We start from the raw sequence: 72,089 nt of genomic DNA, 5'->3' as shown, positions 1-72,089 counted from the left end.
AGTGGAATTATAGATATTTTAAACGTTAAAAATTATTTTATTATTTTTTTCTAAACACATAAGTTTTCTTTTTATATACCAGTTTTATTTTGCATTTTATGAAAGGCTACTATCTAATAATTAAATGTAGAAATAAAGTTGCAGTATATTTCAACTTCAATTGAATAGTTTTTGTTCAGTATTTAAATGTTCCCCTGATGGGGCACCTGGGTGGCTCAGTTGGTTAAGTGTCCAACTCTTGATTTTGGCTCAGGTTGTGATCTCACGGGTTCGTAAGTTTGAAGCCCATGTGGGGCTACACACTGGCAGTGCAGAGCCTGCTTGGGATTCTCTCTCTCTCCCTCTCTCTGTCCCTCCCCTGCTCATACTCTCTCTCTCTCTCTCTCAAAATAAATACATACAACTTAAAAAATTAAAAAAAATAATTATGGAGTTACTTTGAAAAGTTTCTGAAATGCAAATGACACTGTGTTTGAATTAGATTCACTTGGGTAAAAAGCTGAGAAAGATTTCTCTTGATCTTAACAGTCCTGACTGAGAAATGACCAAGGCTATTGAATTAGATGGACTTTGAAGTTGATTTCTAGTCTCATAATTTCTTAACATTGCCCAGAGATATGGACCTCAGGTCCTAATTTACTTCACATCAGAGACTCTGCATTTAGAAGTCTACAGGTGGTGGTAGGAGCGAACTTATGGTGGTTAAAAAATTCAATCTTAAGGGGCACCTGGGTGGCTCAGTTGGTTAAGCGTCAGACTTTGGCTCAGGTCATGATCTCACGGTTCATGAGTAGGTCATGATCTCACCATGGTTTGTGAGTTCGAGCCCCATTTTGGGCTCTGAGCTGTCAGCACAGCTGACAATCCAGAGCCTGCTTCGGATTCTGTGTCTCCCTCTGTTTCTGTCCTCCCCTTGCTTGCACTCCCTCTCATTCTGTCTCTCAAAAATAAATAAACATTAAAAAAATTCAATCTTCCAAATAAAGTGTCAAGTTTAGTGATGATCATTTTGCAAAAAAATGGTAAGATAAACTTAATAAAGGCTATTGTCTGGTTCTTTAGTTCAGTGTGCTAGTAAAGTAGATGAACTTTCACATCCTGCCATGGTTGGGGTCATGGTCATGAATCTAAGGCTTCCCTTGGAAAGGATCATATCCATGTTTATGTAACTATGTGTTTTCTATTATAGGTGATCATTATTTGTTAGAATAACTAGCCAAGATTTCATTTCATTTCATTTTTTATATAATACAAATTTAATTGTATTTATTTTGAGAGAGAGAGAAATAGAGTGTGAGCAGGGGAGGGGCAGAGACAGAGGGAGACACAGAATCTGAAGTAGGCTCCAGGCTCTGGGCTGTCAGCACGGACCCCAAAACGGGGCTTGAACCCACAAAATATGAGATCATGACCTGAGCTGCAGTTGGATGCTTAACCAACTGAGCCACCCAGGTGCCCCTCCAAGATTTAAATTTTGATGTGCTTTTAATGAATAACTTTTAAAGCAACTTGAATTTGTTTTCTAATCAGATAGTCTGATTATGTAGTCCTTTTGATTGACTGAATATTGGATGATGTGAATGATGTGGTCTTCACTATTTTTGGTGCATGTTGGGGATATTGTACTTGTAAAATGTGAAGGGGAAAAAGATCTTCATCTCATCCTTTCCGTTGAAACCTAAACTTAAAAATGTTTTATTTTTCTTAAAACCACATACAGCAATTTTCTTTGGAAATTCTTGTAATGAAATATTTTAGTTATTCTGGGAATATAATTATTTTCAATGAGTATTTGCATTTTTAATTTCTTTTTTTAACATTTATTTATTTTTGAGACAGAGAAAGACAGAGCATGAATGGGGGAGGGGAAGAGAGAGAGGGAGACACAGAATTGGAAGCAGGCTCCAGGCCCCGAGCCATCAGCCCAGAGCTCGATGCGGGGCTCGAACCCACGGACCGCGAGACCGTGACCCGAGCTGAAGTCGGACGCCCAACCAACCGAGCCACCCAGGCGTCCCTGCATTTTTAAATAAATTAGTATTTGCCAAAGATTAGTGGGTACTCTGAGCCACTGTCTGAGTCTTGTATGCCTTTCATGCTACTACTTCTGATAGAGCTGATCTGACTCATAATAAATTGTTGATAAAAAAACATTGACCTATATGGGTTTAATTTTACATATTCTCATATATGAAAAGAACTTTATTATTTTAACAAAAGGCAAGTGAAGGGGCACCTGGGTGGCTCAGTCGGTTGGGCATCCGACTTCGGCTTAGATCATGATCTCACGGCTCGTGAGTTTGAGCCCTGTGTGGGTCTCTGTGCTGACAGCTTGGAGCAGGGATCCTGCTTGGGATTCTGTGTCTCCCTCTCTCTCTGCCTCTCCCCCGCTTGTGCTCTGTCTCTCTCTGTCAAAAATGAAAAAATGTAAAAAAATAAAAAAAATGTAAAAAAAAAAAAAAGGCAAGTGAAATGTCTGACTTGCTAGTTACATTTGAAAAACTTGGAAAGAAGAAATAAAAAAGTAAAATTGTAATGTAGAAGAAAGCATGAAGCACAAATGGATAGAACTGGAAAAAAAATTAAAGAAATGCACAATTACAGTTTGAGACTTCAATATTTTTTCTCAGTAACTGATAGAGCAGGTAGATAGAAAATCAGTAAGGATATAGAAATCTTGAAAAACACAATCAACCAACATGACCTAATTTAGATTTATAGACTATTTGCCCACACACAGCAGAATATACCATCTTTGCAAATGAACAAGAGAGGATCACCAACATCCACCGTATTCTGGGCCATAATGTGAACCCTAACCATTTAAAAAATTGAAATCATGTAAGCATATTCTCTGAGTAGAAACAAAACAAAACAAAACAAAACAAAACAAACCCAGAAGCTGTTGAGTAAACCCCAAACTTGAAAATGAGCAATTTGAAAATTGTCCATGGTTCAAATAGAAAGTCTCAAGGAAAATTAAAACTTTGAATGGGATGAAATGCAAACACATTAGGTGGAATGCCATTGTAGCAACATTTAAAGGGAATTTTTTTAAGATTGAACAGTGTCTTAGATAAGAGAAAATGTCTTAAATTAGTGATCTTTATTTTACCTTAAGAAAGTAGGTAAAGAAGAACTAATTAAATTTATGCCTAAAACGAATATAACATTGTGTGTTAATTACACTTGGATTAAAATTAAAAAATTAAAATTAAAACGCTTAAATAAATACTCTAAAAAACAAAAGAACTAATTAAACTCAAAGCAAACAGAAGAAAGTAAATAATAAAGATGAAAAAAGATAGAAGAAATTAAAATTAGAAAAAAAAAAACAACAAAAAGTGATATGTGAAACCCAAAACCAGTTCTTTGCAAAGATAAATGCAATTGAGAAATCTCTTAACAGACTGACTAAGGAAAAAGAGAGAAGTCAGCATTACTAATATCAGGAATGACACAAAGGACATCATGACAGATGCTGTATGTATTTTAAAAATGATAAAACAATGCTCACTCAAAAAGAAATAGATAACCTAAGTTGGTCCTTTTGCTACCAAAGAAATAGAATTTGAGATGAAAACATTGTAACAAAGCAAATTCAAGGCTCAGGTAGCTTCACTGGTAAATTCCACTTAACATTTAAGAAAGAAATAGTACTAATTCAATCCAAGCTTTTAGAGAAAATAGAAAAAGAAGACACTCTACAACTCATTTGATCAGGCTAGCATTTCCTTGATACCAAAACTAGACAAAAGCATTCCAAGGAAAGAAAACTGCATATCAAAATCTTATATGAACATAGACACTACTATGCTCCAACAAATATCAGCAGATTGAATCCATTAATATATGAAAAAAGATGATATCATGACCAAGTGCAGTTTATTCTAGGAATACAAGTTTGGTTTAAAATTTGAAAACGAATTGATGCAGTTCATTATATTAAATGCTGAAAAAAATCATATGATTATCTCAATATGCAGCAAAAGTATTTGACAAAATTAAGTATGCATTCATGATATGAACTCTCAATAAGCTAAGAATAGGCAGGAACTTCCTCATTCCTTAATCATTTCCTGATTAAGGGTATCTTTGAAAAGCATTCAGTTACCATCATATTGAATGGTGAAAGGCTCTTCTTCTAAGATTAGAACCAAAGAAGAGGTGCCTGAGTGGCTGAGTCAGTTGTGCGGTTATGCATCCAACTCTTGATCTCAGCTCAGGTCTTAATCTCAGGGTCATGAGTTCAAGCCCTGCTTTGGGCTCCATGCTGGGCATGAAGCCTCCCCTCCCCCCCCCCCCCCCAAAAAAAAGGACCAAGGCAAAGATGTCTACTATCACCTCTGCTATCCATCATTGTTCTGGTCAGGGCAATAAGTAAAGAAATAAAATAAAAAGCATTCATGATCCTAAATGAACTGTCTTCATAGATTACACGATTATCTATGTAGAAAATTCCAGGGGCGCCTGGGTGGCGCAGTCGGTTAAGCGTCCGACTTCAGCCAGGTCACGATCTCGCGGTCCGTGAGTTCGAGCCCCGCATCAGGCTCTGGGCTGATGGCTCAGAGCCTGGAGCCTGTTTCCGATTCTGTGTCTCCCTCTCTCTCTGCCCCTCGCCTGTTCATGCTCTGTCTCTCTCTGTCCCAAAAATAAATAAACGTTGAAAAAAAAAATTAAAAAAAAAAAAAAAAAAAAAGAAAATTCCAAAAAATCTATCCAAAAAAAAGTGACCCAAACTAAGTAAGTTTAGCAAGTTTATAGGATATGAGGTTAATAGACAAAAAATCAACTGTATCTTTATACACCAGCAATGAACAATCAGAAATTGAAATAAATATGTGAATAATCTGAATGTAAAAAAAAAAAAAATCATCACTGATGAAACATATCAAAGAAGACCTAACTAAATGGAGAAATATGTTGTGCTTATGTTAGAATATTCAATATTCAGATGTCAATTCTCCCTAAATGGGTTTATAGATTGTATGTGATCCCCCTAAAAATTTCAGCAGATTTATTTTAGTAGAAATTTACAAACAATTTAAAATTTATATGAATAGCCTTCTTAGCAGAGTGGGAAGCATGTCAGTCTCATAAAATATATATGAAAAGGCAAAAAAAAAACTAGAATTGTCAAAATAATTTTGAAAAAGAACAAACTTAGAGAACTCATACTACCTGATCTCAGGACTTGCTATAAAGCCATGATAATCAAGTAGAAATAATTTTGGCAAAATGATAAACATATAGATCATTGGCAATGGAATAGAATTTCCAAAAATATACCCAACTCTGTATTGCCAATTGATCTCTTATGGTCAATTATTTTTTGATAAAGATACAAACCTAATTGAAGGAAGGAAGGCTATCATTTTATTAAACAATACTGGAAAAATGGCTAACCTTATGAAAAAGAACATTGGTTCATACCTTCACACCATACAGAAATGGTTCATTAACATCAATTTAAAATTAAAAACTAGTCAATTTGTTAAAAAAAAAAAAACAAAAAAATCTTTGAAACCTTTGGGTAAACAAAGATTTCTTGACTATAACAGCAAAATCATGGTGCATAAGAAAAATAAAAGACAAACTGGACTTTAGCAAAATGACAAACTTTTATTCCTCAAGATAAACTTCCAAAAAAATTAAAAGAAAAACATTTTCAAAACATATATATCATAAAGGATTTTCATTCAGAATATAGTAAGTACTCCTAAAACTCAGAAACAAGAAATCATCAGTCCTATTAAATTATGGGCAAAATATCTGAATAGATATTTCACTAAAGAAAATATGTGGATGGCAAACAAGCACATGAAAAGATTTTCAACATTAGTTGTCATTGGTGAAATTTAAATTAAAGCTGCAATGAAATATCATTGTGTACCTATTAGAATGACTACATTTACAAAACATGAAACAAAAACGTGAGCACAGCAAGTGCTGTTGGGGATGTAGGGCAGGCAGCTGAAACTCTCACTCATTGCTGGCGAAGTGCAGAATGGCGGAGATGCTTTGGAAAATAGTTTGACAGTTTCTTAAAAGTTTAAGCATGTGCTTACCATATGCCCCAGTAATCACACTCCTAGGGATTCACCTAATTAAAATGAAAACCTATGCTCACGGACACATCTTTATGAGTTGGTTACAATGCTTGTATTTTGTAACAGGTAAAAACTGGAAACAACTCCGCTGGTGAATAGAGAAACTGAGGTAAATCCATGCAATGAAATATCAGTCAGCAGCAAAAAGGAACAGAACTACTGACGCATGCTACAGAATGGATGAATCTTGAATGAATAAGCCAAGTGAAAGAAACCAATCACAAAAGGCTACATTATTGTCTGATTTCATTTATAGGATATCCTGAAAAAATAACACTATAGGAGCAAAAAATAGATCATGGGTTGTTGCCAGTTTTTGTGGGATCAAGAGTGGTTAATTGCAGCGGCATGAAGGACTTTTTGGGGGTGATGGAACTGCTCCATCTATCCCTTGATTGTGGAGGTGGTTTACACAACTTTATGTGTTTGTCAAAACTCATAGACATTTACATCAAAAAACGTGAATATTATTGTATGCAAGCTTTGCCTCAATTAAAAAAATACAGAAAAAACAAGAGGTGAGAAAATGTTTGAAGGAATGAAAAAATAGCTTCTTCAGAATAAAAGAAAGATATAAGACCTGAGATCAAAAGACTTCATGGATTGTAGCACAAACCAGATAAGAAAAAAGTAAAAATCAAAAACCCCTACGCATTGACACATAATAGTGAAATTTAAGAACATCAAAGAAGAGAAGATTCTAAAGTCTTAAGGGAGAAAGAGATGATAATTTACAATGGAACAAGAAAAAAACTGATATCACAGCAACACCAGGTAAAAGAATAAAAAGATAGTGATATTTTCCATGTTTTAGGTAAAGGACCTTCAAATCCAGTACCCTGTGGCTAAATAAACTAACGATTACATGTGAGATTGTCACAAAGCTATTCCCCAGCATAACATTGGGTTTAAAAGAATCCTTTTAATGTTGTACAAAGAATTACTTCAGCTGGAAGAGAAACACATCTATTAGTAAATAAATGCACACACTTAACATAAAATGGTGAATGAATAGCTTAGTGAAGTTCACTGTTTTTAAAAAAGAAAGAAGCAAAACCAATCTGTGATAATCAACCTAAAATACCAATAGGACACCAATAGGGCAAATGGGGCAGGAGTGAGATGTGTGTAATGGGAGAATCAGAAGGGGGCAAAAGTCTGGTAATTTTTTCTAATTTTGGAGGTACATAAATAGTGAGAAATGTCAAACGTTATGTGTGGAAAAATTTAAAAAATGGGTATTAATAAATTAAAAGCAATAACTGGAGAATATACTTCCAAATGAGCAGAAAAAAGAGTTTGGTTTATGCAATAAAAACATAGAAAGGGCAAAAAGGATTTTAAGAATGATAATATGGTAAGTAGAAAATATAAAATAAAAGACCATACATAAATCCCAAATGAATATACAAATGAATTAAGCCACTCAGTAAAATCAGATAAGGTAAAATTTGAGATAAAGCACATGTTGGGAGCAAAAGGGGATGCTATATAATAGTAGTAAGAATAGATCAAGAAGACCAAAAAAATCACAAATCTTATGAACTAATTTGCAGAGATTCCAACAACAATAGAAAATATCTATCTATCTATCTATCTATCTATCATCTATCTATCATCTATCTATCTGTCTATCTATCTGTCTATCATCTATCATCTATCTATCTATCTATTTATATTTAAATTCAAGTTAGTTAACATACAGTGTATATAGCCTTGGATTCAGGAGGGATTCATCACTTACATATAACATCCAGTGCTCATCCTGAAAAGTGCCTTCCTTAATGCCCATCACCCATTTACCCCATCCTCCACCCACCTCCCTTCCAGAAACCCTCAGTTTATTCTCTGTATTTAAGAGTCTCTTATGGCTTGCCTCCCTGTCTCTTTTTATCTTATTTTCCCTTCCATTCTCCTGCGTTCGTTCATCTGTTGAGTTTCTCAAATTCCACCTATGAGTGAAAGCATATGATATCCGTCGTTCTCTGAGTGACTTATTTCACTTCGTATAATAGCCTCTAGTTCCATCCACATTGTTACAAATGGCAAGATTTCATTTTTTTTCATTTTGGAGTAGTATTTCATTATATATATTATATATATAATACAAATTTCATTATATATATGTATATATACATGTATATACACATATATACACATGTATATACATATATATGTGTGTGTATATATATATATATGTATATATACAAACCACATCTTCTTTATCCTTTCATCACTCGATGCACATTAGGGCTGTTTTCATAATTTGGCTCTTGTCAATAGTGCTGCTATAAACATTGAGGTGCATGTGCCCCTTTGAGCATTTTTGTATCCTTCAGATACATTCTTAGTAGTATAATTGCTGGTTTGTAGGGTAGTTCTATTTTTAGTTTTTTGAGGAAACTCCATACTGTTTTCCAAAGTGGCTGTACCAGTTTGCAATCCCACCAGCAGTGCAGAAGGGATCCTCTTTCTCTGCCTCCTCGCCAACATCTATTGTTTCCTAAGTGGTTAATTATAGCCATTCTGACAGGTATGAGGTGGTAAGTGGTTTTGACTTGTATTTTCCCGATGATGAGTGATGTTGAGCATCTTTTCATGTGTCTGTTGGCCATCTGGATGTCTTCTTTGGAAAGGTGTCTGCTCATGTCTTCTGCCCATTTCCTCACTGGATTATTTGCTTTCTGGGTGTTGACCTTGGTAAGTTCTTTATAGATATTGGGTATTAAACCTGTATCATTTGTCATTTGTAAATATCTTCACCCATTCCATCAGTTGCCTTTTATTTTTGTTGATTGTTTCTTTTGCTGTGCAGAAGCTTTTTATCTTGATGAGATCCCAATAGTTTATTTTTGCTTTTATTTCTCTTGTCTCTGGAGCCATGCCAAGTATAAAGTTACTGTGGCCGAGGTCAAAGTGGTTGCTGTCTGTTTTCTCCTGTAGGATTTTGATGGTTTCCTGTCTCGCATTTAGGTCTTTCATCTATTTTGAATTTATTTTTGTGTATAGTGTAAGAAAGTGACCCAGTTTCATTCTTGTGCATGTTGCGTCCAGTTCTCCCAGCATCATTTGCTAAGAAGACTTTTTTTTTTCCATTGAATACTTTTTCCTACTTTGTCAAAGATAAGTTGGCCATATATTAGTGTGTCCATTTCTTGTCTTCTATTCTATGTGTCTATTCTATTGTCTTCTATTCATTGATCTATGTGTCTCTTTTTGTGCAATACCATGCTGTCTTGATGATTACAGCCTTGTAATACAGCTTGAAGTCTGGAATTGTGATGCCTCCAGCTTTGATCATCTTTTTCAACATTACTTTGGCTATTTGAGGTCTTTTGTGGTTCCATACAAGTTTTAGGATTGTTTGCTCTAGCTTTGAGAAGAATGCTGACGCAATTTTGATTGGGATTGCATTGAATGTGTACATTACTTAGAGCAGTATCAACATTTCAACGATATTTGTTCTTCCAACCCATGAGCATGGAATGTTTTTCCATTTCTTTGTGTCCTCTTTAATTTCTTTCCTAAGCTTTCTGTAGTTTTCAGTGTACAGATTTTTTGCATCTTTGGTTATGTTTATTCCTAGGTATCCTATGGTTTTTTGTGCAATTGTAAATGGGATTGATTCCTTTATATCTCTTTCTGCTGTTTCATTATTGGTGTATAGAAATGCAACCAATTTCTGTATACTGATTTTATATCCTGAAGCTTTGCTGAATTCATGGATGAATTCATGTATAGTTTTTTGGTGGAGTCTTTTGGGTTTTCCATGTAGAGTATTATGTTATTTGCAAAGAGTGAGAGTTTGACCTCTTTGCCAATTGGATGACTTTTATTTCTCTTTGTTGTCGGATTGCTAAGGCTAGGACTTCCAGTACTATGTTGAACAACAATGCTGAGAGTGGACATCTCTGTCTGTTCACAAAGCACGTGAGGGGGAAAGCTCTCAGTTTTTCCCTGTTCAGGATGATATTAGTTGTGGGTCTTTCAAATATGGTCTTCATATGTTAAGGTATGTTCCTTCTATCCCTACTTTGCTGAGGGTTCTTATCAAGAAAGGACACTGTATTTTATCAAATGTTTTTTCTGCGCCTATTGAAAGGATCATATGATTCTTATTCTTTCTTTTATTAATGTGGTGCGTCATGTTGATTGATTTGCAAATACTGAACCAGCCCTGCAGCCCACGAATAAATCCTACTTGATCATGGCGAATAATTGTTTCACTGTAATGGTGAATTCAATTTGCTGGTAGCTTGTTGAGAATTTTTGTATCCAGGTTCATCAGGGAAATTGGTCTGTAATTCTCCTTTTTAGTGGGGGCTTTGCCTGGTTTTGGAATCAAGGTAATGAGTGTGGAAGCTTCCCTTCCATTTATATTTTTCAAAGATGTTTAATGATAATAGGTATTAACTCCTGTTTAAATGTCTGTTAGAATTCCCTGGGGGAGCCATCTGGCCCAGGAATCCTATTTCCTGGGAGATTTCTGATAACTGATTCAATTTCTTTACTGGTTATGGGCCTATTCAAATTTTCTACTTCTTCCTGTTTGAGTTCTGGTAGTATGTGAGTGTCTAGGAAAATGTCCATTTCTTCCAGATTGTCCAGTTTGTTGCCATAAATTTTTTCATAGTATTCTCTTATAATTTTTTTATTTCTGTAGTTTTGGTTGTGATTTTTCCTCTTTCATTTGTGATTTTATCTATTTGGGTTCTCTTTCTTTTCTTTTTGAGAAATGTAGCTAGGGGTTTATCAATTTTTTTATTCTTTTAAAAAAGCAGCTCTTAATTGCATTGATCTGTTATGGTATTTTTTCTATATCATTTATTTCTGCTCTAATCTTCTTTTATTTTCTTTCTTCTGCTGATTTTGGGCTTTATTTGTTGCTCCTTTTCTAGCTCCTTTAGATGTAAGGTTAGGTTCTATGTTTGGGACCTTTCTTGCTTCTTGAGATAGGGCTTAATTGCAATGTATTTTCCTCTTAGGACAACCTTTGCTGCATCCCTAAGGGTTTGAACTATTGTGTTCTCAATTTCATTTGCTTCTATGTATTTTTTTTTTAATTTCTTCTTTGATTTCCTAGTAAACCCATTCATTCTTTAGTAGGATGTTCTTTAACCTCCATGTATTTGAGGGCTTTCCAATTTTTTTCTTGTGGTTAATCTCACGTTTCATAGCGCTACAATCTGAAAATATGCATGGTATGATCTCAATCTTTTTGTACATGTTAAGGGCTGATTTGTGACCCAATATGTAATATATTCTGGAGAATGTTCTGTGTGCACTCAAGAAGAATGTGTATTCTGCTGCTTTAGGCTGAAATGTTCTGAATATATCTGTGAAGTCCATCTGGTTCAATGTGTAATCAGAGGCATTGTTTCCTTCTTGTTTTTATGCTTAGATGATCTGCCCATTGCTGTAATTTTAGTATTGAAGTCTCCTACAATTATGGCATCATTATCAATAAGTTTGCTTATGTTTGTGATTGATCGATTTACATATTTGGGTGTCATCAATTTGGGGGCATAAATATTTACAATTGTTAGCTCTTCTTGATGGACAGACCCCTTAATTATGATGTAATGCCATTTTTCAACTCTTATTACAGTCTTTGATTTACAACCAAGCTTGTAGAGACACATAGAGATGCTTAACCAACTGAGCCACCTATGCACCCCAGCAAATATTCTTAATGGAAGTTTTATTTTCAGATTAGGAAAAAAAACAAGGCTGCTTGTTATCACTACTCCTTTTTGGCATAATACTGAATATTTTGCCCGATGCAAAAAGATCAGAAAAAGAAATGTCTTATAAGTATAAGAAAAGAAGAGACAGACAATGGAGAAGACGTGATAACCACACAGTAAATCTGTAAAATCAACTATAGGAAATCAAAGCTACATTGAAGATACATATTCTGTAATGGGTTGTTGACAGAAAATACATTGAACATATACTTTATTTTTTTTTTCCACGTTTATTTATTTTTGGGACAGAGAGAGACAGAGCATGAATGGGGGAGGGGCAGAGAGAGAGGGAGACACAGAATCGGAAACAGGCTCCAGGCTCCGAGCCATCAGCCCAGAGCCTGATGCGGGGCTCGAACTCACGGACCGCGAGATCGTGACCTGGCTGAAGTCGGACGCTTAACCGACTGCGCCACCCAGGTGCCCCATTGAACATATACTTTAAATTAGACAAGTACAGATGTGATGTTTAATTTTATTATTGAAAATAGTTCTTTAAATAAAAATAAGAAGCAAAAACAAAGACTTGTACATATGAAGTGAAGAAATGTAGCAAAAATTTAGAAAAACAAAGATTAGTAAAATATTTGACAAGAAACTATTAGGTTGTTATTAATTAAGTCTTTTCCAATATATTGTAATTTTTAAATTACTGCATCTCTGACTAGTAAGATTTTGTTAATTTGTTTCTCTTATTTTCATGCCATTTTCAAAGACATGAAAACAATCCACAAACTTTTGACACTAGTGTTATTTTTCTTCCATTTAAGAGTTGCTGACTAATAACAAAATAAAATTTGATTTGCGTGTTTTCTGTATACTTCAAGCCATATCTGAGTAAGTGCACTCAAGCATGATAAAATATCATAAAAGAAGGTAGCAAGGAGTGTGTGGGTGGCTCAGTTAGCTAATCTGGCTCTTGATTTCGGCTCAAGTCATGATCTTACAGTTCATGAGATCAAGCCCTAGCATAGAGCTCTGAGCTGGTAGCTCAGAGACTTCTTAGGATTCTTTCTCTCCCTCTCTCTTTTCCCCTCTCCCCAGTTCTCTGTCTGTCTGTCTGTCTTTCTCTCTCAAAATAAATAAATAAACATTAAAAAAGAAGGTAGCAAGACTGAGAAAAAGTTAAATTGTATCGTAAATCACAAACTATAAATTCTATAACCTATTAAGTAGGACTATCCTGATCTGAGAAAACAGAAGCTAAAGATTTGGGGTAAGAAAACTACCATATTGTCATTGCCCTGATGGGGATCATAGACTAATTCAAAAACATGTAAAAATCTCTATACCCATTGTTTTATCAGCCATGACCTTATCGTCAAAATCTGTGGATGCATTCAGTTAACCAAAACATTGTTTTTGGCTACAGAAAACATCCAATTTCTGACATGGCATGTTTAAACCAAGCCTTTCTTTCTTGTCCATTTAAATGTAACAATGTCCAGGTATGCATTTCAAAATCTTACTTCTTCAAGAAACTGTACTCAGTTTACATATTGTAAACATCTGTCCTTTATAAGGTATTGTTCTCTGCCTTCTCCCTCTGATTCATTCCTCCTTTTTTCCACCCTGGACAGTGTTGCTCTTGGCATAGTGTACAGATTAAATATTATCCCTTTTTTTCAGTCCATTTCCTTCTCTGAAGGAGAAAACTATATTAATAATTATACATTATGTTCTTATATTCATATAGTATATTTGATATGTCAAGTTTATAAACAATGTTTGCCTTACTTTATCACTTAGATTTATTGGGGAACCAAAATATCTTAATGATTACCAAAATTTTAAATATATGATTCAGCTCTCCCTCTTATTTTTAAAAATTTTTTTTAAGATTTTGCATTTTTTTAAAAGTAATCTCTGTAACCAACATGGGGCTCACATTTACAACCCTGAGATCAAGAGTTGTATATTCCCCCCAACTGAGCCAGTCAGGTGCTCCTTAGCTCTCCCTTTTGAGTTCCAAATCCACATTTCCTTATTTCTACTTACTTTTTTTTAAGTTTATTTATTTATTTTTGAGAAAGAGAGAGAGCACAAGTGGAGGAGGAGAGAGAGGGGGAGACACAGAATCTCCAGGCTCCAAGTTGTCAGTACAAAGCCTAAAGTGGAGCTGAAACTCATGAACCATGAGAACATGACCTGAGCCAAAGTCAGACGCTCAACCGACTGAGCCACCCAGGTGCCCCATTTCTAATTAATTTTGTTATTGTATGCCTCAGCAGCACTTGACCCTCAATGCATGGCTATTTATTATCTTTCTTTCTAGATATCGGCTCCTCATACTCTTTTTCTCAGTCTGGTTAATAGACTCATCACCAATGTTAAAATAAATAAAGAGAGCAATTTAGTTGATATAAACAAATTGTATGTCACACCTTATGAAGTGTGCAGTCTCTACTCTCAAGGGTCCAGAGAATTACAAAGTAAGGGGAAAGGGCTGCAAGCTTTAAAAATTTTTTTTTTCAACGTTTATTTATTTTTGGGACAGAGAGAGACAGAGCATGAACGGGGGACGGGCAGAGAGAGAGAGGGAGACACAGAATCGGAAACAGGCTCCAGGCTCTGAGCCATCAGCCCAGAGCCCGACGCGGGGCTCGAACTCACGGACCGCGAGATCGTGACCTGGCTGAAGTCGGACGCTTAACCAACTGCGCCACCCAGGCGCCCCTGGGCTGCAAGCTTTATAGAAAAAAGGAAAGCTGGACACAAGAGAGTCATACTCAGCTTAACTTGACTGGCTGGGGCTGCGTATCTGATCTTATTTGGAAAGATCAAGGAACAAGAAAGCAAATGTAGTGCCCAAAGGTGTCTTGACTTTTGAGAATTGACCGACTGGGTAGAAAGAATAGACCGACTGAGTTCATGTTTCTGGTCGAGCAAAGCATTTATAGGAGTAGGAATTCTCTTAGTTTCAGTTTGCTGATGGGACACTCTGGGCAAGAACAGTTCCATCTTGGGCCTAGAAATTTATTCAATACCAAGATGTTCAAGTTAGGGAGGCATCATTTCAGAAGCTAGTGTAATACTGTGAGGCATGGGAGAAAGTGTAGTGTACTTAGGTGTGAAACAGCAATGGGTTGAATCCTTACAGTGTGACTTTCTAAATGTGTGCTTTAACCTGTTTTACTAATCTGGAAAATCAGAAGAATAAAACTCACTTTATGAGTCTGTTGTGAGATTTATATGAGCTAATGTGTGTAGAATGTTCTGTGAACAGCAGTAATTTTCAAGATCATTTTTCATCTTTCCTTTAGCAACAGCATATTCTTGGTTAAAATATTTGTACTTTCTTCCACGCTCTCAGATCTTTTTCTTTCTCCCTTCTTTCTAGCACTTCCTTGGCTCATCTCTCATCTAGATTACATCACTAATGACCCCGTCTCCCCATCTATGTTCCACACCTGTGTACCTCCATCCATCCTCTACACTGAAAGAAGTGATCATAACCAAGTGCCATTCTGATTTTATTGCCTGGCTCTTTAAAATCCTTCAACTGGTTGCAGAAATGAAAGAGAACACCCTGTGTTACTAAGCATGCCAGCAAATGGCATCTCATAGTTACTGATGGGAATGAAAATTGGTATTTTTCCAGAAAGCAATTTGTCTTATGTACCAAACACCTTTAAGTAGTACTTCCTGGCCCAGCAGTGCCACTTACGTTTTTTTTTTTTTCTGAACTAAAACAAGAAAACGTGCTCTGGATTTCTGGCAAAGCTTCTTTTGTGGCCGAACTTTAAAAAAAATTTTTTTGTTTCTAATTTATTTTTGAGAGAGAGATGGAGAGACAGAGCTCGAGCAGGGGAGGGAAAGAGAGAGGGAGACACAGAATGTAAAATAAAGCAGGTTCTAGGCTCTGAGTTGTCCACACAGAACGTGATGTGGGGCTCAAACTCATGAGCCATGAGATCATGACCTGAGCTGAAGTTGAACACTTACCCAACTGAGCCATCCAGGCACCCCTATGGCCAAACTTCTAAAACCCTTCTCAATGACTCAGCAATATGTTAGAAGAAAACCAAGACTAAGAAATATTAATAATGAAAAAGAAAACTACGTTTATTAGGTTTATTAGTGCCAAGAGTACAAAATGGCAACAATATATCACAAAACCAAAGAAATGCGTGCAAGTCTAGAGAAAATTCAATCAGCTCGAAAGAGCCAAGACTGACGAAGAATTTATGGTTGTAGAAATGTGGAGAAAATTCTGGTGAGAAGTGGGACATATGGTTGATTTCAAGAGAAGTGGGGACACTATTTACCGCCCGTTGCTCCAGGTTACTAACACTTCAAGCCTATTAAAAGCAGGACTGTGGTATAAGACCTGTGGTCAAGCCACATGATTATTTGCAGATAGAATTTAAAGCACATTTAATTTTCTTCTTTATGTTTTCCCCATTTAAAATTTTTCATTGATGAATAGGAATTAATTTATGGAATGGAATAAAAAACAACAAAATAAATACAAATCAATAAATATATTTTGGTGGCTCTTGAATGTCCTTCCTATAGAAAAAACAGTTATCTTCTCCCGGTTTTCTGCTGTTGCTAGGCTGAAATATTTAGTTTTCCAGAACATGATAGTCTCCTTTTCTCTTCTATATCTTTGCAACTGCTTTCTCCTGCAATTGTCTAGGGAGCTTCTTGTAACCATTTGTTACTCAGCTAAAATTTACCTCCTTCATGAAATATTCTGTGACATGTTTAGGCATAATACATGTTTCCACTTTTGTGATCCCATTGTGCTCTGTCAACATCTCAGTTGTGGTACTTACACACTGGTGTCTTCTTTGTGAACATTCTTCCTCCTGCACCATGAGAGCTATGGGACAGCAGGCATTGTGTCACTTTAAACTTCGTGTGAAATTTACTACGTATTTTTTATATCTTTTTTTTTTTTTCAACGTTTATTTATTTTTGGGACAGAGAGAGACAGAGCATGAACGGGGGAGGGGCATAGAGAGAGGGAGACACAGAATCGGAAACAGGCTCCAGGCTCTGAGCCATCAGCCCAGAGCCCGACGCGGGGCTCGAACTCACGGACCGCGAGATCGTGACCTGGCTGAAGTCGGACGCTTAACCGACTGCGCCACCCAGGCGCCCCTACTACGTATTTTTTAAATCAACACAGGAAACGGGGCATTCATATTTCCCATTTTCCAGTCTCGTCATTGAGCTGAGGGGGCACATTTCTCGCAATATTGCCTAGAGGACCTTTTGTTTTTTTTTTTTTAAATGTCTCATTGTATATTAAATTTCAAAATAGTAAGTATTTAACTGCTTTTTATCCATTCTACATTTATTTATATTCCATTTATTCTTCCAGAGCAAGGAGATCATGTTTCTTGTGTTTGACTTGCTTCACATGCACGATAAGTTGCAGGCACCTGGATTCACTTAAATTGTTTTGCAATACAATGACCTTATTTTCATTCCATCAAAAATAAAAGTTATTACAATTACGAAGTGTATTTATTTCCCTAATGTGGATGTAAAGGGCTTTACAGTACACTGTGCAGAGGTGGGCACCCTTACAAAGGCTCAGGAAAACAAACTGATTGCTTTTTTGGTTTTCTCTGTGCTCACCTGCCAAGAAACATTCTGAGCTGAAGGTTAGAGTTTAGGAGATTAGATTTATGGAAATTAGAAATATGTTCCCATGCAGAATGCTTTGTTAAAAGATTTTATGCTCATATTTAGTGAATCTTAAGCTTATTTAAAGTAAACCACTAAGTTCTTCCCAGAACCTCAACTAAACCCAATCTTTGGAGAAAAATGTAAGCCAAAAAAAAAAAAAAAAAAAGTTCAATTTTTAAGAAAGAGGTGAATTTCAAAAAAAAATGCTTAAAGATTTTGATTTTATTCTGGAAATTATTTTTTTTAACAAAACCATTAATTTGGTCCTTTCCATAATTTAGACAAACTACTTTTCACAGTCTGCCATCTTTTTGACCAATTAGAAGGGTCAAGATTTTTATGAAGTCATGGACCCTGTCAAAACACTTCTAGGTCTGCATTTTTTTTTCCAGCTAAGAGTAACAATATCCACAAATCATACTTCAACTAAGATTCTTACCTGAAATTGCCTTGAAATAAGTGAAAATATGACAGAAGTTTTTCTCAAGGTATGCAACATGTTACTCTCCAAGTTTGGCTGAAATCTGAAATCAGTGTGAGCCTTGACAGAAATGAAAGAGGAGAAGGGTGAGGAGAGGGGAGCAGAAGAGGTGAAAGAGGAGGAAGAGGATGAAATCTTCCATTAAGTAGAGGTCAAAAGTACTTTGCCAATGAGTTTGCATTGTATTAAATCATATTTTATCAAAATCTGCGTTCTTAGTTTTCATTGTGATTCCCGGTGTTATCTGTGAATCACTGGAATAACCACATGAACACATACCAAAGGTGACGATACAAGTAACACAATTCCATTTCCAGCTTTCAGAATTACCGTGTTGGCAGTTTGACAGCTTTTTAAGGCCAAGAGTAAAGGGAAAACAAATTTCCACGGAACTATTGTTTCTTTCAAACACATGATCCAGACTTGCACAGAACCATCGTAATTGCCATTCACACTAAAGAAATGCAACTTTGTTATAGGAAATTTGGCGGTGGTGTTAAAATGATTGGTGTGTAAAGAAATTATTTTTCCTTATGTGTTTCCTGAAGTAATGGGTTAAATACTATGATACGCTGTGGGCATGTCACAAGTTGACTCAGTGACTCACATGTTGGCAGTGGCCAAGTAAATAGAGCTACTGTGTCTGAAGGGAACAGGTAGCTAGCTACTTTCTCGACCGTTCAATATGGAAGGTAGCGTTAAAGAATTTCAAAACAAAGAATATTTGCAAAGACTTGATTTCTGGATCTTTGAATTTTGTTACAAGATTTTTCATTAAAATAGAGTAGAAACCTAAACTTCAAAACCAAGTTTTGCAACATGTGGGGTTTTTATTTGCCTTCCCCAGTCCATCCTTTTAAGTTTTTGAGGTTAATCACTTTGACATATTTCTGGATTTCCTGTATCGTGGATTCCCCTAGGATATTAAAAGTATATTTTAAAATGTTTTTTTTCGACAGAGGAATGTCCTATTTCCAGGATATATTCCAACATAAGATAGTAGAGCTGGATATTAAGCGGACGAGCCTCACTATTCAAGATCTCAGTCTGGGAAAATTTACTTAACAATTGTTAGTTATAAGTAATTTCTCTTGAGGAATTTGGAAAAATAAAACTCTTCAGAGTTGTTAATTGTACTAGAAATTTCATGTACTACCTTGGGCTTACTAGAAAGCATACTGGCTTTTCTAAAGTCACACAATACAAAATCTATGTACAGAAATCTGTTACATTTCTACACACCAATAATGAAGCGGTATAAAGAGAAATCAAGGCATTAATTCCATTTACAATTACACCAAAGACCATAGGACAGCTAGGAAAGAACCTAACCAAAGAGGTGAAATATTTATGCTCTGAAAACATAAAACACTTATGAAAGAAATTGAAGATGACACAAAAAACTGGGAAAACATTTCATGCTCATGGATTGGAGGAACAAATATTGTTAAAATGTCTATACCACCCAAAGCATTCTACGCATTTAATGCAACCCCTGTCAAAATACCAACAGCATTTTTCACAGAGCTAGAAAAAATAATCCTAAAATTTGTAGGGAACAATAAAAGACCTCAGAGAGCCAAAGCAATCAAAAGAGAAAAGCAAAGCTGGAAGCATCAACACTCTGAACTTCAAGTTATATTACAAAACCGTAGTCATCAAGACAGTATGGTACTGGCACATAAATAGACACATATTCCGGAACAGAATAGAAAACCCAGAAATGAACCCACAGCCATATGATCAACTAATTTTCTACAAACCAGGAAAAAGAATATCCCATGGAAAAAATTCTCTTCAACAAATGGTGTTGGGTAAACTGGACAGAAACATGCAAAAGAATAAAACTGGACCACATTCTTACATCATACACAATAATAACTTCAAAATGGTTGAAAGACCTAAATGTGAAACAGGAAACCATCAAAATCCTACTGGAGAAAATAGTCAGTTACCTCTTGGACATTGGCCATAGCGTCTTCTTACTAGATATGTCTCTTGAGGCAAGGGAAACAAAAGCAAAATGAACCATTGGGACCTCATCAAGATAAAAAGCTTCTGCACAGCAAAAGGAAACAATAAAATTAAAAGGCAGCCTATGGAATGGGAGAAGATATTTGCAAATGACATATCTGATAAAAGGGTTAGTATGCAAAATCTATAAAGAACTTATCAAACTTAATACCCCCAAAATCAAATAATCCAGTTAAAAACTGGGCAGAAGACATGAGTAGACATATTTCCAAAGAAGATATACAGATGTCTAACAGACACATGAAAAGATGATTAATATCACTCATCATTAGGGAAATACAAATCAAAACTACAATGACCTATTACCTCACACCAATAAGAATGGCTAAAATTAACAACACAGGAAACAACGGGTGTTGGGAGGATGTGGAGAAAGGGGAACGCTCTTGCACTGTTGGTGGAAATGCAAATTCAAAGTATTTATTGAATCTTACTATCATTATCACGATTCTTTTTTTCGGTATTTCCACACATAAGGTAAACTTTCCTTTTCTGAGGGAGATTTTATCTCAATCCTTTCTTACATCTTTTGCACATTTTTTAAGAACCTCTGTTCTCTGCAAATGATTACAAAAAGAGTTCAAAAGTTGGCTGTGCTGAAGCTTTTTCTTATTTTTCTACTTAGAGATAACTTATCTGTCTTCTAGTTTTGCTGAAGGTATGAGTTTTGTATGGCTTTGTTCATTCTTTTAGCTGTTTGGAGGTTGTTTGGAGAGATTTGGATTAGGTAGCTGGCATTACCTCAACTGTTCAGTACTCTTAGGTGCAAAGACTTTTAAAAGCTGGCATTGAAGTTCCTTAAACCAAGAGGAATTGTCTTTATTTGTAAAATGATAAAGCTTAAGAAGCTACTTGTTGGTATAACAAGAAAACCCAATGGCATGGATATTAAGAAAATAAAAAGGAGGAAGAGCCAATATTTTCTGTAAGGGTGATGAACAGATGCTAGGAAAACAATGTGGAAAGAGTAGACGAAAGGAGGAAGCTGCAGAAAACTGACCACACAATATGGCAGACATCCACTGAGGAAATGGACCATAAGAAATTACTGAAGGCAGGTCAAAGAAATATAAAGATTGAGAATGTCAATATCAAAAGTAAAAAATTTTTGAAGCCATGTAAATAAACTTTCCTCTCATTCCAAATCATAAATTAACATATGACATGTGCAAATGCTGTGGGCATGCAGATTGTAGGGCTATTCAAATGAAAGATGTTATCTCTTGTGTCTTAGTTTGGTAGAAGGCAGGGGACATGAGAATAGATATAGGGGATCTGATGCCAATGGCATTAGCAGTCCAGGAGGGCAGGTAGGCAGAGCCACAGTAACCATGAAGATATGAACATTAGGAAATCTCAGAAATCGTGGGAAAGGTGGTCGATTTCCCATAGAAGTGGCATAAAGTGCTTGAATCAATATTGTCTTTCAGGGGCACCTGAGTGGCTCAGTTGGTTAAGCACCCAACTTTGGCTCAAGTCACGATCTCACGGTTTGTGGGTTCGAGCCCTGCGTCGGGCTCTGTGCTGACAGCTCAGAACCTGGAGCCTGCTTTGGATTCTGTGTGTGTCTCTCTCTCTCTCTGACCCTCTCCCACTCACTCTCTGTCTCTGTCTCTCACTCTCTGTCTCTGTCTCTCAAAAATAAACATCAAAAAAAATTTTTTTAAATATTATCAGACTTTCAAATGTCAGGATGTGCTCAGTCAATATATTCATCACAATATATTTAATATATTAATTAATATATTAAGGTTCTCTGCCATTTGAACAGATAAACAAAATTCAGATTACTTAAGTTCCAGTTTATAAGCATATTTTGGTCTTATCATTCAACAAAGATATTTGTACTCATCCATGGGAATATTTCGGCATATTAAATTTGTCTCCCTAATTAAGATAGTCCAATTGTGTGGTAAGTACTCAAATTCTGCTTCTCTAAAAGATCTCAGAAAAAAAAAAAAAGAGAATTAGATAGAAGCTGTGAAGCAGGCTGAGTCAGCCACAGACATATTTGATGGACTGAAGTTATATTAAGAAGGGGACACAAGGACATGTATAAGTGTAGGTCACACTCTGGGCCTGTTGTGCTTGATGTTATATTCATTCTTGATACAATGACCCCACTGATGATTATCCATCTCAGAACAGGAAAGGACAGGAACTGGCAAGGTGGTGCTCTGATCCAAGACTCATTTACTAGTAATCAGTAAATCATCTCCCACAGAGAGCATGCTTCAGGACAGTCATGAGAGAACAAATAAAAGGATGGGCGATGTGTTCTGTTCTGTATTTTCTATTATTTTCTGTCTATGGTACCCAAGAAATTGGTTCTCTTTTCCTTTGCTGGATATGAAGGATGCATAGAACACAGAGAGATTTTATTATTTATTTATTTATTTATTTTTTAAATATTTTTTTTTTCAACGTTTATTTATTTTTGGGACAGAGAGAGACAGAGCATGAACGGGGGAGGGGCAGAGAGAGAGGGAGACACAGAATCGGAAACAGGCTCCAGGCTCTGAGCCATCAGCCCAGAGCCTGACGCGGGGCTCGAACTCACGGAGTGCGAGATCGTGACCTGGCTGAAGTCGGACGCTCAACCGACTGCGCCACCCAGGCGCCCCGGACACAGAGAGATTTTAATGAAAATACGTGTAAATTAGTCAGAAGATATTCTGCAATAGACCGAGGATATTTGTAAAGAAGCATATTCCAGGGGCCCCTGGGTGGCTCAGTGGGTTAAGCATCCAACTTCAACTTAGATCACGATCCTGCAGTTTGGGGGTCTGAGCCCCATGTCAACCTCTGTGCTGACAGCTCAGAGCCTGGAGACTGCTTTGGATTCTGTGTCTCCCTCTCTGCCCCTCCCCTGCTCATGCTCTTTCTTTCTCTCAAAAATAAACATTAAAAAAAGAAAGAAACATATTTCTATACTGTGGCAACGATTAAACCCATCTTGTTCATCAGAATTAGCCAAATACATAAACGACTTACGTGGTGTGGTGTTTGTAAAGCGTTATAACGTCCCTTAATGAGAGGTATGATAAGCCACTTTTGTTAACTCTCAGTGGATCCACTTTTACCTCTTACTGATCTTAGCTTAGTTTCATGGAAATAATGCAATTATGTTCCAGCCTTCCGTTAATTTTTGGTAACCTTGGTCAAGTTTTGCAGTTTCCACATCTATAAAATTAGGTGGAAAAAGTACATAATATCAATGATTACTTCCTGCCTCAGATCAGGGATTCTGGGTCTTTTCGCTCAATTAGATTACAGGAGCAAGCCATCACCTCTAAGGAGAACCATACTGCTATTCTTTAGGAGAGTCAGATAGAAAAAAAAAAATAAATATATATATATATATATATATATATATATCCCAGCTTTTCTACTCATTAGCTTTGCAAACTCAGACAAATCACTTAACCTCTCAAAATCTTAGTTTCCCTATCTACAAAATTGTAAGAAAACAAGTTATATCCTTAAGGGGTAGGTGAGAGGATAAAATGAGGTCAACCCTGTAAAGGGCCTACATACAATATTGGATACTTAATAAGTTGTTATTAAATGATTATTTTCTTCTGTACTTCAAATATGCTGTCATGGTTCCAGATGGAGCTCTAATTATCAGGCCTGCAAACCAAGTAGTATGTCCGTGAGTACTTCACTCATTTTATTTTTACAAACTTCATAATCATTTTTTTTTTTTTAAATTTTTTTTTTTTCAACGTTTAATTATTTTTGGGACAGAGAGAGACAGGGCATGAACGGGGGAGGGGCAGAGAGAGAGGGAGACACAGAATCGGAAACAGGCTCCAGGCTCTGAGCCATCAGCCCAGAGCCCGACGCGGGGCTCGAACTCACGGACCGCGAGATCGTGACCTGGCTGAAGTCGGACGCTTAACCGACTGCGCCACCCAGGCGCCCCAAACTTCATAATCATTTAACCAAACACTTCTACAGTCATCCCTTCTGATTACTTTCCTAACCCTGATTCCTCACATGGTAATTATGCACATGGTAATTATGTTATTTCTGCCAGTCAGATTGCCACTAACTGGCCTCTGCCATTCTGAGATTATTCCCTCCCTATTGAAATAATGGCTCTAACTTCAACTGTAAGCCCTCCCGTCAACATCTCTGGCGTTTGTAAATTAGACACAGAAAGTCCTTTTCTTCAGAGATAGAGGTTCTCCACTCACCAGTGTTTGCCCAGAGCCCTTTGGTGAAGGGAGTGTTTTTTAAGCCTTCTTAGAAATCATAGTTGTGGGTTGGTAGATGGGTAATACACATCATAAACCTTCCCCGGAATTTCATTTTACCACATCTTTCACTATGTTTCTTTAATTTATATCAATGAATTTATAGTGTCACAACTTGACATATATGGGTTTAATTTTTCTAGTCAAACCAACCATGAGAACCACTTCTGTGTGCTACAAGCACCACATTGAATCCAGAATCTCTGTGAAGGGGCACTGATAGTGATGCATTTAAATCCACATTTATTTTTTAATCCTTATTCTTTTAATGTGTATTTTTGAGGGGGGGGCGGGGGGGGGGGAAGCAGAGCCTGAGTTGGAGAGCGGCAGAGAGAGAGGGAGACACAGAATCCGAAGCAGGCTCCAGGCTCTGAGCGGTCAGCACAGAGCCCAACACGGGGCTGGAACTCATGAGCCTCTAGATCATGACCTGAACTGAAGTTGGATTCTTAACAGACTGAGCCACATTCGGGTGCCCCTAAATCCACATTTAAATCCCTCCTTCCTTGATCAGCATTCTCAGAATCAACTGTTTCACCAGATTCCAATATTTATGAAAACTTCACAAAAGTCCTGTGATACTTTTGGTGTGTAAACATTTCCTTCCGGATTTATTCTGTAACTGGCACGCTGGAGTATCTCTTTATACAGTCAATACGTATCTGTGAAATGTCAACCCCATGCCAGATGCTATTCTCAGAACTGGAAATATGATAAGGAGCAGAGCAGAACACAAATCCCTGTCCTCATGGAACTCTCACTGTAGCATGGGAGAGATAAAAGAAAGTGATAAACAAGAAAAATAGATATCATGGTGTAATTGACGGCTCTAAGAGAGAAATGATGGATGGAAGGATCGTGTAAGGAATATATGCATGACATTTTAAATAGGATGGCTACCAGGAAAGCTCACGTTGACAGAATGTAGATTTTGAGTGAAGAAAAGGAAGTCATGAGATAGTTAGCTATGCATATATCTGAGAGGGAATGGCAAGTGCAAAAACCCTGGGGTGGGAGTACCCCGGATAAATTAGGGGAACATTAAATAGGCCCATAGGCTTTAAGCAGAAAGAGTGAGAGGAAAGTATTAAGACACGGAATCAGAAAGATAATGGGGACTAGGTCATGTAGGGCCTGTGGGCACTAGCAAGGGCTTTGGCTTATATTCTGCATGAGACGGGAAGCCGTAGGGTAGAATTTGAACAGAGGAGTGACACCTGATTTACCTGTACAGGATCGTTAAAGTTGCTCTTATGACACCAATGAGTGTTTTGGGGACCGGGATGCAGGGAGATAAAATTGATCAAGTGAAGGGCTATGGAGACCATTGGGAGGTTATTGCAATCATTCAGAAGAGATTATGGTGGCCTGGACCAGGGTGGCAGCAGTGTGCGTGGTTAGGGGTGTCAGATTCTAGAAATACACTGAGGACAGAGTGAACAGGATTCACACGTGGGCTGTAGTAGAAAGAGAGGAGTAAAGATGAGTTTGGGAGTTTTGGCCGAGGAATCGAAAAATTGCTGAATTCGTTTACTGAAATAGGAGAGACGGTATGAGGATCTAGTTTGGTAGGGATTTTCAGGAACTCGGATTTGGACATGTTAGGTTTGCGACATTTTATTTTTTTTAATTTTTTTAAAATTTTTTTTTTCAACGTTTATTTATTTTTGGGACAGAGAGAGACAGAGCATGAACAGGGGAGGGGCAGAGAGAGAGGAAGTCACAGAATCGGAAACAGGCTCCAGGCTCTGAGCCATCAGCCCAGAGCCCGACGCGGGGCTCGAACTCCCGGACCGCGAGATCGTGACCTGGCTGAAGTCGGACGCTTAACCGACTGCGCCACCCAGGCGCCCCGGTTTGCGACATTTTAAAGGAAACAGTAGGAAATTAGGTTTGCGTTTGGCCCTTAGGCTTTGTGATTCAGCATGTAGAGGATATTTAAAGACAGGGACCTCAGAAAATTAAAAAAAGACCTACCCTATGACCCAGCAATAGCACTGCTAGGAATTTATCCAAGGGACACAGGAGTACTGATGCATAGGGGCACTTGTACCCCAATGTTTATAGTAGCACTCCCAACAATAGCCAAATTATGGAAAGAGCCTAAATGTCCATCAACTGATGAATGGATAAAGAAATTGTGGTTTATATACACAATGGAATACTACGTGGCAATGAGAAAAAATGAAATATGGCCTTTTGTAGCAACGTGGATGGAACTGGAGAGTGTGATGCTAAGTGAAATAAGCCATACAGAGAAAGACAGATACCATATGGTTTCACTCTTATGTGGATCCTGAGAAACTTAACAGGAACCCATGGGGGAGGGGAAGAAAAAAAAAAAAAAGAGGTTAGAGTGGGAGAGAGCCAAAGCAGAAGAGACTGTTGAGAACTGAGAGCAAACTGAGGGTTGATGGGGGGTGGGAGGGAGGAGAGGGTGGGTGATGGGTATTGAGGAGGGCACCTTTTGGGATGAGCACTGGGTGTTGTATGGAAACCAATTTGACAATAAATTTCATATATAAATAAAAAAAAAATAATAAAGGCAGGGAACTGGATAGTATCACTTTGGCAATGAACGCAGTAGATAGTGTTGAGCGAGAAAAGAGGCAGACCTGAAATAAAACAGAAGCATTTACTGAAGGTCTCATAATTGCAATTTGGGGGGCACAGATTTGTGTAAGCAACCCACATCATGTCCCCCTGGGGAACAAAAGTCAGGGCTTTTTAAAGACAAAAGGGCATGCTTGTATACATTGTTCACAAAGAATTTTGAGTGGTGGTGGTGGCAGAAAACTAATCTTGGCTACGCATAATTGGTTGCTAAGGCTATCACTAAGCAAAAGTCAGTTATTGTAGCAAATTGCAGATGTTCACGCAGAGTCCTCGGAATATTTGCTGTTTGGCACAGTTAAAAACTTCATGGTTCCAGTGGGTGAGCATATGTCTAAACTCCACCTCTTTAATGGCCTCCCAGCTCCGTTTTAAAACCCCTTGACATAACTGACTCCGTTTTTTTTTTTTTTTTTAATATTTATTTATTTTTGAGAAAATGCCAGAGGGGGAGGGGCAGAGGGAGATAGAAAAAAGGATCCGAAGAGGGCTCTGCCATGACAGCAGTGAGCCTGATGTGGGGCTCGAAATCATGAACCGGGAGATCAGGACCCGAGCCAAAGTAGGATGTTCAACCTACTGAGCCACCCAGGTACGCCTAACTCCTTCTTATTTCACCTTTCACAACAGAAAAGGGAAAAGGACTCAAGAGTCCCGTGAGACACAATATTTAGAGGTTGAGGGGATGAGAGGGAACTAAAATTGTATCACGGTATGCTGAAAGTCAAGAGAAGTTTGTTTTGCCTGGCTTCAGTTGCACAATTTAGTGAGGGACAAAGTGGGATCATCATGAGAACTGGCTTTTTCTTGCAGGATGACTCCTTCAGCTCAAAATGCAGCAATGTTCTCAAGCAAGGGAAGAACATCTCTATAACACAAAGGTCTAGAGAGCTTTATTGGGTGTTTGGAGTTTCAGGGCACTCCCAGAACTTGAAATCCTCCCAGATATTACCATTTCAGTTCTCCAGCACTCATTTAATTTTGACCAACGTGCTGTTTATTTCTCATGTACAGTTAAGAATATGGGTTGTGGAATCAGACAGATTGTTCTAACACTGGCAACACTACTATCAGCAATTTGACCTATCGTGATTTACTTAAGGGTTAACCTCTCTGGGCCTTGGTTTCCTAATCTGTGGAATAGAAAAGACAAAAATACTCAAAAGGATTCTTCTGCATATTTAATATAGTACAATTCTATAATACAAATATAATACAAATACAAATATAATACAATACTTAGAACAGTGCCTGGAGCCTAGCATTTTCTAAGCGTTAGCTAGGACTATCATTAGGAGACTTGGTAAGGCTGAGAAGTCAACTGATATTACAGTTTGATCACAGAATAAATCTCTGGCCCCATTCAGTCGTGCAGCTGCCTGAGTTAAGGAATCATTTTAAATGGTTTTACAAAGTCCCTGTGTCTCTAAATGTCTTTGAGGCGCACCAGTAATTTGAGTTTTTAACTTTTTAATGAGTTAATTTTTCTGTTTCAACTCTATTTCATAATGAAATAAGGTCGTGATTTTTTTTCATTATGAAAGTAATGTGGTTTATTGTAAAAAAAAAAAAAATTACCACTACAGATACGTATAAGTTAGGAAGTTAAAATAAAAGGAAAGCTCTTTACCCTGAGGTAACATTAACATTTTGTTGCATATTCTTTCATGCATCTCCATATACATCCATGAAGTTCTATGAGCCCGCCTCTCTCCAGAGCCCCAAGGACTCAATGCTACAGAACTCTCAACTTCAAGTCTCAAAATTTCCTCTGGTACAGGAGGAATTAAGTCTTATGCTCATTTTATCCATCAATATCTTCAAAGAGCAGGGGTGCCTGGGTGGCTCAGGTCATGATCTCATGGTTTGTGAGTTCGAGCCCAGCTTTGGCCTCTGTGCTGACAGCTCAGAGACTGGAGCCTGCTTTGGATTCTGTGTCTCCCTCTTTCTCTGCCCCTCCCTGACTCATGCTCTGTCTCTCCTTCAAAACTAAACAAACATTAAAAAAAACAACAACAACAACAAAAAACTTTAAATAGCAGAGGCCATTTTGTAAACTGTGACTCCTGAATCTGCTCTGACTAGAAAAAGTAAATGGTGGTTGGGTTGGATTTGAGAGAGATAGGGTGCATACCCAGATTCATATCTCTCTCTTTCAGAATCCCAATCCTCTTTCATAAAGTTTCTAGTAACAATGGATTAACCATTCTCGCATCTCGTCTTTGTATATTTCATGTTTTCATGCATTCTATGGGATAGGCAATATGACTCCCCAGGGCCTTATCCTAGAAGGTATTTCATCCTAGGAGACCATGGGCAACACAATTTTCCTCCGTGTAATGTTTGTTTATTCATAACTTCTGGTCATAATATCTCTTGAAAAGTTTACCTTTTTGTGAATGAATTCTTTTTTAGTATAATAGTAACTATTTCCCCCTCAAATGTACTAAAGATAAATGCTATTAGAAGTGATATGTCTAGGGGCTCGTGGGTGGCTCAGTTGGTTAAGCGTCCAACTTCGGCTCAGGTCAGGATCTCACAGTCCATGAGTTTGAGCCCCGCATCGGGCTCTGCGCTGACAGCTCAGAGCCTGAAGACTGTTTCAGATTCTGTGTCTCCCTCTTTCTCTCTCCTCCCCCGCTCATGCTGTCTCTCTCTTCTCAAAATTAAATAAACGTTAAAAAAATTAAAAAAAAAATAAATGATATTTCTACATTATGTTTTCAGTCAAAGACGTACTCATCAATAGACTTGACACAACAGTTTATAGTCTGAGAATGTTATGTAGAACAATGGGTGAATTCAAAATTGTTCTTTGTGTACACACGTCAAGTGAAGGGGGTTGACTAGTCTGTTTTGTGCATGCGCCAATTTTGTATCTTAAAGTAATCTCATGTACAGTTTTTTTTTTGTTCTAAAAATGGTTTCTATGTTATACCATTTTTTATTAGTTTTGCTTTATATTTTTAAAAACTTCATTTAAATCCAAGTTAGTTAACGTATAGTGTAATAATGGTTTCAGGAATAGAATTTAATGACTCATCGCTTACATATAACACCCAGTTCTCAACCCAACAAGTGCCCTCCTTAATGCCCGTCATGCATTTAGCCCATCCCCTTGCCCAGCACCTCTCCAGTAACCCTCTTTGTTCTCTGTATTTAAGTGTCTCTTATGGTTTACCTCCTTCTCTGTTTTTATCTTATTTTTCCTTCCCTTTCCCTATGTTCATCTGTTTTATTTCTTAAATTCCACATATGAGTGAAGTCACATGTTTATATTTCTCTGACTGACTTATTTTGCTTAGCGTAATACCTTCTGGCTTCATTCACATTGTTGCAAATGACAAGATTTCACTCTTTTTGATTGCAGAGTAGTATTCCATGGTGTGTGTGTGTGTGTGTGTGTGTGTGTGTGTGTGTACCACATCTTTTTCATCCATTCATCAGTCGATGGACATTAGACTCTTTTCATAATTTGGCTTTTGTTGATAGTGCTGCTATAAACATTGGAGTGCATGTGCCCATTCAAATCAGGATTTTTATGTCTTTTAGTTAAACACCTAGTAGTGCAAGTGCTATACCATAGGGGTAGCTCTATTTATAATTTTTTGACAAACCTCCATCCTGTTTTCCAGAGTGACCGCACCAGTTAGCATTCCTACCAGCGGTACAAAATGTCCCAGTTTCTCTGCATCCTCACCAGCATCTGCTGTTTCCCGAGTTGTTAAGTTTAGCCATTCTGACAGGTGTGGGGTGGTATCTCACTGTGGTTTTGATTTGTATTTCCCTGATGATGAGTGATGTGGAGCATTTTTTTCATGTGTCGGTGGGCCATCTGGATGTCTTCTTTGGAGAAATGTCTATTCATGTCTTTTGCTCATTTCTTCACTGGATTATTTGTTTTTTGGGGTGTTGAGTTTGATCAGTTCTTTATAGATTTTGGATACTAACTCTTAATCTGATGTGTCTTTTGCAAATATCTTTTCCCATTCCATCAGTTGCCTTTTAGTTTTCCTGATTGTTTCCTTTGCTGTGCAGAAGATTTTTATCTTAATGAGGTCTCAATAGTTCATTTTTGCTTTTGTTTCCCTTGCCTCCAGAGACATGTCTAGTAAGAAGATGCCATGGCCGATGTCCAAGAGGTTACTGCCTGCTTTCTCTTGTAGGATTTTGATGGTTTCCTGTCTCACATTTAGGTCTTTCATCCATTTTGAGTGTATTTTTCTGTATGATGTAAGAAAGTGGTCCAGGTTCATTCTTCTGTATGTCACTGTCCAGTTTTCTCAACACCGTTTGATGAAGAGACTTTTTTTCCATTGGACATTCTTTCCTGCTTTGTTGAAGAATAGTTGGTCATGCATTTATAAGTCTATTTCTGGGTTCTCTATTCTGTTCCATTTATCTATGTATCTATTTTTGTGCCAGTACAAAAATAGATGTATTGATGGTTACAACTTTGTAATATAGCTTGAAGTCCGGAATTGTGATGCCTCCAGTTTGGTTATCTATTTCAACATTAGATTGGCTATTCGGGGTCTTTTGTGGTTCCATCCCAATTTTATGATTGTTCTAGCTCTGTGAAGAGTGCTGGTGTTATATTTGTAGGGATTGCATGGAATGTGTAGGTTACTTGGGGTAGTATCAACGTTTTAACAATATTTTTATTCCAATCCATGAGCATGAAATGGTTTTCCATTTTTTGATGTCTTCTTCAATTTCTTTCTTAAGTTTTCTATAGTTTTCAGCATATAGACATTTACCTCTTGGATTAGGTTTATTCCCCGGTATCTTATGGTTTTGGATTAGGTTTATTCCCCGGTATCTTATGGTTTTGGTGCAATTATAAATGGGATCTATTTCTTGATATCTCTTTCTGTTGCTTCATTATCGGTGTATAGAAATGCAACCAATTTCTGTACATTGAATTATATCTTGCAACTTTGCTGAATGCAAGTATCAGTTCTAGCAGCTTTTTGGTGGAGTCTTTTGGGTTTTCCATGTAAAGTGTCATGTTGTCTGTGAAGAGTGAAAGTCTGACTTCTACTTTGCCGATTTGTATGCCTTTTATTTCTTTTTGTTGTCTGACTTCTGAGGCTAGGACTTCCAGTACTTTGTTGAACAACAGTGGTGAGAGTGGACATCTCTGTTGTGTTCCTGACCTTAGGGGGAAAGCTCTGTTTTCCCCCACTGAGGATGATATTAGCTGTGGGTATTTCAAACATGGCCTATATGATCTTGAGGTATATTCCTTCTATCCCTACTTTCTTGAGGGTTTTTATCAAGAAAGGATGCTGTATTTTGCAAATGCTTTTTCTGCATCTATTGAGAGAATCACATGGTTCTTAGTCTTGCTTTTATTAATACGATGTATCACATTGATTGAACTGCAGATATTTAACCACCCCTGCAGCCCAGGAATAAATCCCATTTGATTGTGGTGAATAATTCTCTTAATGTGTTGTTGGATTTGGTTTGCTAGTATCTTGCTGAGAATTTTTGCATCTACATTCATTAAGGAAATTGGTCTGTAATTCTCCTTTTTAGTGAGGTCTTTGTCTGGTTTTGGAATCAAGGTAATGATAGCCTCATAGAATGGATTGGGAAGTTTTCCTTTTATTTCTCGTTTTTTGAAACAGCTTCAAAAAATAGGTATGAACTCTTCTTTAAATGTTTGGTAGAATTCCTCTGGGAAGCCATCCGGCCCTGGCTTTTTGATTTTTGATTACTGATTCAATTTCTTTACTGGTTAAGGGTCTGTTCAAATTTTTTATTTCTTCCTGTTTCAACTTTAGTAGTTTATATGTTTTTTAGGAATTTGTCCATTTCTTCCAGATTGCTCAGTTTGTTGGTATATGTAATTGTTCATAATATTCTTTTATTATTGTTTGTATATCTGTGGTGTTGGTTGTGATCTCTCTTCTTTCATTTGTGATTTATTTATTTGGGTCCTTTTCTTTTACTTTTTAATAAATCTGGCTAAGGATTTATCATTTTTTAAAATTTATTTCAAAGAACGAGCTCCTTGGTTTCATTGATATGTTCTACTGTTTTTTGTTTTTTTTTTTCCCCCAATATCGTTGATTTATCCTCTAACCTTTATTATTTCCCCTTGTCTGCTGGTTTTGGGCTTTGTTTTGCTCTTCTTTTTCCAGCTCCTTTGGGTGTAATGTTAGGTTGTGTATTTGAGACCTTTCTTCCTTCTTTATTAAGGGCTGGATTGCTATATACTGCCCTCTCATGGCCACCTTTGCTGCATCTCCGAGGTTTTGGACTGTCCTGTTACCATTTTTATTGGCTTCCATGTACTTTTTAATTTCCTCTTTAATTTCTTCGTCGACCCATTCATTCTTTAGTGAATATTCTTTAATCTCAAAATATTCATGGTCTTCCCAAATTTTTTCTTGTGGTTGATTTCTGTTGCAGAATATGAGTCTGGAGTTCTCTCTTGTCTTGCAAGAGTGTGGATGCAGAATTGAATAGAAGAGAGGCTACTGTCTGGGAGGAAGCAAGACCCCAAACAGGGCTTTTGTCTCTGTATTTACTGAGCTCACAAGATATTACCCATGTGGTGAAGGTGAAGAAAACAAGATCTTACACACATGAATGTGGAGAAAACAATCAGACAGTAGTCATTAACTTGTATGTGTAAGAAGAAAAGGGTCTGGTGGCAAGTGGAGTTTGGGATTAAAGCACAGTAGTATATTGGCACCAGACGGAAAGTAGTTTCCTGCAGGTGATATAACAAGTTTGTCATGATCCCATTACAATATCTTGTTAGCTTACCTCAGGCACTTTTGCCCCATGGTGGTGGCTTTCCTCCCAACCTTTATTCTAACCCATTTATGTAAGAAGAACCTATTTCCCCACAGATTTCAAGTTTCATAGCATTGTGGTCTGAAAATATGCATGGTATGCTATCGACATTTTTGTACTCGTTGAGGGCTTATTTGTGACCCTGTATGTGATCTATTCTGAAGAATGTCTCATGTGCACTCAAGAAGAATGTATATTTTTCTGCTTAGGATCAAATGTTCTGAATATATCTGTTGAGTCCATCTGGTCCAATGTGTCATGCAAAGCCATTGTTCTCTTGTTGGTTTTCTGCTTAGATGATCTGTCCATTGCTATAAGTGGGGTGTCGAAGTCCCCTACTATTATGGTATTATTATCAATGACTTTCTAACATTATTTTTTAAATGTAGTTTGAGGTTGAAAATTGGTGAATAAAATGGTACCAAAAAAAAAAAAAAAAAAGAAAAAAAAGAGAGTACATTCCAAGGAATGACTGCCTTGCACTTGTCCTACAGTAACTGCCACCTGCATTTCAGTCTCCTCTCCTTCTTTGGTGAGGACATAAACCCTCACTGCACTAAATTTTAATAAATTATTTATTTTCAGTTGTTATTAATTATACAAACTAGTTTTCATTGTTCAATTGATATCTTTTTCATTATTCAATTGGGCATCTTGGTTTGGAATGAAATAAGTCGTAATTTGTTGCATCAAAATTGATGGAATTAATAAATATTATAATGGATTTTCATCTATGTCAAGGTTTTCAAGGATGATTTAAAATTACCAAGAAAGCTAGAGGAGTATTTATTTTACCATTTCACCACTGTTGCCCATGGGCTACCAGATTCCCTTCATGAATATTGAGACTGTCTATCTATAGTCTCCTCCAAACTAGATAATAAATCCTAGATTCCCCGTATTTTTTGTTTCTTGCAAACCATTTCCTATTATTTTCTGTATTAGTCAGGAATTTTGCTCATAAAAAGGGAAAACAAATCTTGCGGTCGTAGCAAAATTGTGATTGTTTTTTGGACTAATAGAAGAGGTTTGGAGAATTAAATAGAACCCAGAAGCAGGAAGCAAAGCTGCAGGGTCAATCTACCTGGACCGACAGCCCAAAGTTGCTGCACACTATTGCTACCACTCGCTCATTTACAGCAAAACTGGGTCTGACTTTTGCACCATTAATCCTAATCATCTCTTAGTCGTCTCAGTTGGTCCATGTTAAAAGCAGTAAGACAGTGTAAGGGGTTGAATTGAGATCTTGTGCCTGTGTCCTGACTACCCATGTTTGAAGAGAAGTGTTTCCTCCCTGTAGAGTTCATAGTGGGAGATTGGGCACTGCGTTTCTCCAGTATTGTACCCACGGGGGTTCTCCTGAAAGAGAAAGGGAGAATTCATGTTGGAAACTCAAAAGGAAACACAGAGACTCTATAGTTGCCTTTATCTTAGAAGTCATGATAAGCCTAGTCATATGGACGTAAATCTCAGGGAAGATCATCTGCAGTGGAAGAAGAGAAGTGTAAAGTTGCACCATATAGTACATGAAAAGAGGCAGCTTCATGAGAGATATTTTGTGTAGGGATATCTGGTAAGCTTCTTTAGCAGGGATCCTACTGCATAAAAAGTCATTTTAATTGTCAAAAACTAGTAGGAAAACGAAGAGATGTGATATTCAAATAGTGCAGTCATCATGCCATGTGAAAGCCAAGTAATGTGATGGTTCCCTGAGTGAACAAAGTTTGAAATATCAGAATAATGTTCATATTGTCTGGGTGATTTTACTTCAGGCAAATGTCATTTGCCATTTTAAATCAATTAATTAATTTAAATTATTAAATTATTGTTAATACAATTTTAATTAATTTTAATGTTGTTAATACAACTTCCAATTAATATTAATGTTGTTAATGCAATTTTTTGGTTTTGTTTATAAGATACTTTTGGTTTGATGGTTATATGAGAGGCGTAAGAATATAGGTTTTATATCTGTTTTTATGTTTGTGCATATCTAAGTGGAAGGGGCAATACATTACCCATTTTAGAGAAACACTACTCTTTACTAGTTTTGATTAATATACATACATACTTATCTTTATTCCAAATGCCATTAATCGACACTCTGGAATAGTTTTCCAATATCCTCTTATCCTTATTATTATGAAAATACAAAAAACCCCCAAAACTATCATTTTTGTATTGCTACCTTTGAGAAACTCTCATAGGGGAGGCAGTTCAGCTAAATGGTTAAGAATTCACGTTTTCGGGAAGCCTAGGTGGCTCAGTTGATTAAGTGTCCGACTTTGGCTCAGGTCACGATCTCACAGTTTGTGAGTTTGAGCCCTGCATCAGGCTCTGTGCCTGGAGCCTGCTTTGAATTCTGTGTCTCCCTCTCTCTCTCTGACCCTCCCTTGCTCGTGCTCTGTCTCTCTCTGTCTCTCAAAAACTAAATGTTAAAAGAAAAAAAAGAATTCAAGTTTCGGATGCCAACAACTTTATGATCTTAGGGAAGGAACTGGGCCCTTGGTTTCAGAGGGTATGAATATGGAGCTAATGAATAATACTTACATCACTGGGTTGCATAGCAACCCAACAAATCAAACCTATTATATAATAGATATTTGATCAACAGTAGATATTACAGTTAACTTGGGAATTATATATCAAGAAAGCTTCGGTATTGTTTGTGGAGATATTTTCTGGGATGCTTGTATTTGTTTAATATTTATTAGGAGAAAATAGTGTTTAAATTCTCAGAAATTAGAATAGCCATTCAAAGAAAGCAGTTGATCATTCAGGGAGGATTATTAAAGGAAAGGACATGAAAGTGACAAACTTCCATGTTCTGTCACAATGACTTTAGAGTCACTTAATGATCTATAGCCAAGGAAATCTGGTTCATGAGTATTTATTCTCTTCCATTTCTGTCTTATTTTCTCTCTCTCTCTCTCTCTCTGTCACTCTCTCTTAAACACCACAAGCACTGTTACCAGACCAAAGTGGGTCTGCTTCTTGGTGAGTTACAGAGACTGAATCAAAGGGAGTTGCCTTATAAGGTCATCTTTATCTGTACAAACAAGGAGAGCACTGGGAATAATTTCCAAATGTGTGTCTCTCCAAACCAGAGAAAGCAGGTTTTTTCTATTAGTTAGGGCTCAGGATGAATATTCAGAGGGGGGTTTTAACATCATAATGAGGCTCAGGCACTTTTTCTTTTTTAAGTTTTCTTTCTTTCTTTTTTAAAATTTACATCCAAGTTAGTCAGCATATAGTGCAACAATGATTTCAGGAGTAGATTCCTTAATACTCTTTACCCGTGTAGCCCATCCCCCTTCCCACACCCGTTCCAGTAACCCTCCGTTTGTTCTCCATATTTATGAGTCTCTTATGCTTTGCCCCCCTCCCTGTTTTTATATTATTTTTGTTTCCCTTCCCTTATGTTTATCTGTTTTGTACCTTAAAGTCCTCATATGAGTGAAGTCATATGATCTTTGTCTTTCTCGGACGGACTAATTTTGCTTAGCATAATACCCTCTAGTTCCATCTACGTAGTTGCAAATGGCAAGATTTCATTCTTTTTGATTGCCGAGTAATACTCCATTGAATATATATATCACATCTTCTTTATCCATTCATCCATCAATGGACATTTGGGTTCTTTCCATACTTTGGCTATTGTTGATAGTGCTGCTATAAACATGGGGGTGCATGTGCCCCTTCGAAACAGCATACCTGCATCCATTGGATAAATACCTAGTAGTGCACTTGCTGGGTCGTAGGGCAGTTCTATTTTTAGTTTTTTGAGAAACCTCCATACTGTTTTCCAGAGTGGCTGCACCAGTTCTGCATTCCTAGAGGCTCAGGTACTTTTTGATTCATCTGTGCATGTGTCCTCCTCAAATGTTTCTTGTTCTGTTCCAGCAGTTTGCTAGTTAGTTTCTAAAAGGTAAGATTGACAGGTAGACAGAAGCTTTGGGGGTTTCCTGAGTTCTGGAGGTCAGTCCTGAGTTCAGGAGGTCAGGTGGGTGACAGCACCCCTCTACACATGCTTTTGTTTCTTCTGTTTCTTTCTGTTTTCAATAACAAATTTAGATCTGTAAAATAACAATTTTGGTCATTTCTGCTCTCTGTTCACCAAGTGTTACTAACAAAAATTTAAAATTATCTTGCCAAAAGTCTTTGCCATTTGCCCTTACTGCCCACACACATATCTGACACATTTTGCTTTGGCTGCTGCTACATGTGCAAGAAGAAATCAGAGGCCTTTAAGCAAGTGGATTCACAGCTCAAGTTCACAGCTCAGCCCTCTACTAGGGAACGTGGCGTCCACATACCTAGAACTCTGTAATGGGAGCACACTGGGTCAGCCATCAAAATCCTATTGAACGTAAGTATATGACTTGGGCTGCACGTTAGAATAAGCTGAGCATTAAAAAAAGAGAAGAAAAGAAAAGAAAAGAAAAGAAAAGAAAAAAGAAAAACTAATACCTGACTTTCAAGTCACTGAAATTCTGGTTTAATTTGTTTGGAGTGAGACTGGGTTTCTATCTTTTAAAAGTTCACCCAGGTGTTCAGCTTTGGAAACCTCTACCTCGTTGTTATCTATTGCCGTCTACACTATGTAATTAAGCCATCGTGGAACGCGTCTTTCTCCAGAGAGCTGGTGTCTCTTTCACTGGACATGCTTGGTCCCTGATGGACATTTATCACTTATTTCACCTTGGACATACAGCCCACAGAATGCACATTTCCAGTAAACAGCAAGTACAAGTAAACTAGTAAAGTGATGATGACATACCTAACGCAATACCTCAGGAATTGCCGAGGAAAAGGAAAATATCGCTACCAGATAGGTATGTGATACAGAGGATTCCTCTAGTAGGGTGTTGTGTTCTGAAGGAGGCCTTTGATGGTTACAGTCTCTTCAGTTCCGTGATCCTGTGACTCTTAAGTGTCCGAGGTCTAAAAGAACGGCAATGGGGTTAAGGAAAAGACTCGAACCCCAAAGAGAAAGTTTTGAAAGTAGAAGCAGGGATTCTTTATTTCTGTCTTGTATTTCACTGGGGGACTTTGGCAGATGTCTCAATCCATTTCTCTTGCAATTCTCTTTCCTTTCCTGGCTGACAAACTCTTGGTGAAAATCTCTAAATGGACTTTCCCCATTCTCTTTACCTTATTAGTATTCCTACTAAGACTCTACCCTACCAGCAGATCTCAGTGGGTTCAACTTTTCCACAATACTATTTGCTACAGTACAGGTGCAGAATCGACATCTATTTACTTGTCTCTGTTCATCGTAGAGAAAAGTGAGAGAGAGAAGCTAGTAGCTTCAACCTATGACACACCAGTAGAGAGGTTTCAGCCCCCTTTCGACCTAAATATCTCCTCTGACTTGTACCATTTGGAAATTTGCTTAAATTCCAATTCATATTAACAGTTGCAACTTTTGTTGTTGTTTTTTGTTTTTGTTTTTGTTTCTGCTTTGTTTTTGGCAACTTCTAACTGCCCATCTCCATCTGGAAGTCCCACAGTAGAAATCTTGCCTGTTTGCATTTTCTCCACTTTCCTAGGGGCTGAGGCCAGACAGCTATGTGGTGTCTATGCTTTCCCCCCCCGCCCCCAAACCATTGACATCTAATCTATCACCACTACACTTCCTAAGTATCCTGGGATCTGTACACTTCTCACTTCTCTCTACCTCTGTGTAGAGGCCTTTAAATATGCCACCACGGTTTCCCTTCTGAATCACCGTGACAGCTTCCTTACCGATCTCCTTGCCCTTAGCTTGGCTCTCTGTAGTTTTCATGGGGACATTTTCCAGGCTGCGGTCAGAATTTTAAAAATGCAAACCTGATAATACCATTTACTCTAGTACTAACCCTTCAATATTTCCCCGTTTGCCTGGATAAAATGAAACTTCTTCACCGAGGACCTTGAAACCCTTCTTAATCTGTCCCCTGATAATCCTTTGCAGCTTCGTTTCTAGTCACTATCCTTTCTCACACTCTGCATTTCAGCCAGACTGAACTGATTTTACTTCTCCAACCATCCAGTCTCAATTCCAGGTCTTTGTAAACACACTAATCTCTCTATTTTAAACATCCTCTTACTTGGCCTGACGTCTATCATCTTTCTGTCTATGTTGGTATTTTCTCCTATCAGGCACCAGTCCTAGCCTTTAGCATCAGGCAATTAATTGCCTCTTTGTCAGCATTTCCTATGTGACTGCAAATTGCCTGAAAGTGTGGTTTGTATTTTGCTTGTCCCGCGCCGCGTTCTCTGTAGACAGCAGTTTGTAACACACAATACTGCTTGTTAGTTGTCCCCTGAATGACTAACATTTTTAACAGGGGCACCTGGTTGGCTCAGTCAGTAGAACATGCGATTCTTGATCTTGGAGTTGTGAGTTTGAGCCCCACCTTGGGTGTAGAGTTTACCTAAAGAAAGAAAGAAAGAAAGAAAGAAAGAAAGAAAGAAAAGGACTCTAATAAGTTCACATTCTTTCTTTCTCTGGATTAAATGTATTTACCTCAATTATGAAACTTGACAGTAAACCTTAAGTGTGCGTATTATATTTAAATCCTTTTGCAAATGACTTTCCCCTTATCGTTCTTCAGCTCAAACACTGATATTCATTTGAAATGTCTACGGTTATTTTCCAGTTTAACAGCTTTTGATCCAAAAGATCAAATATTACTGTATTTACTAGCATAAACAGTAAACAGCAAGTACAAATAACCTTACAATTTCAGTAATTCTATGTATTCAACAAACTTTCTCAATTACCTTTATCAGAAGCTGAAATTTGGGGCGCTTGGGTGGCTCAGTTGATTAAGTGTCCCACTTCAGCTCAGGTCATGATCTCATGGCTTGTGGGTTCGAGCCCTGCATCGGGCTCTGTGCTGACAGCTCAGAGCCTGGAGCCTGCTATGGAGTCTGGGTCTCCCTCTCTCTCTGCCCCTCCCCCACTCGTGCTCTGTCTCTCTCTGTCTCAAAAATAAATGTTAAAAAAATATTAAATATATATATATTCTAAAAGGAAACTGAAATTTAAGAGATGAAAAACTATTTTTGCAAGCTGATACATGTAATTATCATTTTGGATAAACCTGTTTTGAAATCTGTGATACTGTTGGGTTTATTTCACCAGTATGACCAAGAGTCAGTGTGTTTATTGGCAACACAGTCAAGGGATTATGCTAACACACTGAAATAATAAGAATACTGCAAATTTGCAAATCTTCATTGTGCGTTTCCATCAGCATTTCTTTGGTAGCAAGTATGTACCAGCCCCCAGAAACAGAAAAATCTCTGTGGGACATTAGGAATGCAGAGTAGCGTTGCTCTGAGACGAATACAGCAGAGCGTGGTCTGTTTTTTTAACGAGGCAAATCTAGAGCGGGGTAACATGACCCTGGGCCACCTTATTGTAGATCGGTAAAAATCATGAAAATAATACTCTTACGGGCAGCTACACCAGCATGGGACCTTGGTGGCCACTTCTGTGGGAAGACGGTGTGAATATAAAGCAGAGCCACCACCAAAAGCAGTGGTAAAGCATTTGGCAGCCTTCAGAGACTCCTCCATAAGAGGCTGGAGCCGAAGCAGGAGGAGGAGAATGGTAGACGTCCGCCAGCAGCTAAGACGGCTTTCCTATGAGGATGTAGGGGGCGCAGATTGAGACTTTAAACAATAGCCAGTGTAATGTCCCACTCATTTTTTCCGGTGAACGTTAGAATCCGACCGAACATTTTTGTACCAAAATTGTTATTTCACAGTTCTTTCTAGATCGTCATTCTCTGGAAAACACAAGTTATTATTATTATTGTGTCTGTCTTTTTGAGATTATTTTTCCCCTTATAGCTTTTGATGTTATATGCTGTAGATACTATCTCACTTATTACAGTCGTAAGTGGTTGGAATTGGCCAGAAATACTTGTTTTTACATTGAAGATAGAGAGATTGATGCAAAGTCTTTGTGTCCAGTCATATGATGCTCTGAATCAGTAATCAATCAGTGATAAAGCTAGATTTCTCCAACTTCTTTTTATTATTATTATTATTATTATTAATTAATTTATTTATTTGAGACAGTGCAAGCAGGGGAGGGGCAGAGAAAGAGGGGGTAGAAGATCCAAAGTGGGTTCTGCACCGAAGGCAGTGAGCCCAATGTAGGACTTGAATTTACGAACTGCGAGATCGTGACGTGAGCTGAAGTCTGATGCTCATTTGACTGAGCCACACAGGTGCTCCCAGACTTCTCCAGCTTCTGACCATACTATCTATTGACTATGACCATGCAGTCTGCAGGGGGGTTGAGGGCGGGTGGTGGACAGATATCCAAAATCTTGATTGTTTGTGGTTATTTATTTATTTTATCTTTTATTTTTATTTTTTGATTGATTTTAAGTTTATTTATTTTAGAAAGAGAGAGTGGGGGAGGGGCACAGAGAGAGACAGAGACAGAGACAGAGAAAGAATCCCATGAAAGCTCTGCCCCATCAGCACGGAGCCCAATGCAGGGCTCCAACCATGATATCACAACCTGAGCCGAAGTCAAGAGTCGGAGGCTCAACCAACTGAGCCACTCAGGTGCCCCTTACTTATTTTTTTTTGAAAGTAAACTCTGCACCCAATGTGGTGCTCCATCTCATGACCCCAAGATCAAGACTCACACGCTCCATCAACTGAGCCAGCCAGGGACCCCTGTTTGTGGTTATTTAAGTTCCCAATGGCTAGTAGACAGCATACAGGACCACGAGTTAGCAAGAAAGTTCAATTTCCTCTGGTGGCCCTGATCCTCTGTTATGTGACCTTTGTCCCTCAGCCACTCTGGGTTCCATTTCTTCCTTTGTGGAGAAGGTGCTTGGGCCAAATCAGAGACAGTTGACCTGTGGTCTGTGGTTCCCTGCCCTTCCCACCCCAACAGTCACATCACCCATGAATAGATTCCCGGGAATTGGCCAGTCTAAACTTTTATACAATAAGCTAAGCACGTACAGTTCTAAGCAGAAATTCAGAGATAATATCAGATTTTCAAAAAGTCTGTGATCAAAGATCACTGACAACAAATTCACACAACTAGAATACATAATTTCAAAGGCCCTAATTTATTTAAATACCTATGATTCCATGTATTTTAGGGTTGAATGTGATATGTACTTTCCCAGTGTAACTTCTAGGTACTAATCGTTATAGGATTTCAAAACAAATAGCCCAAAGCCAATCTTCAGAGAGATGGGAATAAATATGAGAGAGCAGTCCGTGATATTATTACATCTGAATGTGTCTGGGATTCTAGCACTTTTAAATCTTTTCCTTTGCTCTATTTCAGGTTGTATGTCTACATTTCCTTCGTGAGAACGCCTGAGGAATTGTTGAATCAACTGTTTTGCAGACATGTGGCTACTCTAACTTCTTCCAATATGTTAATGTGGTTTTTTTTTTTTAATTTTTTAAATGTTTATTTATTATCGAGAGACCGAGAAACAGAGCATGAGCAAGGGAGGGGCAGAGAGAGGGGCAGACACAGAATCCGAAGCAGGTTCCAGGCTCTGAGCTGTCAGCACAGAGCCCGACGCGGGCCTTGAACTCACAAACCAGGAGATCATGACCTGAGCCAAGTCAGACGCTTAACAGACTGAGCCACCCAGGCGCCCGTATGTTAATGGTTTGAATTAAAAAAATGTTCCTAAGAAGACAAATTTGGTTGAGATCCCAATATTTAAAGTTCATGTTTTTGGTTGCAAACTCAATAATGTGCATCATGTTGAAATCATGAAATTATTCCAGAAGCTGTATATGGCTTTGGGGGAAAAAAAAAAAAAAAAAAAAAAAAACAAAACTTTTGGCAGCAAATAAGGGAGTTTCCTCAACATTTCTGAATGCTTATATTATTATCAGTGGGAGATTGCTAACAGGGCACTTGGAACTCGTCCATCTTTGGAAAGCTAGGGAATTCTTACCATTATGCACATGGGAAAATATAACGTTTTGTTATTGGGAGGAGACCGTGAAACAAATGCTAGTCTATCTGGTGGTCAGGGACAGCTTGAATGATTCCCAGTTAATTTTTTTTTTTTTTTTCTTGTTAGCCCCAGAATGTCTCACATGCACATTCCAGGGCGGACGGCTTGCCTTCAAACCTCTTTCTAGGCAACAACATACCAGTGATTGTACCAGTGCCAAGACTAAAGCCATTGCTCTAAAGGCCTGACATTTTCGGCTGTCCATGGCAGCTCCTTCTGCTTTCTTACTATTCTTTCTTTCTGCCTCATCACCCCTTCAACTCACTCTTCGAGCAGATATTTTCGGGGCTTCTCCCTTTCTTTTCATTTCCATAATCACAATCTAGTCTCAATTCTGCTCCAGCTCTCCTATGGTTTCTTCTCTAAATGCCCTAACGTTTCTTTCCATCATCTCTTCTCTGGGGAGTTAACTTACGCTGAACAGTAAGGATTCTCTTTCTCATCCGTTCTTGACCTTAATATACATATTAACATCACAATATATTTTATGTATATATTTATTTATTTATTTCAGGATCCTTTGGTACTTACTTGCAAGTAAATACAATCTATCAAACTTCGCTTTTTTCTCTTTCCCTACATGTCTCTTCTTTCTCTCCTGATAGATTTTCCAACGTATAGATTCTACAAAGTGCCTGACACTAAAAAGACAATGATGATGGAAGAGAGCGGCGGGGCACCTGGGTGGCTCAGTCCATTAAGCGTCTGACTTTGGCTCAGATCATGATCTCATGGTTGGTGAGTTCAAGGCCTGCATCGGGCTCTCTAGTGTCAGTGCAGAGCCCGCTTTGGATCCTCTGTCTCTTCTTCTTTCTGCCCCTCCCCTACTCTCTCTCTCTCTCTCTCTCAAAAATAAATAAACATTTAAAAAGAAAAAGTCCTTTAACATTGAAGGGAATCACAGTTTTGTAGATTAAGCAAATGTATGGATAATTACACTTTTCTTCTTAGCACTTGTCAAAATGATAATTAATTGACTTATTATCTCCCTCACCAGGGAATAGACCAGGGCTACCAGTTCAATATTATTCCCAACACCTAATCCAATACTTGGCACATAAGAGGGGAAGAATGCATATTTGTTGAATCAATTACTGAATTATAGCTATAGAATAATATTCTAATACAGACACATCCAAACTTCAGTGGAGGCGACTAGGATCTATTTAACTCTGAGTAGAAGGATCAGAGGTTTCATAAAAAAGACCACGTCCAAGCTGAGACTTTTAAGAATCAGTAGGAGATGGAGTGCTTGGGTGGCTCAAGTCGGTTAAGCATCCGACTTCAGCTCAGGTTATGATTTCATGGTTTGTGGGTTCAAGCCCCACATCGGGCTCCGCGCTGTCAGCCCAGAGCCTGTAGTCTGCGTCAGCTTTCTGTGTCTCCCTCTCTCTCTGCCCCTCCCGCTCGCACTCTCTCTCTCTCTCTCTCAAACATAAATAAACATTACAAAAAATTTTAAGGATCAGTAGGAGTTGAAGAAAACAGGTTAAGTTGGATGCTGCTGCAGCGAAGTAAATAGAGGAGGTGTCAGGAGATAGAGCTGGGAAGAGCTTTTTTCTGTAAGCCGGCATTTCCAACAGTGTCTTCTGAGGATGCTGGTCTCGCCTGTTATTCAGAGAAAACCATTTTCCGTGTGCTGGTAAATGTTTAACAATTGGATCGCCTGAAAATATAAAAAGTCCTGATTTGTAACGCTGGCCAGGAATAGATGCAGAGCAGCACGCTACTTTGTAGTATTTCTACCATCCAGATGCAGGAGATACACGTGACTCCGAGAACGTAAGTAGGAGTAGCCTGTAGTGATTCTTTGGGAGGAAAGATGATTTTTCCCTCTACCTGCTGAGTAATAAAACAGCAATAATAATAGAATTTACTATTTTCTATTACTTTTCTTTTTTCTTAAAAAAAAATTTTTTTTTTAACGTTTATTTATTATTGACAGAGAGAGACAGAGCATGAGCAGGGGAGGGGGAGACACAGAATCCGAAGCAGCTCCAGGCTCCGAGTGTCAGCACAGAGCCCGATGCGGGGATCGAACTCACAACTGCGAGATCACGACCTGAGCCAAAGTCAGAGGCTTAACCGACTGAGCCACCCAGGCGCCCCTCCTTTTTTCTTAATTCCTTACAAAAGCAGAGTATCTCCTGTGGAATGCCTGCTCCAAATCATACTGTATCTTTACAGATTTCTGCTTGAGTCACACTTTTTTCAAGAAGTTTATTATTTTTTTTAAAAAGATTTCATATCTTCTTCTTTTTTTTTTAGTGTTTATTTATTTTTGAGAGAGAGAGAGCAAACAGGGGAGGGGCAGGGAGGGGTACAGAGGATCCGAAGCAGGCTCGGCACTGAGAGCAGAGAGCCCGATGTGGGCCTTGAACTCACCAACCATGAGATCATGACCTGAGCCAAAGACAGACGCTTAATGGACTGAGCCACCCAGGCACCGCTCAGGAAGTTTTTTTGTGTGTTTGTTTATTTTCAGAAAATTGTCTGCTGGTTGTACTTATGCCTATTACCCTGATTTTCTATTTCAGTCTTTCCTGTTTCTTATCCTATAATTTCTACTTGTTCAACAATTCATTTTTTTTTCTCCCTGTCGTACCATTTCTGTTGGAAACCTGTATCTGTAAACGCAAAATGCAGTCACAACATAAATTTGCGTCACCTCTGCTCTAGATTGCAGTCTCATTGCAGACTCTGTGCCTTCCGTGTTTTTATATTCTGCTAATGCCTGTGCACAATTCCATAAAGAGGTTTGCCCATAAAAATCCTATATGCCTAACCTAAGAAACTGGCCATTACAGAGAAGAGGCAGGCCACACCTTTGGAATGCTCAGGTGTCATTTCCAGCTTGCACAAGTTTGTTCACCAGAGCCAGAAGCCAACATAACGGAAGATTTTGACAATTCCTCGGAAAATAGTTCTGAAGCTATATAAAGGTTAGCTAGAGCAGAGGGCTGGCTGTTGCCCTCTCATTTATTATCCGAACCTGGGACTCGCTGAAAGTGTACCAAAAGAACAAATAAAAGAAGCTTTGCTTTCCTGTTTACTGTTTAATGTCCTGCTCCCCTTCCCTATCTTTTCTCTTCTCCCTTCCTTTTCACTCGTCCTCTCCTTCCTACCTCTGCTCCTGTTACCCCCGCTTTCTTTTCGCTAATTTCGATATGGCACTAAATAATTTTGTAATTCCAATCATACTCTAGGGATGATAGAAATAGAACCATCAACTTTAAAAATGCAAAGTGGAAAGGATTACAAAATAAGGCCAAATTATTATACTGTTTGCCGTGACGACTACATTTCTTACTGTTCGATTTCTTGATTTATTTCCTTAGAAACTTGAGAAACATGCCAAGCAGCTCTACAGCTCTTATTCTTACCTAAACTTTTAGAAGTGTAGACAATCTTCTACAATGCTACCGTGCTTTGTAATAGAGAAACAATACAGCCTGTTCATGTCCGTATGCTTTCATGTTGAATGTCTACTATGTATAGAATAGCTTTAAGAACTTTTCCTCCCAATATGGTAGTATAAAATTAGAGTATTTATTTTACTATCGAGTAAATTTATATATTAGCTCTAGAAGAAATTAGAGAAACCATATTGTTTAACTGCATCTACAATGTTTTTAATTAATTTATTTATTTTTTAATTTACATCCAAATTAGTTAGCATATAGTGCAACAATGATCTCAGGAGTATATTCCTTAGTGCCCCTTACCCATTTAGCCCATCCCCCCCCACACCCACTCCAGTAACCCTTTGTTTGTTCTCCATATTTATGAGTCTCTTCTGTTTTGTCCCCTTCCCTGTTTTTGTGTTATTTTTGTTTCCCTTCCTTTATGTTCATCTGTTTTGTCTCTTAAAGTCCTCATATGAGTGAAGTCATATGATGTTTGCCTTTCTCTGACTGACTGATTTCACTTAGCATAATACCCCCCAGTTCCATCCATGTAGTTGCAAATGGCAAGATTTCATTCTTTTTGATTGCCGAGTAATACTCCATTGTATATATATATATATACCACATCTCCTTTATCCATTCATCCATCGATGGACATTTGGGCTTTTTCCATACTTGGGCTATTGTTGATAGTGCTGCTATAAACACAGGGGTGCATGTGTCCCTTAGAAACAGCACACCTCTATCCCTTGGATAAATACCGAGTAGTGCAATTGCTAGGTCGTAGGGCAGTTCTAATTTTTAGTTTTTTGAGGAACCTCCATACTGTTTTCCAGAGTGGCTGCACCACTTGCATCCCCATAAGTGCATCTACAATATTACAAAGAAGAAAAACTTAAATGCACATAAATGGCTTGCTGAAGGTAAGAAGTAGAAAGCAGTTACATTCTCTCATTAGAACTATGATATTGTTGGGGAATATAATTTAGTGCTTTTAAGGAGTATTCCTTCTGTATTCCCTAAGAGATTCTTGTGATTTCTTCCCTTGACTTTAGGAGCTTTATTTCTTCACTTCACCCTTTTCTTTTTTTAAAAAAAATTTTCCCCAAAAGAGGGGTGTCTGAGTGGCTCAGTTGGTTAAGTGTCTGACTCATGATTTTGGCTCAGGGCATAATCTCATGGTTCGTGAGATAGAGCCTGGTGTCAGTCTCTGTTGTGACAGTGTGGAGCCTGCTTGGAATTCTCTCCCTCCCTCTCTCTGCCACTCCTCAGGTCACACTCTCTCTCTCTTTCAAAATAAACAAACATTAAAAAAAAAATTTTTCTCCAAAAGAGAAGAAAACCCTTCCTGGCCTTGCATGGCTTACTGGAGGATAAGAGTTTGAGGTGACCTCAGGGGTGACTGGGGAAGGACAGAAAAGCTGGCATGTTCCAGGAGAGAGAATGAACTGCTGAGGAAATCACTTTAGAGTGACATGTCTTCTCAGTCCTCACCTCCCTTTTCTGTCATCTTTTCCTTCCTGCCTGTGGTCTTATAGCCATTTGGCAGCCTCTTGCATGAGAAAGGGTTAAAGAATGTATTGCCATTCCTAGAGAATTTGCCATTTTAAAAGGTGGCACCTTGGGGCTCCTGGGTGGCTCAGTCAGTTAAGGATTCGATCTCTCAGGTCACGATCTCACAGTTTGTAAGTTCCAGTCCCGCGTCGGGCTCAGTGCTGACAGCTGGGAGCCTGGAGCCTGCTTCGGATTCTGTGTCTCCCTCTCTCTCTCTGCCCCTCCCCCACTCATGCTCTTTCTTTCTCAAAAATAAAATTAAAAATAAAATTAAATTAAATAAAAAGTGGCACCTTACTATTCCATTCCATCGGTGTTATGTAAGAGCGGAACACTGGTCAAAAATAAGCACTTAAATTGACATCACTCTTTCAAAATCCAAGATATTTCATTGAATGCACGATGGCTAGGAAAGAATGTGGAGTCCCATACAAGATGCTTTTCTTTCTTTCTTTCTTTCTTTCTTTCTTTCTTTCTTTCTTTCTTTCTTTTTCTTCCTTTCTTTCTTTCTTTCTTTCTTTTTCTTTCTTTCTTTCTTTCTTTCTTTCTTTCTTTCTTTCTTTCTTTCTCTTTCTTTCTTTCTTTCTTTCTTTCTTTCTTTTTCTTTCTTATTTAGACAATCTGTTAATAAAGAGGTCCAGAGAACAATTATAGCTAGATGCTAGATTCTGACAGCAGAGGAAATGAACATGCCAGCAAAGCTGGGCCAGAAGGCCACAGGTGACAGAATGAGTGCATCCAAAAGACACCCCAAGTTAAAGGAATTCTGTTTGCCCCGATCGTGTGATTGGCCTTGATTTTTGTCCTCCAGCTGGCAAAATATGTTAAGCAACTATTTATACACATTGGAAAAATGCAGGACAGGGCACTGATCGTTGAGAAAGAGAGCAAAAGAGGTGAGCCCTGCAATTGTCTTTATCTTTGTTTTTGCCTTTCTGGATTGCTCCACTGGAAGAGGCATCCAAGCAGAGGCAGTGGTTTCACAGATTCCACTGAGGAGACAGATTCAGAATTCATACAGGTTGAGGGGCTTCAATTCCTCCGGCAGAGCACTCATGAAGAAGCAGGAGAAGAGCTGTAGAGTCTTGTACACCAGTTCCTTTGAGTCTGCTGGGGATCCTAAGCTGGGCATAAATAGGGCGAAACTCCATGAGGCCAGGCAAAGAACTACCAGGGAGCTGATAAATTTCTACAACTCACAGGACTGAGAGGCTTTCAAATTCCAAATAACTCGAGTAGAAAGCCTTCATTAAGGAGGACAATAAAGAAGAGAGAAGACACAAATTGCTAGTATCAGGAATAAAACAGAAGTTATCACTCTAAATCCTATTAACAGGTGAAGAGCATTAAGAGAATATGAACAATGTGATGCCGATATATTTGGTAACTTTAAGTGAATGGACAAATTCTTTGAACAAACTACCATCAACCAAGAAAGGAAATAAAGCCGAAAAAGAGCAAAGACTTCTATTTGTGGTCTCAGAATTACAATTCAGGGAGCATAAGTCCTAGCAGAAACCAGAAAAGTATTCTGCCTGTGGGGTGAAAGCAAGGGTTTTTTTTTTTTTTTTTAATTTTTTTTTCAACGTTTATTTATTTTTGGGACAGAGAGAGACAGAGCATGAACGGGGGAGGGGCAGAGAGAGAGGGAGACACAGAATCGGAAACAGGCTCCAGGCCCTGAGCCATCAGCCCAGAGCCCGACGCGGGGCTCGAACTCACAGACCGCGAGATCGTGACCTGGCTGAAGTCGGACGCTTAACCGACTGTGCCACCCAGGCGCCCCAAAAAGCAAGGGGTTTTTATGAGAAAGAGGAAGGAGGGCAGTTATATGACTTGGATAAAAAAAGAAAAAAAATTTCCAGTTGGTACTAAGAGGCTGAACTGCTTTCGGTTACACATTGATTGACTCTTCTCTTGGTCAATCAAATGAAACTATTCTGGTATGCATTAGTTAACTACTCTGTCTTCAGAAAGTCCACAACCAACTGTCTTATGATCAGGATGCCTGCTGTCCTGTAGACAAATGTCCTATAGACAAATGCTTATAAAACAACTGCCTCCTTTGGCCCAGCCAAGGATCTTTTTGCCCAGTTCGAGTTCATTAGCCATTTGCTTTAGAAAGGAAAGTGGAGCTTTTCTTAAAATAGAGTCTCTCACGTCCAGAAGTTTTACACAATTCCACGTGACCAAACTGACACTAGATGAAGTAGAAAATCTGAATAGCTGTGAAGCTACCTCATCTTGAGATGGCACTTTAGGCTTTCCATTCTTCCTGGTTCAGGATGTTACTTCTTTTTATTATTATTGTTATTATTATTATTATTTTTAAGTTTATTTATTTTGAGAGAGAGCAAACATGAGAGGGGGAGGGGCAGAGAGAGGGAGAGAGAAAATCAGAAGCAGAGCTCGATGTGGGGCTCAATCTCATGAATCGCGAGATCATGACCTGAGCTGAAATCAAGAGTCTGCTGCTTGATCGACTGAGCCACTCAGGTTTCCCCCTGGTTCAGGATGTTTTGACTAAGGTAGCAGGGTGGCTTTCCTTAACAAAAGTCAATGTAAAGACCAAAGCAATTTATGCAAAAATATATAAAACAAAGTCTCTAGACATGAAGACACCAAGGTAGAGAATGTGGAGAGATAATAATGCAAACAAAATCCTCTCAGAAATCCTTCAGTGAAGAGTCGAAATGTAAACAAAAGCTTGTGGGGGAGACTGAGGAATAACATTCAGAGAGAATAAAACTAGGACAGTGTGGTAGCTTGGAATCAAGCTAATGGAGGATACACTTGACGTTCAAGAGATGTTTCATTAAATAAGGATGGAGAAGAATCTGGTGAAAATGAGGTTCTGAGGACAAGTAAAGGGTTACTTTTGAAAATAGAAGCAGGGTATTTTTTTTGTGACAACATTGAAGTGGATAGGAGGAAATAAGGTAAATTTTTCAGATAAGAGAAGAAGGAAGTCGATAAAATTTACTGCTAATAGCTTGAATCTTTTCAGTGAAATAGCCTCTGGGTTTGAGTGTGGGATGTAGGATTCCACTTGAAGAATGTGGGAATTATTTAAGCTAGCTTCTAGGGTAAATAGAAGAAAAAGGTTGCTTGTTAGTTCAAACCTAGTTGGGTTTACTCAGCATGCCCTTTGAATGAGTATAATCAGCAGTAGGGGGTATGAGAATAATGGAAACCATGGAATTAACCAAAGATAGGGGATTTTCCTGGCCCATGCAACAAAATGTTAGTGGAACAAAGGATTCTAAATTGATTTATGGACATCACTGAAACGACTTACCATAAAGTCTAGGCTAGGACAATAAATATGGCACTGAAATACAAAGGGGCACATAAGAGCTTAGGGAGGAAGTTCTCTGAGATGTAATACCTTGTTTCTGTGAGGCAAGATGTTCTGGTTTATTTTCTTGCTGTCACTTAATGTATGCTCCAACCGTATAATCTTGTTCTTTTAACTAAGAATTAGTATTCTTTACTTTAGAATATTCTGTTCCCACACTAAAATATTTAGTCATGCTTAATACCTTTATTTTATTTTTTTTTTTAAATTTTTTTTTTCAACGTTTATTTATTCTTGGGACAGAGAGAGACAGAGCATGAACGGGGGAGGGGCAGAGAGAGGGGGAGACACAGAATCGGAAACAGGCTCCAGGCTCTGAGCCATCAGCCCAGAGCCCGATGCGGGGCTCGAACTCACGGACCGCGAGATCGTGACCTGGCTGAAGTCGGACGCTTAACCGACTGCGCCACCCAGGCGCCCCAATACCTTTAATAAAGGTAGCCAATTAAAATAAATAGCATCCCTCACTCTCAGATACTCCTTATTGTAAAGGTAAATTGTAAAGACACTTTATCTTAAAGGCTGAGCTTGATTTTTTCTTTAATGTTCTTAGTGGACAGTTTGTATAGAAAAGATCAACATTTCTCCTTAATGCATCCAGGACTTACTGTGATAGATATTAGAGAAACATGTTATATGATAAAAGGGTCTACCAGCTGTTCAATCACTATTCAGATTTCTCTTTACCAAGATTGATGATGTGGCTATAGCCATGCAATGTTTTTTATATCCCCTAGCAATCTGTGAAGTTGAATCATGTGAAACTGCTATTTTTATAGGTCATAATGGTTGTATTCACAGTTTCATATGCTTCAACCTAATCTTTCAAATTTTATTTCTCTGACTTTGAAATTACTAGAATTAGAGGTAGAGTCTGGATATTAGTGAGTGAAGAATTACAGTTTGAATATGCCACAAACCATTTTCGGCATTAAACTTTTAATGATAGTACAATACTAGCGTTACTGACTTTAAGAGGAAGTAGCACAACTAATTTCTTATAATTATAAATACATGGTTTTGTAGACTAGAAAAAACCCTCAGATTCTTGTAGTCACGCTCAGTCATAGGCTTCTCCTTGTCTTTTATTTCTAATATGTTTTTTCCTCCTTGGGTCTCATATGCAATCTTATTTCACTTCATTTCTTCCCTACCAACTTCAATTTAATACTTGAAGCACTGAGTCAGCTTGCAAACTTAATGCAAATGTGTCATTTTATTATACATCCAGAAGAAAAAAATGGAGAGCCTCAGAGGTAGGCCCCCGTCTCTCATTGCTTCCTCTGAACTCGACATGACAAGGACTCTCTTCTGCCCAGGTTTGTGAATTGACAGGATGTGTAAACGAACGGTTAAGTCCCCTGGTCGATCAGAGAATAGGATCGGACTTCAACCAGCACAGTTCTTGAAGTCAACAGTCCGGCATGGCACTACCAAGCTCTCTTCTGAGAGTATCACAAAATTGACATCAAGGTGTATGCTGGGCTGGGTTGTCATCTGGAGGTTCTGGGGGAAAAAAATCTGCCTTCTAAGTTCCTTCTAAGTTCATTTTTGGTGTTGGCATAATTCAATTCCTTGCGGTTATAGGACTGAGGTCCCTAACTCTTGCCAGGTGTTGGTCAAGGACTTCTCCGTGTCTTCAGAAACTGCCTGCATTTTTTGACACACAGTTCCTGTATCTTCGAGTCAGAAATAGAACATTGGAATCCTTGTGCTTCTTAAGTTTTGTTGTTGTTTTTTTTTTTTCCATTTTGAGAGAGAAAGGCGGGGGCAAGGGGCAGAGACAGAGGGAGAGAGAATCCTGAGGAGGCCCCTCATTGTCAGCAGAGAACCCAATGCGGGGCTTAAACCCATGAACAGTGCGATCATGACCTGAGCCAAAATCAAGAGTTGGACACTTACCTGACTGAGGCACTCAAGTGCCCCTCCTTTTTGTGCTTCTAATCTTTGACTTATTCCACTGACAACCTTTTTTTGCATATATAAAGTTTAATGGTGAAAGCTGAAAGCCCTATCACACATTCCAAAGCCCAGAGTAAGTCATTTGAGATTATGTGTGGCTTCGATTCCTCTATTACTGTGGCGATTTGCAGTTTAAGTGTCGCTATTCCAATGTAATGATGCTGATGAATATATGAAAAACTCATCTAAATTGATATCTTCTAAAAAAATTGATGATATATGTTCTGATGTTTGCGTATAAACTTTTAGATGATTAAGATCAAATCCTTTGAAAAATGAATATTTTCTTCCTTTTTATCATATAACATGTTTTCCAATATCTTTCACAGTAAGTCCTAGATGCATTACAGAAGAAATATTGTCCTTTTCTATACAAACGATCTCATCTATTTTGACTTTGTTCTTATAACTAACTCATACTTTCAGGAATCATTTATGCCAATGAAGTCAAAGACCATTTAAATTTCTTTTGGCGTATTTCCTATCAAATGTTGCCTTATGAATATGCAATTATATTTCCCTATTTCTGTTGTTAGTTTTCTTACTTTTTTTTTTTAGGGCAAAATTTTTTCATGTTGAATAAAAATGTCAGGTTGAATTCAGCTAGTTTTACTGATAACCTTACGAGTGCTTAGTAACATATATTATCCCTTTCTGTAGTAAAGATGTTAGTTGAAAACATCAATTTTGAAATTAATAAGGTTTACCAATTTAATATTTTATTTTATTATTTTATTTTTAAGAGAGAGAGAGAGAGAGTGCAGGCAAGGGAGAGGGGAAGAAAGAGAGAGAGAGGGAGAAAATCTTAAACAGGCTCTGCACTTAGCATGGAGCCCAATGTAGGGCTCAATCCCATGACTTTGGGATCATGACCTGAACCAAAATCAAGAGTCAATCACCCAACCGACTGAGCCACCCAAGCACCTGAACGTCTTATATTACTTGCTTCCGCATAGATAGACAAAAGAAGAAAAGATGTTAATTTCCCACTTTTATTTTAGAAAAGGGATGAGTTTCTATGAGCACCTGCGTAGCTCGGTTGGTTAAGTTTCAGCTCAGGTCATGGTCTCATGGCTCATGAGTTCGAGCCCTGCATCAGGTTCTGCGTTGACAGTGCTGAGCCTACTTGAAATTCTCTCTTTCTCCCCCTCTTTCTGCTCCTTCCCAGCTCATGCTTGCTCTCTCTCAAACTAAATAAATAAACAAACAAACAAACAAAAAATAGAAAAAGGATGGGATAATGTCTCATCGTTAGTTACCTTTACGAATTTGATTTGTACAACTGATATTTGTCACTTTGATTTGCCATGTATATAATTCAATCATCTGGATATTGTGCAAGCATCTCCAAAACCTGGCAAGAGAGCATGACTTTCCATTTCCAATATGTTAGCCAAGTCCCCGATTAGTTTTGTTTAGAGAGATCTGTCTTTCTGAGACAACTCTGACTAAAATGAAACACTTTCTGGTGAGCAGTTTTCCAAGCTTTAAGTCATCTGTGCACCCTGTTCGGTTCATCACAAACAGTGACTCCAAGGATTTGGCATTAGGGTAATGATTCTAAATCATGTACTAAAACATTTTTCCCCCCAAGCAGCCACAGAAATGGCAGTATCTCTGCAAATGAACATTTAGCTTTTCCCACCTGCCAAATGTATCAATGTTTACCTCTTTGAAAATGTAAGAATGTGTAGGTTAAGTAAATTTAAAATATTCTTTGTCTTGTAATGTCACTCACACGGCATTGGGGAGGGTATTCTCTTCCAGGTGAAAGATGTTCTTGGGTTGTCTCTCACTATTTTCATGGCTACATGAAAAATCTCTCTCTGGTAATTACTGGATTTTCATCCTCCTGTGCCACCACCTGGATATTTGTTTTGTGTCTCAGTCTGAGGGATGTGGGATGAGCGTATGTGTGTGTTGGCGGGGGTGGGGGGGGAGGGAGGGCAGGTAAAAATTTTAGAAGCAATCTTGTTTTGTGAATTGTATGCAATTATCAAGTGTATTAGGCTAAGTATCTCTGAAATGTATGACAAGCTACAGTTTAAGTAGTAAATTGATTTTATTCCACTAATTTTCCTATGGAGCAGTTAAATGTCTATTTCTCAAGTTTTATATCATCATGCCATGGGAAATTGTGCTTCCATTTTCTGGTTGAAAACCAAGAAATACTCCACTCCACTTAATTAAGTCAGGTAATAATTGGAGAAGTGGAGATGTCCACCCCCAGTAAGGAATGGGGTGACCAAAAGTTGAGCAGATAGAGAACTAAAATGACTTTCCAGCTTTTCTGAGTCAGGTCTCTATGGTCTACTGTTATTACTTTGTCTGAAATGCAAATTCTCAGAATACCAGACACACCCATATTTCAATGAAAGTACAAAAACAAAATTGAAAGCCAACCACAGTTGAGTTTTTCCTTGTCTGTCACGTTGAGTGGTCTGGTCCCTTCCCCCTTCCTTTCCATCCCACCTAACCTGAATAATCAAAAGCTGTCTCTGTTTAAGGGGAAAAAATGTAGGTACTCAAAGGGTAATTCACAAAAGGGGCTTTCTTATGTAAATAAATACTCAGTTGACCATAAGCCCCCTCTTCTTGCTGATGGCTCTGAATATTACCAGATATTACTGATGTGTTGCTTCTTGGTGGTACAGATGACCTTTACTGGGGAAAGTAATGCAGAGAAGGACTTTCATATCCAGCCTGTATTGCTGTTGGGCCTGTTTTCTCTTCTCACACAAGATTAAGGGGTAGGCTTACTTGAGAGTCTATGTTCTGGCAAGCCTTGCTGCTGAACTTGGCAGGAGCATTAAAATATCTTTATTAGAAACCATGAATCAAGTTCCATCACAGAACTCATAACCTTCTAGATCTGGCTGTCTTCTTTTGTCAAACCTCACAGAAGGGTGTGGTTTAAAATAAAGTTTATTTTAAGGCGCAAAGATCCAATGATGATGGTAAATTTTCTTCTATAGCATATACAGGAAGTCTTCATTTAAAGTGAAACACATCAACTTGTGATTTAAAAATATGCCACAGAATTTCCAAATATAATCCAGAGAATTTTGCCAGTGAAGAGCTGGGTTGTAAAGAAACTGGGACGGACTTTGAAGAGCACCAGCATTTTCTTTGAGCCTGATGAAAATCCATTGGCTTTGGTTCTTTAAAGGTACATGTTAGAATAGTTACAATAGGAAATTCTGTTAGTACTTTCTTAGAACAAAGATTTGAAATTGCTCTCTCAAAATTGCTTTCAAGCTCTAGAAGTCTAGCTTGAAGTAGTCTAAACTCTCAGAAACCTACAAGACGTAAGCTGCCAGTCAGGCAGAGGCCCAGTTTTCAAGGAAAGCTATAGACAATGAGCTAAAATATTAGTAAAAGAATTTTTAGCATGTGTATAGTCTCTCATCAACCCAAATCTTTTTTTTCCAGCATGAGCTGCAGGTCTAGATACCCATCACCTGTGACAGGTGACAAATGGGCCACACAGAATCTGTAGAACAGAATCTGTAGAATGGAATAGAATCTCTAGAATGGGCCACAGAGAATCCTAAGCACATCTTCAATCCTATAAATGGTAGTGAGGGGAAGAGGGCAGAAGAAGCCAGTCTCTCAATCAAGGTGAAAGGCGGGAAAAGTTAGAACAGCAGACTGTAGAGATTAATAAAGGTAGTGAGGCAACTTCAAGAATTGTTTTGGTATGTGCCATCATTCTGTACGAGTGACAGGGATAGACTACAATAAAAATTCTCAGTCAACTCTGTGAATCATAGAATTATCCAGACCAACAAGGCTTACTAGTAGTTTTAGGACTGTAAGTAGCCAAATCATTATCTATATATGCTACAGGTGTGGAAGTGAATGCTTCATAGACCTAATGCTTTGTATAAAGTAAAATTGTTTTGTTTTATTGTTTATGAAAACACTGGTGAGTTAGACGCATTAGTTTTATGTTAAAAATCCTATTTTTAATATTGTATGTGATTATTTCATAGAGAATAATCCTATGTGAGAATAGAGAAAGAAAGGCACTTGCTATTTCAGCTCCTATTACTAATTCTTTGATACTTTGATAACTGAGCCATGGATTTAGTGGGCTAAACAATTAATGTATATATATGTCATGTCCCTTTAAGTCTCAGATTACCCGAGAATGAATTGTTTTCAGCTGACTGAAAACACTGAACTGGGTTAGATCCTCTGACCTTCCCAGAGTCTACCTATTACTCTTAATTGTTCAGAGGCACTATACCGGGATGGAACTCTGTTATTTTGAGAGGGTAAATTAGGAAATGGAACACCTTAGGTCTATCTGAGGGTACTCTACATGCTACCTGGCACATCTCACAGCCACAGGATGCTGTAAAGACTCCTTGTTTACAAAGTCTTACAATACAAACTTGACTGAACGGCTGAGGAAAGAACACGCCACACGCCAGTGTTTTCCCCCTCAGTTGCCATCTGTAAAGAACATTTTGGCTTGGAAGGTTATCCTTCACTTCCTATGTGTCTGAAGGCTCTGTTGAAAATAAAATGGAGCCTAAGCAAATTTTCAAAGATCTGGGAGGTGTTTGATGAAACTCTGGTGTTTTTTCTTGTTTGTTTTTTGCTTTTTTTGAGGTAATTGCTAAGCCCTTCCTCTCTGGTGCAGACTGCCCTTCACAGAAATCCCCATAAATTAAGTTTCTTTCCATGAGGTGGAGAGACGAGGAAAGAAAGCCTCTGTTTTAGTTTCCGCCATAGAATAACGCATATTTGCCTTATATCATGAGAGGCTGACAGGTTTAGACTCTGCTTCCAGATGTCCATACGGTTTAATGAAAAAAAAAAAAAAAAGAATAATAGTACATGACATATTTTCTTTTTCTGCTCCAGAAAGAAACAGCTTCATGTCAAGGCAACTTGGAAGTTGGAAGCTGAAGGAAACTGTTATGTAAATAAAGAAGACTGATAAAACAGAAGAAAATGGGGCAAGTAAAGACACCTTGTTCAGGAAAAAAAAAAAAAAAAACCAAGAAGGCATACAATAAAAATTACTTCTTTAAACAAAGACTGAAATGTTTCTATGATTTATCACAGGTTGAATTATATGCAGCTCTGGCTCCTGAGGTAATCTCAAATCCAATATATTTGCAAACAACCATGTCCTAGAGTCTTTGCTATACAATACCACATGCTTAAAGCTAAAACTGAAATCAAAAAGAAACAGTATGAATAAGGAAGTTAAGATGATGAAGGCTTACCTAGGGGAGACATTCATCAACATCCAGACATGTGACTATTTGGTACAAACTTGATTTATAGGTGTATAAAACTCCACAACCCCTAAAAATTAAAACTTTTATTTCCTACATGAAGTTTAGTATGTTTAAGGCCTCTTGACTTTATCTTAAAAAAATAGTAATTTTTATTTATTTTTTAGAGAGGGAACACACACAGACAGAAAAGGGAGACAGAGAATCCGAAGCAGGCTCTGCGATGTCAGCGTGGAGCCTGACATGGGGCTAGAACTCACCAACCATGAGATCATGACCTGAGCTGAAGTTGGGCGCTCAACAGACTGAGCCACCCAGGCACCCCTTGACTTTATCTTTTAACAAAAGCATGTATAGTAGTTGATAGACTTTCTTGTTTGTTTTACAATATTTATCAAGGTTTGTAAATTTGTAAATATTTATATTTACTTTAAAAACAAAGAAAATTGAAAGAGTTCCCAGTTAAATATTTTGCAATTCCAGGGGCACCTGGGTGACTCAGTTGGTTAAGTGTCCAACTCTTGGTTTGGGTTCCGGTCATGATCTCACAGTTTGTGAATTTGAGCCCTACATCAGGTTCCCTGCTGATAGTGCGGAGCCTGCTTGGGACTCTCTCTCCCTCTCTCTCTTCCTCTCCCTCCCTCACTCTCTCTGTCTCTCTCTCAAAAATAAATAATAAACTTAAAAAAAAAAGATTTTGCAATTTCATCATGTCTGTATAAACAATTTTAAAATAACAAACCAGTCTTTTGAGAGAAAATAATGGAATGGAAAATGTTAAAGATATGGATTGTAGAAGAATCCATAAACGAAAAAGTTTAGTATCATAAGCTGTCCCTGTATGTGAAGCTGTATACTTAAAACTGAAATACTTAAAGGAAATCCATTTAACTTTTGGAAAAATGTCTCTTTCCTTTTATGATCATCTTCTGCATTCAGTAATTTAAACATATTCTTTACATTATTACTGAACATTCTTGAAACTTGACAATTTAATACATGAAGATTTATTTCGTATCTTTCATTGAATATGTATACATATGTATTATATTCACCTCATTTATACATATATAATACATATTTATATACATATATATGAATATATACATATATATCCACATAATTTTTAAACATCAAGGCATATTCTGAAGATTCAATTGACAAATTCATGAATGAGTTTTACAAAGTTTATATGTATTTAGATTAAGGAATGACCAGGCTCTTCAAATATTTTCAGCTTTGAGTTGATGTGCTAAGATGATCAAAGTAGTTCTGCTAAATTTTCCTAATCATTTTTTTGGAAGGGATGGAATGGAGGTGAAACTAAAGGCCTATACAGACTGGCCTGGGGACCTGTAAGGTGCTCACAGCAGGTTGATATTTCTGAGCTCAATGCTGGATCTGTTGGGGTAATTGCTAATTGAGTACAGATAAAAATAAAATGCTACAAACCAAAAAATAAGAATAAAATAAAATTGCTTGAGTACTTACTAACCTCTTACCGTGCTCTATAAATAACATTGCAATATAGTTATGTGTAATATATCATGTATATAAAATATATTATGTATAATATATTACACACACATGTAACAAGTTCTCTTTAAAACTCACAGAAATCCTGTGAGATGGTTGCTATTTTATTATCTCAATCTTTTTTATATTAAAAAATGAGGTAGAAAGAAGTACATTACTTATTGTAAATGGAAATCCATGTATTCATTGCTATCCAGATCTGGCTTCCTGATTGAGATTTTGAGAACATTCTTCCATGTGGCAGGCTCAAGGCCATGTAGGCAAATGACTGGACCAAAAGTTAAACCCAAAGGCAGCAGCTCAGACAGTTCCTTCCTCAGGTAACAATTGTGCTGGAAAAAGCAAGGAGCTGATTTTAAACATCAAAATTAGCTCTATCACAAAGCAAAAGAGCTCACACCCAGAGGGAAAGTAACCTTAATTACTGTGACTTTCAACTGTTATTCAGAGGCTTTGGACTATTGAGGTGGGTACTTTATGAATTGGCCAATATATAACCTAGTGGAATGAAGTTTAGACATATAAGTGGGAGGCTTAGCTGCTAGTCTTAGCTCTACGAATGAGTCAAGTGGTTTTAAGTATGTCATGGGAACATTGGGTAATCTATTAACAATAAAAACAAAAACAATATGCTCAAATGCTTTAAAAGAAAGACATGTTAAATTCAAGATATTATCATCATTTTTACTATAATAAAATAAAACCCATTGCTGTAGTCCTAAGATTTTTCCTCTAGTGCTCAATTTTTCCAATGTTCAATGAATGTTTTGGTCCATTTCCTTGAAAGTGTGTGGGAGAGGCAGAGGAGAAACAGAAAGAAGTAAGTCCATGGGTCATCGAAGAACCGCCCCGATAAAAAGGAGGAAAATGAAAGATCATGTGTCTACTTCATTTATCTTATCCTTTATATTCAAAAATCTAAATTTTGCAGTCATACTACCTATATTATTCATACAAGTTAATTATTTTAGAAGTTGTCTACTGGTATCTGGGGAGCAAGAAAGACACAAATGAAAAACTATGATGGATCCTTTAATGTTGAAAATCTTGATATTAAAAAAATATATTCAGTATTTTTTAAATATAGATTCTTGTGGCTTCTGTAATTCCATTTTGTTTTGTTTTGCCTCTTGGAATACGCCAGGATACTGAAGGTTAGGAATCATATTGAGGAATTTAAGGTTTTAGGAAGCATCATATACTAAGACTGTCATTTAGATAATCATAGCTTCTGTCTTTGAGGTAGAGATTTTCAGAGGGAGATGACAAAACCGTTCTCTCTGACAACTATTTCACATATTTTCTAGAAGCTGGGTTCAAATTCTTTGGTTATAAAAGTGAAGTATAATTATCAATTGGCCACCGGGGCCATCACGAGGATGGTGTGCTAATAAACCTTCTCAACTTTAATTTTTTGGCTTCATACTTACAAATGGTTCATTAGTGATGTGTAAACAAATTTAAATCAATCTTTCTTCAGAGCCTAGGATTCTCGGCTCTACTCTATTCGATTTAGTTAACTCCAACGTTTCTTCCTGGATCACATTACTACTTTCTAGGGTGGGGCTGGGTGTGTGGGAGGCGGAGTAATGAGGAAAATTAAGACTTTGTAGATCCTGTGGCTTGATAAACTTTGATATTCTACCAGGCTGGTCTGCTTCTGCCAGCACCCCTATGGAGGAGGACAGGCTACTGGCAAATGAGCTGATGTGAAACCTAGAAGCCTAAACAGTGTAATTTTAAATATTTCCTGATTAAACAAAATAAAAGTAAAAGGTCAGAATCTCAAAAATAGCAGCACTTGACATTAATCTACTGGTAAATGGGTACGGTACCAGGATTTAAATGAGGCTTGGATGGTATTCTTTTTTCCTGAAAGAAAACCATAAACCAGACATATACAGCAAGATTTTTTTCACTTCGAAAAAGTGTACATAGCATTGGTTTTTCTCACCATTTGAATTTTATACACCCAAGAGTTTCCTTTATAATTTGTAACAAAATATTAGCTGGAAACCAAATGGTCAAGTGGTAGTTTTATACCTTAATACCTCCCTCCTCCTCCTCCTCCTCCTCCTCCTCCTCCTCCTCCTCCCCCTCCTCCTTCTTCTTCTTCTTCTTCTTCTTCTTCTTCTTCTTCTTCTCTCTCTCTCTCTCTCTCTCTCTCTCTCTCTTTCAGTTAGGAAGAATCAAAACATATTTTAAGGTCTTTTTTTCCTGCAGGAAGAACAAAATATTTTTTCTGAAGTGATTTTATAAAGACTTTCTTTCAAGCTACTCCATAAATACTTGGAAAGCTCCCTCAGATCAAGCGAACTTATATTTAATGTGTTAGGGAAAAGGCAGTTAATGTAGTAGATAGAATGGAAGGAAGAAGGACCACCGTTCTTTTGGAAAAGCAGAGTGTGTGAAATAAGAGCTGAACCAACTTCAGTTATGTGTGGATGCAGTTCTAGTAGTTAATCATTGCCTTTTTTTTCTGTTGAGACAAGTAGAAGTTTTTCCAAAACTGGTTCCTTTCCAGGATGGAAAGTCGAGTGGAGAAGCCATGCAAATATCTTCTAAGCACAGATTGCCAAGAAAGTCATTGACTGGCAGGATCAGGGAGAGTGGAGGGGCTAGGGAACGGAGTAGAAGGGCAAATTGTCAAGTTTGAAATGTGGCGTCCATTCAGTTTGTTTATTGTAGGTTTCTGGCTTGAACCCACTTCTAGTTCTAGGACGTGTTCTTAAAACTTTGCCAATTGTTGGTGTCAGGGTTCATACTCATATAAATAAGTAGTCCAAACATTAAGATATAATTTATCAGCGTTCTTTACATAGACTGGCTCTGGAGGAGATTGAAGTAAGTGAGGTTAGTTTTTAGAATAATTTTTGTCACTTTACTACTCTTTCCTCACCCACACCTGTCCTTCTTCTGTAGACAGAATTCTTTCTTCCTTCCCTTTCTTTTAAGTTTATCTATTTATTTTTGGGAGGGAGAAAGAGAGACAGAGAGAGAGACACACACACACACAGAGAGAGAGAGAGAGAGAGAGAGAGAGAGAGAGAGAGAACATGAGCTGTGAAGGGGCAGAGAGAGAGGGAGAGAGAATCCCAAGCAGTCTCTATGCTGTCAGCACAGAGTCCAATGCGGGGCTCGAACTCACTGTGAGATTATGACCTGAGCCGAAATCACGTGTCAGATGCTTAACTGACTGAGCCACCTAGGTGCCCCTGCAACTCTTTTCATTCATGTCTTTGCTCCATCTAATAAAATGTGTATTCCATTTCCTGAGGGTTCTTATTTCTGCTGGAGCTAATCTGATAAACTAATGCCCGGTGAGTTGTTTAATAATAAATGATTGCTCCTATCTGGCCCAACTAAAATTATAATTTTGCATATTAAGATCTTTCAAAGCCTCTCTTGTAAGAATGACCAATTTGGGGTATTTTTTATAATTAGTAGAGAAAAATTTGTTTGGTAGAGAAAAATTTTATACAAAGCAAACTTCAAACGGCTAACTCACCTTTTGGGGCATATTTTTCTAACAAGACTGAATCAACTACTACATACATACATTATTAAAAGAGTGTTTGGTCCTGATTAACTTTTAATTTTTTCTGTCTGATATTCATGAATCCACGAAATGCTTCAGTGAACAGGAATACATAGTCATTCATTTAAATTTTACTATATCCTAGCATTCATTTTCTAGATAAGTCTACTTTCCTAGATGCTTTATATATTAGTTGAGATGTTTTTGGTTGTAACAGAACTCCAACTCAAATTAGCATAAATGATAAACCAGATTTATTGGCTCTCATATCTGAAAAGTCCAGACATGTTTTGATTAAGGCAGTCTCTCAGTTTTCTGCGACTCTCTTGGCTGTGTCCTTCTCTGTATTCTGGCTACATACTCAGATTGGCTTCCATCATAGCCACAAAATGGCTGCCAATAGCAACCAGGGCAGCATGTTATTTGATTCATATCCAAGGTGAGAGAGACTATCACTATAATCTTTTAACAAAAGTCTGGAGATTTACTCTGATTGAGCCAATCACTGTGCCCAGGAAGAAATCAAATGCTGGTCAATCGGGGCTTCCCTGCTGAAACAATCTTTGTTTTAATTCGGACAAACTAATATAGCTTGGAGCTGGGATAGTGTTAATCCATCCAAAGTTCATGGCTATAGCAAAATGAGGGCAGGCCATTTCGAAAGAAAAATCTGAGTGCAGTTAATAAGGTGGAATAAATTCTAAGTACGTAACTAAATGTTATTCACCAAGTTCCTTTTAAGTGAAGTATATTCTTTCAACCTTTGAAAAATGTACAGAAAAACAGAGGCAGAGACCTCATTGCCAAACAGAAAAATTGTATATGACTCATATCTAGTTTGGCGGTTTCTTTTTACTCTATAGTAAGCAAAACTATACTTGTTTCTTAGAACTGGATATACACAGTTAGCCATGTGAGAGATTCTAAGTACCAAATAATTAAATAGCACGTCCAGCCCCCAGCCATGTAAGGAAGTTCTGAGATACCACAGACAACTGATTTAAGAGGAAAAGGACCAAGACGATACCTAGCCAAAGTTACGCATTCCATGTGGTTTGGTGTAAGGGTTATAGGGCTTAACTTGAGACTGAAGAGAGGTGTGTATAAATATCCAAATTAATTTTTTTTAACGTTTATTTATTTTTGAGACAGAGAGAGACAGAGCATGAACGGGGGAGGGGCAGAGAGAGAGGGAGACACAGAATCGGAAGCAGGCTCCAGGCTCCGAGCCATCAGCCCAGAGCCCGACGCGGGGCTCGAACTCACAGACCGCGAGATCGTGACCTGAGTTGAAGTCGGACGCTTAACCGACTGAGCCACCCAGGCGCCCCTAAGTATCCAAATTAAAAAAAAAAAACCCACAGAATTCTGAGGAAAGAACCAACTTGGTGCTTGAAGAGTTATCCAGGGTTCAATTTCCTTTGTTTTCATCTCTATTCTTGGTTCGATTGCTACCATGTTTTCTAATAAGCAATAATTAAGAATTTTAATCTGATGTTCTTTTATAGCTCCTGCTTCAGTACAGTGGTTTTCTTTAGGCATTTTCAATGTTTCACCTTCAGCTCATTATGTTTAAATATTTAGGGACAACCCAAGTGGCAGAAAGCAGAGAATAACTAGTTTTTTGCTTGGTATTGACATACGGGACTGTAGCAGGCCTGCTCCAACCTCCGCTGCTCTCAGAGTCTCTATATGCAAAAATATCTCTTTACCTGCGTCTGATGGCTAGAATTCTTCCCTATAGAATCATGCCTTATTTGCTTTTAGACATTGTCCCAGAAGGTTGCTTTTTGGAATGCTTAAAATGGCTTGCGTATAAGAACGCGCTGCTAATATGCAGCTCGAACCTTTGTGTGAGGTTGAAATGTGAGATAGTTGGCCCTTGCCTTTCTGGCCCTGGTTGTGTGGGGTTTTTTTTCACCTACACGCTGCAGAATTCCAGTTTTGAAAGAGGAGAATAGATGTGAAGCTCTTCTTGCTGCCTCCAAAGGACAGGCATGGCTGAGACATTGTGGGTGAAATGGGGATATGAAGATCCAAGACTGGCCCTTGAGTAGAAGTCCAGCAGGTAAGGAACTGGGAAGAGTGTGGCTACAAAATCTTTCATGTTTAGAGCTGAGCATGCAAATATTTTTTGTTCACCAACTTAAATTAAGGCAATATAAACTTAATACCATGAGTTTTCATGCCTATGCATTACAAAATCTGGGGGATTGTCTGTCCAGCATCCCTTATTCTCATGAGTGCTATAGGACCTTCTCTATAATCCCTCCCTTGTATCACTGCTCTGTCTAGAGACAGACACTGTATCTGAACTGGATCAACTGGAATCCTTACAGGGATTTGAGATATGGAAAGTAAGAAATGGAAATCAATATCTTTTAGTGCTCGAGGAATGTAGGTATAAAGGTGGAAGTATGGAAGCAATTAGTAGCCATGTTTTCTATTCTGTGGGTAGGTGAAGTCAGGGTGCACTCACTAGTGTGATATGTGAGTCAAACAAAGTTATGAAAAATATGCACGCTCCAATAGATGTTATGTAAGTCTAAAAGGAAACATAAAAAAAGAGTGCAAAATCTAATTAAGTGGTTAAAAAACAAGTTAGCTAGAGTCTCGGGCAGCAGATCCATTTATTCAACTCAGGTGGAAATATTCAATAAAAGAATGTCCTGAACCCTGTTGTCAGCGGCAGGATTGATGTCAGTCTGTATGTCTACCTGTCCCAGGTCTTTCATTCTAGCCCCAAGGCAAGCCCCAAGGTCATTAGCAATTTTAACACACGGAAATGGCAATACCAATTCTTCTTTGAATAATAAAATCGTCCTCTCGTGCAAGTTTAAAATGAAAAATAGAGAATGTTCAGTATGTCAAGTTAACACTTAGGTATTAGGATAAGAATGATATATTCATATGTGGTATGAAATATTTATAATGGTATATATATTTATTTATGATCTATTGACACTATGGCGGTCGATTTGTGTCAACTTGGCTAGGCTATGGTGACCAGTTGTTTGGCCAAATACAGTCCAGATGTTGCTGTGAAGGTAATTTTTAGATGTGATTAGTATTTACCAGTAGATTTACCTTCTGTAAAGCAGGTGAAGACCTTAAGAAAAAACATAGAGGTCCTTCAAAGACAAACGAGTTCTGCCACCATACCACCACTGGCCCAGAATGCCTTTGGACTCAGGGTTGTAGCATCAACTCTTGCTGAAATTGACAGCTTTCCAGCTTGCTCAGCAGATTTTGGACTCACCAGTTCCCACGCTCTCTCTTTCTGTACACGCCCTGCCCCCCCCCCCCCCAACACACACACATACAGACATTGGTTTATTTTTCTGGAGAATCCTGTCTAATACATATTTCTGACAATTGACTCCAAAATTTAGTGACTTAAGGCAACAAAAATATTGTGCTTTGCTGAATGCTTGTGCCTTAATGTCTCTTCAAGGCTGTAATCAAGGTATTTGTTGGAACTGTAGTCTCCTCTCAAGGCCCAACCTGCTTCTAAATTCATTCACCTGATTATTGGCAAGATCCAGTTCCACAAGGTTTGTTGAACTGAATGCCCCATTTCTTCACTGGCTGTTACCTGAGGGCCTCCCTCGGTTCCTTGCTACATGGGTCCTCCATAGGGGCAGCTCATGACATGGAAGCTGGCTACATTAGAGCAAACAATCAAGGGAGGAAGAGAGGTTACCAAAGACGAAAGTCATTTGCTGTTGTTGTTGTTGTTGTTGTTGTTGTTGTTGTTATTTATAACCAGATCTTGGAAATAAAATAGTGTCATTTCTTTGGAAATTCACCGTAAGTCACTACATACACACCAACCCTCCAAGGGGAAGGTGTTAAATAAGAGAGTGACTATGAAGAGGTTCAGAATCACCGGGGCTTTCTTGGAGGTTGCCTACTCTATTCAGCTTATTGGAAAATCTGACAGTTGAGGATTTTTATTTCAAAGTATAGTTGAATAACTGATTGACCTGTAATTTAGTTGAAGATCAGGAGACAATTTTTTTTCTAAGATCGTAAACACTGCTGAGATGCTTGAGAGAACTTCAGATTGACCATGTTTATGAATTTATTAGGTTTCCTAGAGCTGTTTAAATATCTAAGAAAGTACCTGAGAAAATTTCACTTGTTGGGTCAGGTCAGATCAGGCAACAAATGTGTTAATTTTAAATGTTGTCTAAAATTTTAAAGGCAATTACATTAACTAATTTGTAAGAGGCCTGGTTGTTTAGTGATTTGTGCGTCATGAGTTACTCAAATAGCAAAGACCAACCTGAAAGTGATTGTTAAGTTTTACTAAATCTGTAAGTAGAATTCTGTGATATACACAAAAGAAAATTAAAAGTTTAAGGGAACCTAAATTTTTGAATTCCTTTACTTTAATAAATTGTATATTAATTTTTAAAAGTCCCAGTAGCTGAGATTTGTCCTTTGTAGGCAAAATGAAAACAAAACAAAACACAATGAAACAAACAAAACAAAACAAAAAAAAGACCCTCATCCAAAAATAAAATCTTACATTGGCAAAAGCCAGTCTGTGGGAAGAGAAAGAGAAAATTCAAATAGTAGGAAGAAAAGGACAGTACTGATACCTTGGAGATCTTCCCTTCTAGCTGTTTCTGCCACTAGCTGAATCCCTGTCCTTGAGTTCCGAAAGACTCCCTCGTGTGCTTAGAATTTTTTTCACTTGAAACTATGAGCCTGAACTCAAAGATGTTGTTTCCTAGAATCTCTTCTGCAGAAATGTAATTTGTGAAATACAAACTAGAGATAGTACCTTTTCTAATAATAGTAACTCTATGAGGTCCAGAAAAGCCCTCCAGCATGGGGACGATGAGATCCAGAGTTTCTCTCTTGAGCTGCCGTTGTTTTTTTCAGACCAATTTCCCATTTATTTTCCTCAATGTTTATTTTTGAGAGAGAGCAATGTTTATTTTTTTTTATTTTTATTTTTTCAACGTTTATTTATTTTTGGGACAGAGAGAGACAGAGCATGAATGGGGGAGGGGCAGAGAGAGAGGGAGACACAGAATCGGAAACAGGCTCCAGGCTCTGAGCCATCAGCCCGGAGCCCGACGCGGGGCTTGAACTCACGGACCGCGAGATCATGACCTGGCTGAAGTCGGACGCTTAACCGACTGCGCCACCCAGGCGCCCCGAGAGCAATGTTTATTTTGAGAGAGCGAGCGAGCCTGAGTCAGGGAGGGTCAGAGTGAGAGGGGGACAGAGGATCTGAAGCAGGCTCTGCGCTGACAGCACAGAGCCCAATGTGAGACTTGAACTCACCAACCGTGAGATCCTGACCTGAGCTGAAGTCCGACACTTAACCCACTGTGTCACCCAGGCACCTCTGGGTGCCTCCTGCCTCCTGAGGATATGGAGAAAATAAATAATAAACTTCAACATGTATTGAAAAGAATGTTCAAGGTTACTGATATTCCCGTTTTCATTTTACTGGCCCCCCCCCCCCCCCACCAAGGGTAGTTTAAACTGCATTTATTTTGTAGCATTGGGATAATAAAGGTTATCTGTCTTAGAAGATTGTTAACAAGATTTGAAGCAAAGTGCTTGACAAGGCATTTGGCACAGAGTAAGCCCTAGATAAATGTCATTGAGGATGCTGATCTGTTTTTAATCTTTGCACGTGGCACAGAGAAAACCTGACAGTTGTCCCAGGGCTCTCCGTCCTTTACACTGATCATTTCCCAAGTAGCACTGCTGATTCTGATCCTATCGTGCTTCGTCTGTGCTTACCTCTTTACCTCCCTCCGTTAATGGCACATATTAAGGCCTCTATCATATCATGCAATATTTTCCCACTTAGTTATCTGGGCTTTCAGGACAGCTTTTATCGGTTCCATTCTGAACACACCCCAAGATTATCTTCTCAAACACAACCCTTTTCATAACACCCACAAAAGATTTCCTACCACCAACACAAAGTGCAAACCTCTTAGGATGGCACACAGGATGCTTTACAGCAGCTTCCAAGTCTAAATGTGATGCTAAACTTATAGAAACCTGATTCTCGTTTGCTAAACTAATTATGCGGTTCGCCTCTACCTGGAACATCTTTCTCCCAAAGTCTTAAAAATCTTTCAGGCTGGGGGCACCTGGGTGGCTCAGGGGGTGAAGCTTCTGACTTCGGCTTAGATCATGAGATCCCGGTTCATGAGTTCTAGCCCCACATCAGGCTTCATGATGACAGTGCAGATCCTGCTTGGGATTCTCTCTCTCCCGCTCTCTCTGCCCCTCCCCCCCCCAAATAAATAAACTTAAAAAGAAATAAATTTCACATGACAATTGTACTTTAAAAAAAATCTTTCAGGCTCCGCTCAATATCTCCCTGTTTGTGAAGCTTCTTCCCTGACTCACTCAAGCGAAGTTTCCATTACAATCTTCCCATCAACCATAAAGCCACTAAAATCTTTAAGACATGGACTTTGTCCTTTATACATTTGTTTCCCAAACACAATTGAAGGCAGGCATGTGACTGACTTACTCATCCTTGGCTCCTTGATGTCTAGTACTGTTCTTGAAGCAAGATGGTGATTCAATAAACGTTTGTAAAACTGAAAGGTTGATCTATTGCTATTCTTGGAATGGACAGTATTAAATGTAATTTATTTATTTATTTATTATTATTTTTTTTAACGTTTATTTATTTTTTTGGGACAGAGAGAGACAGAGCATGAACGGGGGAGGGGCAGAGAGAGAGGGAGACACAGAATCGGAAACAGGCTCCAGGCTCTGAGCCATCAGCCCAGAGCCCGACGCGGGGCTCGAATTCACGGACCGCGAGATCGTGACCTGGCTGAAGTCGGACGCTTAACCGACTGCGCCACCCAGGCGCCCCTAAATGTAATTTAAAATTAAAGTAAATTAAATTTAAAAACTCAATAAATTTAACTTGCCTCACAAATTTCTCTTCTCTTGGGGAAAAGGACTACTTTAGACTACGGAACACTAAATTAAAGTAAAGCAAGTTTGTCTCTTTAGATAGTGAGATGGGGAAGAACAGAAAACCTTTTCCCATTACTTGCTTTCTGCATGTAGGTTAAAACATCGTTAAAGTAGGATTTGTCACAGATAAACTGCAATACAACAGAGTTGTTGTATTGGGAATTTTAAGAACAACTAGCTATTTATTTACTTTTTGTGTCCATGTTAAGGGTGAGAACACCAAAACCGATGAATCAGAGAAGCTTGTGGTTGAGAAACAGTGTGGGGATACTCAGGCTTTTCTCTCTACTATAAAATACTTACACAGCGAAGACGAGGTAAATGAAAAAAGAAACAAGCATTTGCCTTAGAAACCTTTAAAAATAAGCAGACCTTTTTTTTAGTTTATTTGTTTATTTTGAGAGAGAGAGAGAGAGAGAGCACAAGCAGGGGAAGGTCAGAAAGAGGGAGAGAGAATCCCAAGCAGGGTCCGCTGTCGGTGCAGAGCCATGAGATCATGACCTGAGCTGAAATCAAGAGTCAGATGCCCAACCGACTGAACCACCCATGCACCCCCCAAAATACGCAGCCTTTTAAAAGAGAAAGTTTTAGGGGTGTCTGGGTGGCTCAGTCGGTTAAGCCTCCAACTTTGGCTCAGGTTGTGATCTCAAGATTCGTGAGTTTGAGCCCCCTATGGGGCTCCCCTGCTTGCACTCTGTCTCTCCCTCTCCCTCTCTCTCTCTCTCTCTCTCAAAAATAAATAAACATTAAAAAATTTTTAATGAAAGAGAAAGTCTTATTGGAGGTTG

General features: G+C 38.2%; 1 long non-coding RNA gene across 1 annotated transcript; it reads left to right on the top strand.

Annotated features, from left to right (window-relative positions):
• Window positions 1-45,438: 45,438 nt before the first annotated feature.
• LOC121027085 (uncharacterized) lies at window positions 45,439-58,987 on the top strand. The gene is made up of 3 exons (XR_005788555.1): window positions 45,439-45,495; window positions 47,957-48,043; window positions 58,870-58,987. It is a non-coding gene; the product is annotated as an uncharacterized LOC121027085 (long non-coding RNA).
• The last annotated feature ends 13,102 nt before the right edge of the window (window positions 58,988-72,089 follow it).

The sequence above is a fragment of the Herpailurus yagouaroundi genome, unplaced genomic scaffold (assembly GCF_014898765.1).
Source record: "Herpailurus yagouaroundi ecotype Mexico unplaced genomic scaffold, PumYag 28, whole genome shotgun sequence".
NCBI classification, from domain to species: domain Eukaryota; kingdom Metazoa; phylum Chordata; class Mammalia; order Carnivora; family Felidae; genus Herpailurus; species Herpailurus yagouaroundi.
This window is presented reverse-complemented; position numbering and strand designations above follow the sequence as displayed.